This window comes from Aplidium turbinatum, chromosome 6, assembly GCF_918807975.1.
Source record: "Aplidium turbinatum chromosome 6, kaAplTurb1.1, whole genome shotgun sequence".
NCBI classification, from domain to species: Eukaryota; Metazoa; Chordata; class Ascidiacea; order Aplousobranchia; family Polyclinidae; genus Aplidium; species Aplidium turbinatum.
The window spans coordinates 31,287,350-31,359,438 of NC_137477.1; the positions used below are offsets into that span (position 1 = coordinate 31,287,350).

Genomic DNA, 72,089 nt, shown 5'->3' on the forward strand with positions numbered 1-72,089 from the left:
TGTACGAATATTGAAGCATTGGTATAAAGAACAAATAATGAGAATAAAGTGGGGGAATCAAATTTCTGACCCCTTCCATGTCACCAACGGAGTAAGGCAGGGAGGGGTTTTAAGTCCTTACCTGTTTTCTTTGTATATACAGATGACTTATCGACTGAATTGAATTCCCTAGATGTCGGATGTAATACTGGTTCATCTCACTTGAATCACCTAATGTTTGCAGATGACTTGTGTGTATTTAGTCCAAGTGTTAAAGGTACCCAAAAACTCATTGATGTGTGTGAATCCTATGCTTCTAGACATGACATTATTTTCAACAGTAACAAAACTGTTGGATTGGTCCATCAATGTCGCAAATTTAAAGTTTTGACTTCTCCATGCATGCGGTTGTACAATACACAAATTAAATTTGTTGGACAAGTGAAATATTTAGGTATGCCGTATACTGATTGATGATACCATCAGTGATGACGCAGATATTAAAAGGCAAGTGCGATCTCTTTATGTCGCTGCCAATCAGCTTAGGTCCAAGTTTGGAAATTGCTCTACCGAAGTTAAAAATGTAATGTACCAATCATATTGTATGCCAATGTATGGTTCGCAACTATGGTGTAACTATAAAACTTCTACTTTAAATCGCATACGAGTTGCTTACAACGACTCGTACAGAATTATCCACAATTTGTCGAGATGCGACAGTGCTAGAGTGTATCAGGTACAGAACGACGTGTTAACATTTGATGCTCTATTAAGAAAAAATTGCTATGCATTTGTAGAACGTTGCAAAAGATCAATTAATCCACTTTTGCGCAATGTTATGTCTTCTGATTACTATTTTAATTCTACATTTTATATTCACTACAACAGTATTTTGTACGTTGTTTGATGTAGCCTGCTTGATGTTGTGTTAGTCTGATATTTGTGTGATGACTGTTAAAAATTTAAATTCTATGGACTTTGAGTCTGATTGCAAATAAATAATAATAAAAATTACATTTCACCATAAAAACTTGCAAAAATACGGGTATTGAGTGCGCGACTCTTAATAAAGTTAATATTTTCACAGCATCTTGCACAATAGCATTCCGATGAGGATATATTCTTTTTAGCTATTCAGGTCTCGCAATAAATCATAGCCTATAGTGTGTAGGCCTAAATGCAATATGACTGTGTAGGCCTGTCACTCGCAAATCGCACTTTTGCATGAAACCCAGCTGTATGCCCTGTCATTGCAGAAACTCCCTCAGTAGACATGCCAACACAGTCCTTCCAAACGGTCAATTTGCGAAAAAAGACAAGAGCAAAGTCATTATTACTTTTGTAACAAATACACACAAAAAAACAAGTAAAAAAACACTTTTATTAATGATCTTTCAAATTTTGATGCAAAGTGTGCGCTTGCTTATTTGCAACCAGCTTATCCAATTGCGGTTCAATGGAAGACAATGCTACTCGAAGAGGAGCATGGATATCCAACGCGTTTTTGTGTTTTCCCTTTAAACAGCTCATGGTAGAAAAGCCGTCTTCACATAGATATATGTAGAAGGGAATGGAAGCAGTGTTTTAATAGCCATGGTACACAGTCTCGGATATTCTGCTTTTATTTTGACCCAGAAGCTTGCAAGGTAGTTTGATTCAAAACATTTTCGCAAACCTTCATCAGCAGATAGATCCAATAATTAATTTATCTTTTAAATCAACACTTATATTCAACTCTTCTACGTTTACAGTTGGTGCAAATGGGCTTCGAATCCATTCATTTCCTCTTCGTGGATCATTTTGTTCCGGAAAATAATGTTGAATACGTTCCACCAAATTTGACAAATGTTCTGTGGCAGTATCTTGAACACATTTTACGTCCAAATTGTCTCCAGCATCGTCAATAACAATAGCTAATTTAGGAAACATGTCGTAACAATTATTCGAGACTCGAATCTTCCATGCTTTCTGCTTTCGTTGCATGCCGTCAATTTTATCTGCTGTTGCAAAAAGTGAAGCATTTTTTCCTTGCATTGAATTAATGGATAATGGATAACAATTACTAAATAACATTTCTTTGTGACGTAACTGGAAGTCGTCGTAGCAGCGGGCCACCAAACAGTCTATAGCTGGGAAAGCAGATTGAACATTATCGTTGCCTAAAAATTATTATATAGACGTTCTGATCAATATAAAACAAATTACTCCATTTACAATTTCTCCTAACTGACCGCGTAGGCCTACCAGCAGCCAAGTGCTCGCGTACCGGCGCCGGTACGCGTACCGGCGTTTGAGTAAAACTGCACTAGCCCATGCTTGTTTGTATCGCGCGTTTTCCCGAAATTTAGTAAAGTAATTACTTCGATGAAGCAAATTGTGTTAACTATATTTAACCGTTTGTTTTCCCTGCAATAGCTTAAGTGTCTGATTGACAGAAACTTCCTGCCAAAGAATGTAAAAAATTACATAATAATTTGAATGTGTAACTTTAATTTGAGCACAAATTGAAACTAATTTAGGTGCTTTTTTATGTTGAATTGCTGTTATTTCTTTCGCAAAATTAAAGTCACATTTTTGAGTTTTTTGGGTTACAAAAAAATCGCCCTATTTATGAGTCTTAAGCTTTACCTCGCTGTTGCCGTTTCTATCGCAAAGCTGTGAAAGAAGTTTTTTAAAACCTAAGTTGATGAAATCTTACGTGAGATCGACTATGGGAGGAGCAGGCTATCTGCGCTAGCAATACTGTTCACTGAAAGTGATTTAGTCGAGACATTATCTTTTGACGCTATAATTTCTGAATTTGCTTCAATGAAAGCTAGACGTATTGAATTTTGAACTTTCAATAAAATTTAACAAACACTGCTTTAATTCCTCTGTTGTGTGGAATTTTAATCAGCTGTTACGACGGTGTTAGTTAAGGGGGGGGGGGGGGGGGGGGGGGGGGGAGAGGGCAGCATTTTGTGCAAAAATTCAAGGGCGGCATATTGCGTTGTTACGCCACTGATTGTTTGCGGTTGTTTACCGGTGACTAGGTTATCCTACACGCGCAAATAAAAATAAAATTGATCGCTTAAACAGCTCTTTTTGCTGTTTTGTCTCCTGAGCTGCTTTGCATGTTACTCAACAAGTGTCATTTCGCCCAAAACAATTACATGGACGTGGACTTCCCTATGACGTCACTCAGAACAAATAAGTTAAACGTAATTTTTAAAAGTTAATCAATGCAAAACATAGGCTACTACATATATTCGATCATGCGCATGTTTAGTTTTCTTAAATGTGTGACAAGCCATTTACAAGCTTAAGTTAATGATTATAACGGGTAGGATTAGCCTACTTGTAGAAGAAAAATGTTTTTGAATGTAGCTTCATAGACGGACGGACGAGCCGAGGGATAGACATAGGCATAGCTACTCAGTGCCTCAGCGACCCCCAGTGACATACGTTTGAAATATGTCACAATCTCTAAGAGGGTATTTCGTTATTGGCGTCAGTATGAAAATGGCGAAAGAAGTGCAAACAAACTGTTAAACGCCTGTGCTAAACTAGTCAGCCCGGTAGTTGAATCAGGTTAAATAGCCCATCTTATCTATTGAACAGTACACAAACTGTTTTACTCTTAGGCTATGGTCACAGCGGTAAACCATAATCTCTTCGTGGGAAAATTGTAACATAAGATTCCCGCATCCGTTCGTCTGTATGTAATGACCGAAAGAAACACTCTTTTGAAACCGTCTATTCAAAATTGTATTTCTGTAAAATTAGCCACCTGGCTGTCGAAATTGGGATGCAACACCGTACACCACTAAAAACTTGTCACTACAACAAACTACTTAGATAAAGACGGAACTTTCGTCCAGCTGGCAAGCACTAAGCAAACAGTTAAATATGCTACCAACTTTCAAGCAATCATTTTACGAATGACCAGAATAGATTGCAATATCTCAAACTCACGTACGCAGTTACTGTGACGTCATAGTCAAATATTGTGAAGTAATTCTCAACAGGTGTGATACAAGTCTTACGAACGATGGTGCAATCTTGGCTCATTTTTTAGGGAAAATTCCAAGACGTAATACGCTAAGATTCAGTAGACCTGAACGGTTTTATATGACGTTTGATTTGGTGAACCATTGTCCGGAACATAGCGACCCCTAGTTATGACAGTCTGACATGGCATAACTAAAAAAGAATTGACGACAATTGTGAGCCAATGAATAACGACGATACACAAATTGTTTGAATCACTCACGTTTAAGTTAATATGCAAATACAAAGGGCATGCAAAGAATGAACAGCAATAAGAATAAAACACGACGATACATAAAATTGGTACCATAGGTACACACTAAAATGACGCTATATACAATGGTTTCGATAATAACCGACTGTTCTGGGCTCAGACAAGTGTCGGCCACCGCAGACAAAACCAGGCTCAAACCCTAACACTTAAGTGTTCTTTACGGGGGCGAGGCACGAAATATCCCTCAACACATAGTCTACTTTCACTTTCCCTGTACTCTCATCATAGTTGCAGACGGCAACTTTAGCTCTACGAACCACAGGCTTCCCTTTCCTAATTTGTGGAACTACCTCATGCACCCTCCCAAGTTGATACTTTCCACGTTTACCAATGTCTTGGAGAGAACCCACCACTACAAGTTGACCAGGCTCAAAATTCTCGGCCATTTTTAACCATTTTTTCCGGCCCTGAAGACCTGGCAAGTAAAAATCGATCCATTTGCTCCAAAACTGCTGAGAAAGTGACAAATTGAACCGATAGTCCCTTTTTAATTGGTCACGATCATGTGATTGCCCAACAGCACAGTATGGGTCTAAGTATGGGGTCAAAAGTGAGGCAGGGGTGATGACAGTAAAATCCCTAGGGTCGTCACTCAAAGGTACCGAAGGGCGTTCGTTCACGATCTGAACGGCACTGCCTGTGTACGTAAGCAGTTCAATAAAATTGGGCTTGCGTACTGAAGTGTCCAAAATGTGAAAAAAGTACTTGGTCATATCGGCCACGAAACCAAATCTACCAAGCTGAAATCTAGCCAAGACATCTGCCAGAGGGTTTAACAAATCAGGACACGAAAACATTACATCATTAACACAAGTTCCTCGAAATTCAGACTTGCCATCGTAAACAATACGCTTTTTTAATTGTGACATCACAAAGTATGGTAAATACCATTCAAATCCCTTGACATTTTCTGCTTCACCAGCACGCTCAATATAACCATTAGATTTAAGATCTTTCATGGTGTCAGTAAGGAAATCACGAAGTTCAGGTTGTTTTAAAGCCTTCTTCCTTAAAGCAGCAGCTCTATCTGACGCCAACACAAAATTGTTAGGTAAATCAATATTTTCCTTCAACGGTACAGGTATCTCAAATCGACCATCTTTCAATACAATATTCGGTTCAACAAGTTCTCTAGCCAAAATGTCATTGCGAGACAATTCACAGGTCTCATTTTGCAACGTCAAATCCTGAATGACTTTATTTAGGTCTGCTATTTCCATATCACGAGACTCAATTTTACGCTGAAAGCCAGAGATGACATCCGACTCTGAAGACGTCTGCACTCTGCACACATTAGCAACGCTTTCATCTAAGGGTGACTTACCACCACAAGCCAACCAACCGAGAGGAGTGAGTAAAGCATGCGGTTCACTTCGATTTTCACCAACACGCTCTTCTTTAGCCCACATCAAATAAGCGTTGTCGTTACCAATCAGTACATCTACAGTACTACAATCATTCAAATGAAACATATTCACGTCATGAAAATGACGAAAACCACTTAAATCCTGCTTATGCGGTAAAGTGTTAACATCGTCAGCCCAAGCTGGGTTAACCACCGAAGTTATATCACAAAACAGTTCATCCGTCTTTAACGACTGGATGTTGAGTTTAACAAGGTTAGCACAAGTAGGTTTCTGACCAGCCAGAGTATCCATTCTAAACGACGCTTTATCATACGGTTTAAGGCCAAGTTCACACACCAAATCACTCGAAACAAACGTCAACTGCGAACCAGGATCATGCTGACAATACACCAACTTCGATTTGCCAGTCATTGGATTCAAAACACGAGCAGCAGTAACGCCGTTAAAAGCTGCTTTAACATTTCCAATCTTAACATTACGCACAGGAACTCTGGCACCAGCATCCTCTTTACCGACCGAATCCAGAGAATCACGTGACGTCACATAAAAATCATGCAGAAGAAAATAGTGTTTCCTATCGTTGTTAGGCCCACATTGACGACAGTTGTTTGCGTGATTACAGTCCCTAACCATATGTTGGCGCAAACAATTCAAGCATTTGCCAGCTTTCACAATAACATCTCTCCGATCTTTAGGTGTCAAGCGCAAAAATTCTTTATAATTAGACAAAAAATGATGTTTGGCTTGACCCCGTGACGAACAATAAATACATGCCGGTTGGTCCTTACGTCTGGCCTCACCACCGCGCGGTGCGCCAACAGCAGTCGAGTACTGCGAACTCCCTGACATGACATTATCATGGGGTTTTACCGACGTATGCCTAACCGGACATGAAGGCAATTTTCCTTTGCCAAACTTTTTAAATTGCTGCGACTCACCAGAATCGCCCATTAGCATAATGCTAAAATCAGTCGACTTGCGCGTTTCCTCCCGTACTACAAAATCGAACAAACTCTGAAAAGTAGGCTCATTAGTGCTACCATACTGATCACTAGGGCCATTTTTATATGACCTTAAAAAATCAATAACATGACTTGATTTTTTGAAAAATATGACTTTATATGACTTTATGTGAAAATCGTTTATTTTTACATACGAACAACGTTACTCACCGAACTAAAGCGCAACATAACAGTAATACACATCCATTTTTATTTTAAACCACTGTTGTAGTACAGTTTCATGTAGTGTGGAATGTTAGAGTCTTTGAAGTTACGATTTGGACGTAAAAATGACTTTAGTAAGGAAAATGAGCGCTCCACAGACGCTGACGTGGGTTGACACTTCTGCAGTTTTGCATAAAGCGCTGGTGAAATGTCTTGTCTTTGTAGCTCCATAATTTGTTTCACATCGTTTTTGTCCAATCGCTTCTTAATGTAATTTTTGAGCTCAAGCGGATCTTTTCAGAAATCAAGGGCATTTAGATCAGCATGGGCCTCTTTGATGGTGTAGCCTACGTACAACTTTCCATTTTGAGTATTAAGTTTGAAATATTGTTGTAGTGGAGGCATATTTCTGTTAACTGACTAGTCAACTTTGGATCGTTGACTGAATTTTTGACGCTCTTTACAGTGACTCTTACTTTCTTAGTGCTTAATTGCTTCACCGCTTAAATTGGTACTTTTTATTTAAAGTATACAACGGTATGACTTTATAACTCAAAAATATGACTATATAACTTAAAAAGCTGATTTATGACCTAACCAGGAAAATATGACTTTATATGACTTCATAACTTTCTTATTATACCTCGTAGGGATGCGGTTTTTGCGTTAAAATTGATTTCACGACTTACTGATGCATAGAAAAAAATATGACTTTAATGACTTTAAATGGCCCTACTGATCACCTAAAAAGTCAAGATAGCGTTGTTTAGCGTCAAACGGGAGTCGTTTAGCCAAATCCAAAACAAAACGTCCTTCCAATTTATCACGCTGACCATAAGCTTGCGCGTAAAGCAGACACTGCGACAATTCATCTTTAAACTCTTTCAAATCACTACAAGAGATCGAAGTCAATTTGCTTCCATAGCGATACTTTCTAATTTCCGGTTTGGCGAAAAGACCTCCACGAACTCCAAAACGTTGGGACAAGCGAGCTAACGACATTTCTATCCTGTCTTCCTCTGACAAGCCAGGAGTGTCAGAAACCAAATTAGCAATCGTTTGAGCAGCTGTCCTAACACAAGCTGCTTGTAACAAAGTCAAACGAGTTCCTTTAAAGAGCGAAGCTACCATCAAGGCCGTAACACAATTTAAAAAAAAGACAAATGGCATATTATTACCATCGTAACCAATCAAGGCCGCCTTATCGAAAAACGTCCTACTATTTTGGTATTCAAAAAAGCAATCCTGCTGCTGAGAACTCGATTTAGCGGGAGAAGACAAGCTATATCCCTTAAGGGGCTGAGGGGGCTCAGTCACATGCACAGCACGATCAAGATCTTCACAAACGTTAAAATCAGTAGACGCGACACGCCTCTCACAACCACCCAAATTACGTGTAGCTGGGCGATCAAAACCTAGCCGCGCAGAAAGCTGTAAAGGGGACAAAATATTACTGCTGATGGCGGCCCCGTGACCTGTACGCTCTGGAGGAGGAGTTCGGTTATAATTCGCAGGCCTTGGCTCTACAGCATTCAGAAGACCCTTAGCCACGGCCCCGAGGCCTCCTGAAACAGCTGGAAAACATGTGGATTGCCCTGGTCCACCCACGGATTGAACAGGCGTCTGGAAAAGGTTATGTAAATTATACTGCGATTGATGTTCATTTCTGGAATGGCTAGAAAAGCTCTTCTTAAAACTACGCCGGGAGTCCAACTCTGAACGATATTCAGCTAAAACTACCTCTTTACGTTGTTCAGCCCTCAACTGAGCGTCTTTGAGTGCGAACTCAGCAGCTCTCGCTTCGGCTTTCGCGGCGGCCTCAGCAGCTCTCGCTTCGCCCTCAGCTCTCGCGGCGGCCTCTGCTCGTACGGCCTCAGCAGCTCTCGCTTCGGCCTCAGCTCTCGCGGCAGCCTCAGCTCGTATGGCCTCAGCTCTCACGATGGCCTCAGCTCGTATGGCCTCAGCTCTCGCGATGGCCTCAGCTGCTCTTGCTTCGGCCTCAGCTTGGATCTGGAGCTCCTCTCGTCTTAGCTGCAGGTTAATTTGTGCAACTATCCGAGACGAACTCTTAGACATTCTAGTGCTTACATTTGAGGCGCTATCCTCAGGATGTATGTCTGTAACGCTTCTGAGTTGGAGTGTAACGCTGCTGGGTTGAGGTGAATCTTCTGGGTTGGAGAAGGAAGGCTTCTGGGTTGAGGTGTAGACGCTGTTGTGTTGGAGACTTGAAAGCAACATTAGACTTGGGAAATCATCTTGTATTGCGTCAGTTGTTGCAGCAGCGTATCAGAGCGAATTCAGAAAGCGTCACGTCTTGCCATAAGAAACGTGTTGATCGAAAAAGAAAGATTCATACCTAGTCTCTTAATTTATATGCGAAACAATATTCATCCGCGGGTTGCAAGGCGCAAAGCTAATTAAATAATAATTGAAACTTGAAAGGGCTAAACAGTAGAATTATGATAACTGCACTGCAGATATAGCTGATGACGAATACGAGACAGCAGTCGGTACATACGTTGGCCCCAGTCAAAACGACGTTGAAACGTAGATGAAACGTCGTGAATGACGAAAACAAATTAAGTTATGATTGAGGGTTAGAAACTGAAATTAAATACTGGGGCGCAACTGTAAAATCAGCCATGAGAAAAAAATTTTACAAGCGTTTTTTTTTTTTTTTTTTTAGAGAAAAATTAAGCATATATACAAACAGGTAAGCGTCCATGGCTATCCATGTCCTGCCTCCGAAGAGATAGGACCCGACACCCATGGAAGCAAACCAGAATGGTAAAAAAAATATGTAGCCTAACGGTGTGCGCGCGGTTGTGCGAGAAGGATGTTCTAAAGTCATACTATTAGTTCGAGTTTTTTTTTGATGAGGGAGGACGAGACGACAGCAGTTGATTTGGAAGTTCGGTGATGTATATGATGAGCACGACAGCAGGTGATAAGCAGTTCAGTTAGTAGTCCATTGATGGATGACGAGCACGACAGTTGTTGAGTTGTGAGTCCGTTGATATAGGACGAATATGACAGGAAACAGGCCAGCTTGTATAGTTGCGAGCTGTGTGACATGCAGCCATTGCATGTCGAAAGTGGCGCAAAATAGCGGCACTGGTTGGGTTGATGTCGCGGTGTGCTTCTGACGCAGAGAAGGCTTGAATGATGAACGATGCAGCAATTGCACGTCCAGGGTGTGTCGCAGGGAGTAGCGACAAATATGGGGTTGACCATATTGGTTGCGTCGGTGGCTGTGGATAGCCGTATTGAAATCATCTCCGTGGAGGCATCTCATGGTGAGGAATGTGATGAGGGACTGTTCAACTCAGTGCAAGTCGTGGAGAACATGGGGTGCTGTGGTGCCATGTTGAAGTGGTCTCATCAGTGAGCTTGTCGTGTCATCATTGTGGTGCTGTATTGAAGTTCCTTGAAGTCTCGCATCAACCTCTCGCAGCAACCGTGTTGATAGGCAGGTCTGAAACGAAATTGATACAAAGTAGCGACCGCTAGAAAGTTACACATAAGCAGTTCAGACACATTAAAAAAAGCGATACATGCGGGGATACAAGTAGTTGTAATATGGCAGTGCCATGGGCGGCAGACGCCGGCTGATGATGGGACACATAATGAAAAAAGAATAGCGATACATGCAGGCATACAAGTTATTAAATTGGCAAGGCAATGCCGGCTGGATAGGTAGGAAACGAGACAAGAAACTATGAGAGTCGTAGTAAGGTACTGAGTAGGCTCAGCACTCATTAAAAAAAAACAAAAAAAACACGAGCATAAAAAGTTGTTGTAACGTCACATGACTGTAGAATGGAGAAATGGATGCAGTTTTGACGTCTTGCCCAGGACGGTAAATTGCTGTGATAAAAGTAGCGACAAGCGCAAGCTGAAACCGTGTGCGAGGCTGTGATGTAGGCTACATACCGAGATAAAATCGGTAGGCTGACAAGTGAGTTTGCAGCATGTGAAACAATACAGTAGGTGTATGGCGGTTGCTTATGTAAACACAGAAATATTTGCGCTGGCAGTTGACCAGCGCGCAATGAGACATCATGACGTAGTTAGTTGACATTGCAGTGGTTAGGCTACGTCATGAAGGCGATAAACTTGATTATGAAGACACAGAGGTGGATCCGTCACCCTTACATTGATGCAACGTCAGCAAACGTTGAAACAATGTAAGTATGACGAATACGTTGTAAGGGGAGTTAAGCCACGAAAAACTGTAGGGAATCGATGCATAGTGCAGAGATTTTGATAAATATGGCTGGCAATTACCTGTAGGCTACATTAGTAGATAATTGAAATAGTTAATTGCAATTACTTAAAACAAGATAAAAAGCACATGGTAACATTACCAGCAGCCGTTGAAATGGAGTGAGGTCTTGTTCCAAAGTCGTGGGTTGGGTGGATAAACGTGCGGATAAGCTTCGTTGAAGTCGAGTGAGGTCTTGATCCAAGGTCGTGAGTTCTGTTGATAACGAGGCACCATTGTAACGCTTCTGAGTTGATGAGATGACGCTGCTGAGTTTGAAGTAGAGCTTCTGAGTTGGGGAGTAACGCTGCTGGGTTGAATTGAATCTTCTGGGTTGGAGAAGGAAGGCTTCTGGGTTGAGGTGTAGACGCTGTTGTGTTGGAGACTTGAAAGCAACATTAGACTTGGGAAATCATCTTGTATTGCGTCAGTTGTTGCAGCAGCGATCAGAGCGAATTCAGAAAGCGTCACGTCTTGCCATAAGAAACGTGTTGATCGAAAAAGAAAGATTCATACCTAGTCTCTTAATTTATATGCGAAACAATATTCATCCGCGGGTTGCAAGGCGCAAAGCTAATTAAATAATAATTGAAACTTGAAAGGGCTAAACAGTAGAATTATGATAACTGCACTGCAGATATAGCTGATGACGAATACGAGACAGCAGTCGGTACATGTCAGCATTCAACATATCTGAGAGCTCACTTTCTTTTTGTTCGAAGTTGTTTTTTAACGAGTTAAATTCGGGATCTACCCTATCACGAAGTTCTGCCAAAATTGCAGAGTTAAAAATTTTACTTAAAAGTGCATGGAAATGCCGTAATTCCTCTTCCAAAGTAGAGAACTTAGATCTAAAAATAAACAGTTTCTGCTTATCACTCAAAGAACCTAGGGCTACAGAAAGTTCCCCAATTTGAGTCAAAATATCCCTTCTAAGATGCCGGGCCTCTCGAACTGACTTAGCCTCATCGTTACTGGGTCCCTCCCCAGAATGGCCTGCCCGACAGCAAAGAACATCATCAGGCTTAAACTCAGTCGAGTCGACGGCGGTCGAGTCCTTGTCGCCACCGAGTGTAGACATATTAAATTTTGGGGCTAAATTTAACAATTAAAAAATTAAGTTACACAAACACACAAAATTATTAAGTTATAAAAAACTTAACTGCAAAGACCGTAAAAAATACAAAAAGAATTTAAATGCACAATACCGTAGTTGTACGGGTATATCAAGTCCGACCAAAGTTCCACAAAACTTGCTTGGATTCGTCCACTTGAATCTTCAAGCACAGATCGATTGTCTTTAATCTTTTTTCTTGCCAATGTTGTTTTTTCTTCAGAACCAACAAAGAAACGCCTTTAATTTTTAGCTTGAAGTTCTTCAGTACCATCTGAAAAGTAAAAGTCTTTAATTTTCTTGTGCTGTTCTTCTGCACCAACTGAGAAAAAAACGGCTTTAATCTTTTGCTTCTGTAGACTACCAACCAGCAGCAAATCGTCTTTATTTTTTCTCTGCTTCTGCAGCCTACCAACCAACAACTTCGTCTTTATTATTTCTTTAAGTGCTTCTTGGCCTACCAACTAACAATCCACGTCTTTATTATTTATGGTCACAGCGGTAAACCATAATCTCTTCGTGGGAAAATTGTAACATAAGATTCTCGAATCCGTTCGTCTGGATGTAATGACCGAAAAAGAAACACTCTTCTGAAACGTCTATTCAAAATTGTATTTCTGTAAAATTAGCCACCTGGCTGTCGAAATTGGGATGCAACACCGTACACCACTAAAAACTTGTCACTACAACAAACTACTTAGATAAAGACGGAACTTTCGTCCAGCTGGCAAGCACTAAGCAAACAGTTAAATATGCTACCAACTTTCAAGCAATCATTTTACGAATGACCAGAATAGATTGCAATATCTCAAACTCACGTACGCAGTTACTGTGACGTTATAGTCAAATATTGTGAAGTAATTCTCAACAGGTGTGATACAAGTCTTACGAACGATGGTGCAATCTTGGCTCATTTTTTAGGGAAAATTCCATGACGTAATACGCTAAGATTCAGTAGACCTGAACGGTTTTATATGACGTTTGATTTGGTGAACCATTGTCGGGAACAGGCTATTTGGGATCATCAGAAGGTCCTGAAAAATATGAAAAAATAATAAATCGGTAATAGCCTTCTTGAAAAGGTATTTAACATTATAACCTTAAAACTGTATGCAAAAAAGGCTCAGAGTTATTGAAGGACTACAACCAGCGTATTTCGCACAAGCCTCAACTAGGGACACCAAGTATCCTATCAAAAACGTAAACTGATGTTAAATCAGAGCCAAATAACAACGTTTATGACGTCATAGAGAAACAAAATTCGACGCACGCTGATGCAACCTGCAGAAATGAAAATAAATTAATGTTCAACTGGTTCAACGACGTCACGATACATCTGGCAAGCGATTGAAGTTTGTATAGTGAGTCAAAATATCGTTAAACTCTAACTAATGAACACTTGCAAGATTTAATTCTTACAAATTTAACAACACATCGTCCAAACTTTTAGAGATCAGCATCAGTAGGCTACATCACATAAAAATCCTAAAATTAATAATAGTGTTGTGTTGATAAGATCTTGTTCTGTTTTTATTTCTGTTAAGCTACTTGATATATTATTACAATTTTATTGCACACAAAACTTTTTCCATAGTTATCACACTAAAAAAACGAGCAAGCAAACCAGATACAGTAGTGTGATCAAGATAAGAAGCCTGCTGATAATGTTTGAAGTAGTCTGATCTGTAATAAGGTTTCAAAAGTACTGTAGTAATAATACTACAATCAATTTGATGTTCTCGTGCGCTCACATAATGTGGAAGATTATGTAGCATTCTAAAGGAGTCATTGTAAGCCTCTTGTAAACGATTGAAACAAGAAAGACGATTGCAACAGTTGCAAAGCATAAAAAGACTTACAGTAGCCTATGAGTTGAACAGTACTCTTAACAGTCGTTGAATACTCGTAAAATTGCAATTTTAATTTGTTGGCAGTGATTGATTGATTGATGGAATTTTTATCCTCGGACTGGGAAAGCTTCTTGCAGAGCTTAATCCTGGCAGTTTCGCATACTTGTAGAGGCTTTGAATCACTGACGCAGGCCCGGTCACCGAGATTGACAGAGTGAAGTTTCCGATTGTTGAAGTCTTGTTGCCGGGGAACTATTCCATCCATTAGATGCCACTGAATGGAGAGCAGTCCTTAACGTGCGTTGCTCAAGCGCACACCCGGAGAGTCGAACCAGCGCCGCTTGATCTTGAAGCTTCTTCGTTCCAGAAGTGACGCGCTAACCAACTGAGCTATCGGTGCATTTGCCTCAAAATATCCAGTTTATCAGATAAATAGTTATGTATATGAACACCTACGTACTTCACCAACTCAACAAAGAAAATTTTCTCAGGCCCAAGCGAGACTTGTGGGTCTCCAGAAAGTTTAAAATGTTGAGAAGAAAATAAAAAACCAAAAGATTTTTTATAATTTACAACAATGTTGTGTTTGGAGGCATATCGTAACCTGGGTGCAACCTAATTCGTACCCTGAACAATTTGTACCCTCACTTCGTACCCTGAAAAGATCGAGAGAAAAAATAGCACAAAGCCGAAGTCGCTGATCGCAACAAAGCCGAAGTCGCTAATCGGAATTTCCGCGAAAGTTTTAAAGTTAGGGTTAAGCAGAAACTCCGTTTCGTGTGCTATTTTGGCTTTTTTAATTTTTTTTCTTGATTTTTTTCAGGGTACAATATGAGGGTACGAATGGTTCAGGGTACGAATTAGGTTGCATCCCCGTAACTTTTGCACCATTTTAGAAGATCTTGTATTTAGAAGATTTTTGAAGACCAGTGTAAATAGGAGATATGAACTAAGCCCCTTTCCTTGGCAGACTTCGTTTGGGACCCCAAAAAGTTTTGATAATATATTGCTCCATCGGACCTGCATGGTTTGTTCACTGTACCAAGACTTCAATATACAAAGAAAACACATTGGAACATTACGCAAAATTAGTTTCTCAAACAGTAGATGATGATTTATTTTGTCAAAGGCTTTGAAGCATCAAGAAAAGTAAAATAGAAACTTGCATTGTTCACCCTAGGTTTGAATTGATGCCACCACACTACTGATTTTGCTAGTGGCTTCCTAATGTTTGTAGTTTTCCACAAATGCTTCTTTCATTGAACAAGTTTGCCCACCCCTGGTGTAAACTTTTCTGCTGAAGTTTGTTATATTTTAAATGTATATCATAGGCTTTTGAGTATATTTATTGACTGTAAATAAAAATTATTATTTTACCACAAAACAGTTTCAATTTTGCATACCATAATCAAATACTTTCTGTTATTGTATGAACAGTGGTTAAAAAAGTCATAGCACTAATAAAGCATTCTGATTTGATGATGATTACCAATTGTGCAACTAAGGTTAGTTTGAGATTTCTTAACACTATCAAAACTCGATGTTTGAGCACCTCACGACTGAAGGAAAAGCAAGATTATGACATTGTTGTGGCTGGAGGAGGAATGGTTGGAGGGGCAATGGCATGTGCCTTGGGTAGGTCAGAAATCGTCAGTTACTGCCTCAGTTTGTTTTATAGCTGAAAGTTGTCATTTATTGTAGATTGTCATTTCTGTAAACAGGTACTGTACTATAGTCACTTACTAAATCAGGGGTGTGCTGAAAGTTGTCATTTATTGTAGATTGTCATTTCTGTAAACAGGTACTGTACTATAGTCACTTACTAAATGATCAAGTTTATTCTCTTCTGTCATAGGTTTACGGTTTAATTTGTTCAGACCACAGCCTTTCAGTTGTTTTATGTTTTTTTACAGTATATATTTGACTTCTTCTACAGATGGTTTTGAAGCTTATTGATATTTATGTGAACTGAGGGTCTTAAACTTAAGTTGCTCTGAAAGCTAATTGAAAACTTTCAGTTTGTCCATCGATAGCCTGCTAAATTAAAAGGTTGATGAACAATAAATTACATTTGCATAACTATTGCAGAACCAGCTGTTTTCTAACAAAATTGTTACCGTAGTGCTTTTTTAAGTATGATATGGCCAAAAAATAAGAGCTAGACATCATCCCCCGCTTGATGGGTGCTGCCCATGCTAAATCAACACTTGATGAGTTTGAATTATTTCAATTTTTTGTGGTAAGATGAAACATTTAAAATATGTGTGCCTACATTGTGTAATGTCTATATCAGAGGTCGGCAACCTTTAGCATTAAAAGAGCCAATGTTCCCAAGTTTCTTCAAATTAAGACATATTCGGAGCCATAACATGTAGCCTAACTGTCGAGTTGGCCACTAAAACCAAAAGTAATTATAGCCTACACTTCATGTAGAATTTCTTTCAATTTTGCAAGTTTTGCTAGCAATGAAAGCAAATGAATCTGTCCATGAGGGGTTGAACATTCTTTTTTCGTTCGCAACTTTTCTCTTCTTACACTTTTCCATTGCTAATTATTAATCGATGCAAGACTATACTGTTTTGTTGTAATATCGTTTCTAAACTCTTTACTAAATAAAAGATTTTCAGTTAGATGCTGCTCTAGACTACGGAAACTAGGCTTACTAGTAAAGATAACGCTGGTATACTGGCAATAATTTGGCAAATTTGCCAAAGTTACTGATTAATAACTAATGGCGATTTACATATTTAACAAAGAGTATCTGACACTTTTAACTGCTTACAAAATACTACAGGCTACTACAAACTGCACTGTGACACTGCCAGGTATAAGATAATGCTAACATTAATTGTGCGGTAAATCACGTAACAATATGCTCTTTATCGTTTCACAGACGGGGCGGGCAAATCAGAATCTGTCCGCATACAATACATGCATTGTAAGCCGTGAGGAGCCGCCATTATTCCTAACAGTCATAGGCGTCATTTCAGGGGTGCGAAGGGTGCTTGAGCACCCCAAAATGAAAATCTGAGGCAGCAACATAAATGCGAGAGCACCCCTGGGTCCTGGTTTGCATACAAAATACACCGATTCAAATGGAAATTTGCATTGCTAAATAACGTTTTTTTTTCTTTCTTGAAAGTCGTTTCACGAAAGCGCAATATTTTCAGTGTTTTACATTAGTGTGTGGCACGCAGCGCCACACATATCAAGGGCAGACATGATTGTACTATTGCGTAACAATTACGCACAAACACGCGCACTGCGTCAAGAAGAAGTGCCGTTCGAGAGAAAACAATTTGTCTGGCTCGAAGAAAATTGCTGTTTTCTACTCAAACGTCTACAAAAACATTCTGCAAACGGCATCAGATGCAATGGTTAGCCGTTTCCCTTCTTCATCATACCGAATGGCAGACTTGCTAGGAGAGCTGCTAGAGAATCCCACAATGAAAGAAGCCGATGTTACGAAAGTAAGCAAATTTTATGATGGTGACTGGCAACGCAAGGATTTGCTGCGTGAACGCAAACAGTGGTTCGCTTGTTGCAAACGTGACGGTGATGTTGTGACAGTGAATACGCTACGTCAGAAATTCATTGCGCAGCCGTCAATGGTCGATATAATGCCAAATATATATGCAGCTTTGGTAACTTACATTGTTATGCCGACTTCTTCCTGTGAAGCCGAACATTCCTTTTCGTTATTACGACGCTTGAAGATCTACCTTCGCAGCACTCAAACGCAACAACGACTGAACAATTTGGCCGTTATAGGTAGTCATTGCGAATTGGTAGAGAAATTAAACATGGAAGAACTTGTCACGGAGTTTGTTTCCAAGACAGCGACCCGCAGAAACAAATTTGGATGTGATTAATTTATAGCAAGCCGCATTATAAGGCAGACGTGAACAAATTACAGTCGAATATATTTCAATATTCAATGTAAGATCACTTTCGCCTCGCATGTAATACTTGTTTTCATTTCTATCTGATCGTTTGACATACCGCTGCAGTCTATTCGATTACACAATAACACATACGACAAAATTATCTTCTTTTATATTGATTCGACGTTTCATGACGTAGGCTAAACATGGTTGAATTTACTATTAGATTGAGTCATTTGTTTTAACATTTTCCATCGGTCAGGTTTTCAATTGATTAGCCTATATTGACAATTTTCATAAGATAACTTAGAGCACCCCTAGTTTCGGCAAATTTTTAAAAAAAATTACGCCAATGCTAACAGTCCTAAATGGTTTTTTCCTTAGCAAGATAAAAGCATTAAATCTTGGTGAAAAAAAAACATACTAAACGGATTTGTAAGTCATAATTTTCAACAAAACTAGTTTAAACTATAGCCTAGAGCAGTTATTAATTTACAACAAATTTTTTTTGTATTGCCCAAGCTCGCAGTGTTTAAAGTCACGGGAGCCAGAGCAGAGGGCTGAAAGAGCCGCAGGTTGCCGACCTCTGGTCTATATAGTGCAGGCGTGGGAGCTTTTTTGTGGGAAAAATTGTTTATCAAGCTGATACGTTGTTCAGACCTTCCCCATATTATGCAAATGGCTCAGAAAAAAATCCCCATCAATCGGATGATGGGAAACCACTTTTTGGGCCCTTTTTCCAAATGACGTCACAATCCCTTTTGAGTCCAACATATGAAATTTTCAAGTTTTTCAAAATAGGACATATTATACATCATTTTTTAGCTTTTTTCAAGGGGAACAACTTTTTCTATTAACCAGAACCCTGAAAATGTACAGAAAAAGAGTTATTACCGATTAAGCAACAGGATAAATCTATAAAGTTCAGGCAAATTTGAAATTATTCGTCACTGTTGGACTTATTCTTCTATATTCTTTAATAAGAATTAAACAAAGTAAGCGAAACATCAATTGAAGCTATCATCATCATCAAAAACGTCAAAGATGTTGCTTTCCTCCTCGTCTTGTCCCGTTTCATCTTCATTGTACGAGTATTCCTCTTCTTCAGTACCAACATCGACGTTTTGCAGAAGTGAAAAAAAGTCTTCATTCTTAAGTTTTTCGTCTAGTCTCTGGAGTATGACGTTCATACTAATTATTAGCCTACTTAGATACGAAAAAGATGTAAAACTATCTTTGTATTTCAAGCATACTTACTAAAGTATTACAATCAACACCATGACTCCAGATATTGCTGATAACTGCAGAATTCTTTTTTCATCTATGGTTGTACGATCAATTCCAAACCGAGCAGCACACAGTAAAGAGGACAGCAAAAAGCTTCACTGGAATTTGGACAGATCTTGCGATCGAGCAAACTCTTATGCGCTCAAATAAGTCACGTGGAGGATTGACGGAAGGAAAAAGTGTTCGACATCTTTGGGTTTTGAGTGTGAGTCACTCAGCAAGTATTCATGAAGTAATGACGCAACTATGCAAGGCTCAGTTTCTATGAAGCAACCAGCATGAAGAGTTGGGTGCTTCAAGAAAAAAGAGGGATTACGAAGATTTCTGGCCTGGTTAACAACGAAACACCCATTCTTGGACCAGATGTAAACCTATCTTCTCTTTCAAATGGTCTAGTGTCCATCGCTGGAAAAGATGACGTCAATTGTAAACAACCGAGCAAATTGGTCAAAATATCCAGAAAGGTTTAGATGGGGTAGCAGTTACTAAAGCATCATTCAAACGCAAAGATTGATCAAGCCATTAGAATCCTTAATGGAAGTAAACAAAACAAAAAGTGGTGCAAGTGGTATTGGTCCGAAAGTCATGTTCAATAGGATGATTGCTGCTGCTGAAAGAGAGGAAAGCCTTGAGCAATTTTTCGAATTCAAATTGACTTCAGAGCCAATGTCGATGTTCAAAGAAGGCGTGATGAGAAAGCCTAACAAACCCTCCCTTCGAAAAGTTCTGCCTGGTTCTTCGTCGCATGCCTTGGATGAAATCAACAAGCAAGTGACTTTTATTATCGACGGTGGTGCATTAGTACATAAAGTTCGCTGGAAAAAAGGAATGAAGTTTTCGGAAGTTTGAAATTCGTATGTGAAATATATCCAAAACCATTATACCCATGCTGTTGTTGTGTTTGATGGCTATGATGACGAAAGTACTAAAAGTTACGAGCACTTGCGTCGAAATGCCGTTCCACAGAGCACGTTTGTGAAAATAGATCCGAGCAATTCACTTCCTTTTGCTCAAGATAGCTACCTCATCTGCATCGAAAACAAGGCTGAATTCTATGGGGCGCTGTTTGGAAAAACACAATTTAGCAATTTTGCAACACCAATTTAGCAATTTTGCAACACATTTAGCTATATTGCAAAATACGATTTAGCTAAATTGCAACAATTTAGCTAAATTGCAAAATACGATTTAGCTAAATTGCAACAATTTAGCTAAATTGCAAAATATGATTTAGCTAAATTGCAACAATTTAGCTAAATTGCAAAATACGATTTAGCTCTATTGCAACAATTTAGCTATATTGCAGCAATTTAGCTAAATCGTATTTTTGCAATTTAGGGTGCAAGTATAGAATCCGACACCCTGGTCAACATGGCGTCACAAAACGGACGCAACTACTACATAGGGGGTGAAAAAAAGGATCCTGAAAAGCGGCGGAATGAAGGTGATAAAGCGGAATGGACATGGATTTTTTGACAATTTTACTGTGTTTTTACAATAAAAACTTTAAACCAACGTCGAGTGTTGAATATAACTACCTAGAATGACATAAAATTTACCACATAGCATAAATTCAACTAAAAATTTACCCAATTAAACTTTAAAAATAAAAATATGAAACGTTTGCAACTAAATGTGTTGTAGCTATCTAATTTCTGCTCGCATTTTAATTTTTACAATAAAGGTACCAATCTAACGCAACTGCAAAGAGTATGTCTTGCTTCAATTAAACAGTAGCACAAAATAAGTACCATCTTTATCTTGTGATAACTTAAACTTCACCGATTTGCATCGATTCTCAGCAATTCAATTTTTACAAGAAAATGATTAATCCTTTACAAATTGAAAGAGTATGTCTTGCTTTATTCACCTGAAAAGTTTCAGGTTTATATCTCATCTACCAAACGAGCAATCGTCGTTCAAACCTAACCGCCCAGCGAAGCTTTTTTCAATGCATTGTAAAGGCGAATCGATCCTTATTCAGTAGGCTATACGCCACCCCCTGTTTGCTGTGATCGGTAAATGGGCTAAATCATTTGTTACACTACGGGACAAATGACAATTTTTTTTTTATTTGACTTCATCATTATGATTCTTTATTATTAAATTCTAATGTAAAATCATTTTTGAAATCTGCTGGTGATGAACTTTGCTTTAATAAACGTTTTTCCACAAAAAGATCAATTTTAGTAATTGTTTTAACTAAAATTGTGACGTTACACTACGGGACACCTGAAACAACCATCAATTTACCCATTTTTCTGCGATCAACATTTCTTCCTCAATTAGCCTTTAACATTAAATTTTTTTGCGGCAAATGTGTGTATGGCTTTATTTGTGTCATGGGCGATAATCTCAGAAGTTTGAAATAATTTAAACTGAATCTCTACAATGTTTAGTATGTTACACTACGGGACGTTACACTACGGGACACATTTTCCTTGCATTATTTAATTCAAAACAAACGAACGAAATCAAGAACAAAACGAAAAATTCACAGCAACTTATGTATCAAATAACATTCTGTGTTAGTCAGTGTGTATGCATTTATGCACTTGTAAAGGCATGTACCAAGTTCTGATATTTGCTTCCAGCCAGGTAAACTGTAAATAATCCTACCAGCACCTGCCATCAGCTCAGGCTCTACTGTTTTAGCTAAAACACCCTTTAGGTTTATCACTCCAATATCATCATCCTCTGGATATTGATAGCGATTAGGTCCACACGATGTTGGATACTTAACTCGTATCCTTCCTTCAGATTTAAGGTTTGTCAAAACCTTCCCTACACAGAAATTTTTGTCATAAATTACCGCAACCCATGAGTTTTCAATTTCGTCATCTTCGTCTCTTTCATTTTGAAAATCAGTAGTTTGATGATTTGTTGACGAGAGATAATTTAGAATTGGTTCTTGCTGTTCCAATGTGATTTGATGGGCTTTTCTAATTCCATCCAAGGCAGGTTCTGCATCAAATTTTCCCTTCCACTCCTCTTTCTTTATTGTTTCTGTAATTTCATCTTTAGTAGTTTTTATGATTTTGATTTTAGAATCTTTATTGACCTGGTCACCTGGGCAGCAATCACAAAAGAATCTAGGTCATGTATGATAATTCGTCTGGATATGACAAGATCATAAACCGCCAGCTTCACACTACCACCAAGTTCTCGTAATTTTATTTTTCTCGGTGATTGCGGAAGTGGTTTTCTCGTTCTTGAAATAGCCTTATTCCTTGCAGAATCTGTCGTATATTGCGATGTTGGTGTTATTGGTATTGCCGTGTTTTCTGCATTATGCTCATTTGAATTTTTTGCTTTCCTCTGTTTTGCTTTCCTTATCCATTCATACTCTCTCCTCTGTTCTCTCAGTTTATGCTGTTCATCCGTATCAAGTGTTGATTCCTTTATTTTTCTCTTGTTCCTGTATTTCTGGACTTCCAATTTCTAGTCTTTTTTAAACTTTTCTAGGTCTGCAGCTTTCTTCTTTTCACAACATTTTTTATCCTATCTGCCCCTGAAGTAGGCATTGTTGTCTAAAACATGGTTAATATGGTTAATTTACTAATTCTGATTCAATTAAAATCATTCTAAGTTGTTAACTGAAATTCATATCTAGAGTGTGAATGTAAATATTGCATTGAAGGTCATGTTACACTACGAGACATAACAAATAGTTACACTACGGGACACAATTATTTCTCATTATTCAAGGGAGTAGTTTTTTTTCAACTCTGTTAATATTGTTACACAAAGGTATAACTAGTATGCTTGTTAGACTGCAAAAATTTTTTTTTCTCTAACCGAGTTATATTTTGAAATATAAAGAAATTTGTGAAAAAAATCAACATTTTGTTACACTACGGGACATCAGAGTTAGGTTGATTTTGGGAACCATAATGTGATGCTATGTTATAGCACCAGTGCAAGTTAAAAGAAGAAGCTGCAAATACATTAGTTTGTGTCACTGTAGCCCAAAAAATATTTAAATTTACTCAAAAATTGACCGCTATATCACCAAGGCGAAAACAAGGCATTTTCTGCAACATACTCAACAACATTTCCTCATTGGTAAATAAGGCTAAAAATTTGTGTTCAGAATGTAAAAATTTGAAAAATAAAGTACACAGTGTGAAACTGTAAAGCAACATGATTCCAAAAATGTATAAGAGGTACCCATTTGACAACTTTCAAAAATTTACCAACTTTCCTCTCCCATATGATTTTGCCCAAATAGTGCTTCGACTAAACTTGCTATATTTTTGGCTGTCTTCCCTCGCCAATTTTTGTAGGCTATCCTGCATTGAATTCGTGTGTCAGTTGTTGATGGTGCTATTGAGAGGTGTCGCTTGTGAGCTACAGCTTTAATGCAAATTTCCAAATTCATTTAGCCTATTTATTTCTCTTAAATGTAGCCTATGATTATTCCTAACGAGGACACTATGTTGTGTCGAAAACGTTGGATTTAGTAGTTTTTTCTTGTTTTTTTTGTGTGTGTTTAATCGAAAATATTAAATCCGATAACGTTACTGGTATAGCCTATGTATCTGGTACAACAAGTCAAGCTCTCTATACCAAGGATCAAACATAACATCTTGTTAAAACATAATCAAATTAATCATCTGACCAAGAACTTTTTATTATTAACTTTTGCATTCACCACATGCCTAGCAGAGGAGAACGAAGTCACTTTTTTTTACTCCTGCTCCGAAAGGATTTACTCCAGCTCCAACTCCGAAATTCATTTTGAAGTGAAATAAGCGTGAAGCTACTTTTTTCAAGCAATTTTTAAAAGACACAAAAAGCCCAAACACACCTGGGCTTTTTTAAAAAAGCCCGGGTTTTTCTGAACCTTGCTTTTACTACCCTATGCCCCCCCACCTGAACAGGAGAATAATCAACTTTTAGGCTTTTATTCAATTTAGGGTGCTATCAACAGAACATTTTTGCATGTAAAGCATTGGACTGTTTCGGTACCCCTAATAAGGACTTTTTTGTAGCCCTAAAAAGAGCCCTTCTCCTTTACAATGCATTGAAAAAAAGCTTCGCTGGGCGGTTAAGTTTGAGCGACGATTGCTCGTTTGGTAGATGAGATATAAACCTGAAACTTTTCAGGTAAATAAAGCAAGATTAATGATTTTCTTGTAAAAATTGAATTGCTGAGAATCGATGCAAATTGGTGAAGTTTAAGTTATCACAAGATAAAGATGGTACTTATTTTGTGCTACTGTTTAATTGAAGCAAGACATACTCTTTGCAGTTGCGTTAGATTGGTACTTTTATTGTAAAAATTAAAATGCGAGCAGAAATTAGATAGCTACAACACATTTAGTTGCAAACGTTTCATATGTTTATTTTTAAAGTTTAATTGGGTAAATTTTTAGTTGAATTTATGCTATGTGGTAAATTTTATGTCATTCTAGGTAGTTATATTCAACATTCGACGTTGGTTTAAAGTTTTTATTGTAAAAACACAGTAAAATTGTCAAAAAATCCATGTCCATTCCGCTTTATCACCTTCATTCCGCCGCTTTTCAGGATCCTTTTTTTCACCCCCTATGTAGTAGTTGCGTCCGTTTTGTGACGTCATGTTGACCAGGGTGTTGGATTCTATACTTGCACCCTAAATTGCAAAAATACGATTTAGCTAAATTGCTGCAATATATATAGCTAAATTGTTGCAATATAGCTAAATTGTTGCAATTTAGTTAAATCGTATTTTGCAATTTAGCTAAATTGTTGCAATTTAGCTAAATCGTATTTTGCAATTTAGCTAAATTGTTGCAATTTAGCTAAATCGTATTTTGCAATTTAGCTAAATTGTTGCAATTTAGCTAAATCGTATTTTGCAATTTAGCTAAATTGTTGCAATTTAGCTAAATCGTATTTTGCAATTTAGCTAAATTGCTGCAATATAACTAAATCGTATTTTTGCAATTTAGTTAAATTGTTGCAATATAGCTAAATGTGTTGCAAAATTGCTAAATTGGTGTTGCAAAATTGCTAAATTGTGTTTTTCCAAACGGCGCCCCATAGAATTCATCAAGTTTGTTTCTACCCTGCTGAGACAATCCGAAGTTGAAGTTCACAACTGCTCTGATGATGCTGACAGTTCCATTGTAGCGAAATCCCTTGATTATGCTTCTCTTCAAAAAGGTCCAGTAAATGTCATTGCTGATGATACTGATGTAGTTATTATGTTACTGCATCATTGGAAGACTGGCACTCATGACGTCATCCCTTTGCATGCCATATGCATGTATTTGGCATGTCTAAAAGTAAACAAAGATAAATATTACATACAGGGTATCTAGAATTGAACAATATCTTAAAAGTGTAAACATTATTATATAATCCCTACATAAAAATACATACCTGAGTGTAGTAAGCGTTGAATCTTCATTGTCACCATACCAGATCTTGAATGCAGCTATAGATGCCTTTCTGACCTTATTTTGGGAACTCCAGACATTGCTGATAATTGCAGAATTCTCTTTCAGCGTTTCTGATTTTCGCAAACTCGTAACCAAACTTCCTTTTCCAAATATCGATGACGTTGTGTCGCATCCTGACCATGCATGGAGGAAAAGAAGATCTTCTTTGATATCTTTAATACTTGGGTTGGCTTCTTTGATGCTCCAGGCTTTGTTGAAGCGCTCCTGGACGAAGTAAATAATTGCACAGGAAAAGCTAACACCAAGCCAAAGAGCAGCCTACTTCCATGGGCTACGTCTTTACTTGGTGAAGAATTTAAATTCAATGTTTGTGAATGGGGATGGAGAAACGATAGCAACAACAAACTTGTCCCAATAATGACGGATATATGCATATAGCACCAGAAGCATTGACCAAAGTAATTAGATGCAGATGTAAGAAATCAAGGAAAAATCCATGTGGAACGAAAACTTGCACCTGTCGTAACTATGGAATGGCATGTGTTTCTTCGTGTGGTGAATGTCATAGTACTGAATGTGATAGTACAGTAACAGTAAGTATGCTTGAAATACAAAGATAGTTTCACATCTTTTTCGTATCAAAGTAATAATTAGTATGAACGACATACTCCAGAGACTAGACGAAAAACTTAAGAATGAAGACTTTTTTTCACTTCTGCAAAACGTCGATGTTGGTACTGAAGAAGAGGAATGCTCGTACAATGAAGATCAGGGTTGGCCAAGGAGGTTTCCCCCACTTTAGTTTTACCCGGGTAAAACCCTGGGGAAAACTGGGAAAAACCTTTTGGGGGAAACTGGGAAAAACTGGGGGAAACTGGGTAAAACTTGAGTTGTTGAAATTTGCAAATGTGAATGACTAATAATGATTACTCCTCATAGTTAATATTTATTACCATCATATTTTGAATGAACCTATAAGATTTCCTGTGCTCATCCTACAAAAAAAGAAAAATACTGTGATTTACTAATATCTAATAATAGATAGGTCCAATCATTAGTTTACATAGATGAACATACGTATGATACCAGTATGTTATCAAGTTAGATGCTCACCTGTGCCTAACATGCAGTCAGCGAACAAAATTGTAAACATTGAACAACAAAAGCCAAAGAAAGAAAGATTAAGAGCCGGTATAATCTCAGTCATTGATAACATGTCGACACTCTTCATTGTCGACATTGAACAGCTCTCCATCTGGGGTTTCAGATTCTTTCCATCCAAAGTGTCTATAAACATGCACTAATTTGGCAACCCTCTCATTGCCAAGTCTATTTCTTTGCTTTGTGTGGATTAAAGCCATGCTACTGAACAAGCGTTCTATTCCAGCACTGGATGGTGGGCATGATGATATTGCAATCATCAATGAACAAAACTTCTTTACTGGCTCATTGTTTGCAACTTTTCTTATGTATTGCCAATATTTAAGCACTTGGTGACAATTTTTACATTGATTTGATAAGAGATGTTTGGAAAAATGGATGTATCCTTAGTCCTTAGTTTCATATCCTGCCAGTAGGAGAATAAATTGTCATCTTTTTCAAAAACAAAGTTGCGTGCAGCTTCTTGCTCATCTGCAGACAAAGTCATATATTTTTGAAACTGATCAACATTGTCTCCTTCATTTTTCTCCATTTTTCTTCTCACTTTTCTCCTTCCCTGAGAGTAGCACACTAGACATCGTTTTTGAGGCCTTTCTTTTTTTTTCTGTGCGAGGAAGCGTTTTAGGAAAGTGCTTACCACTGAGGGACTCGGACTGGGAAGGCTATGTGGACGACCTCTACTGCTTTCTGGCAAAGTGCTGGAAGATATCAGTTGGTTCGCAAGCTGCAATTTAAACTGAATCAATTAGTCACAACAGCACAACACTGACTGGCATGGTCTTTGAGCTGGGTCCACGTCTTTTAGGCGCTGACAGTTAGACGCTGATCTAATAGGCGCGCACACTGTGGCGTCTGGATATTTAGGTGCGGAGCACTGTGGCGTCCGGTCATTTAAGTGCTATTCCTAGTGAAGTCTGTAGATTGTATCAGCTTGGCAGGGAGGGGCGTAGGACAATGCTTTTCACACAAAATATTATATTGAACAGGAAAATATATTGTTTTGTTAATGCGTGTGCGTTGTTGGTCATGGCTTCAGTGAGTGAAGTTGCTGAAACCGGCAATGCTTTTTCACACAAAATGTTATTTTTTTGAATGCTTTTTCCGAAACCGGCAATGCTTTTTCACACAAAATGTTATATTGAACAGAAATATACGTTGTTTTGTTAATGCGTGTGCGTTGTTGGTCATGGCTTCAGTGAGTGAAGCTGCTTAAACCGGCAATGCTTTTTCACACAAAACGTTATATTATAATTTTAAGCAAAAAGTTTACGTAATTTAGCCTACAGTCTTTTTGATCGAGAAATTCCAAAGTAAGGGGTTGCCTAGTCAGTTTTGACTGCCAATTCCAATGAGTGAAAGAAAAAAAATCCACTGCGTCCCCATCTTTAAGAAGTCCTCATCTGATAACTGCGCCGCCAAAATATTTTTTTTTAATTAGCCAAAAAAGGACAGGCAATGACTATGGATCTGCCATCATTTACATTTTTTTTGCTTGAAATAGGCTACTTTTTAACCTTGGACGTAGGGCTACTTCCTTGGTCATCATGGCAAAAATCCCAAGGCGTGTGTATACGTCCGTGGTCGCGAAAGAGTTAACTAAAAATGAACTCAATAATGTTCGGAAGCTTGAATAATTTATTGATAAAGCTATCACCAACGCAAACTTGGACTAACAACAAATAAAACAATAATAAATCAATAAAACAACAACATATTTTTCTGTTCAATATAACATTTTGTGTGAAAAGCATTGCCAGTTTAAGCAGCTTCACTCACGAAAGCCATGATATAATTTTCTGGCAAGCTGCCAAGCTGATACAATCTACAGACTTTACTAGGAATAGCACTTAAATGACCGGGCGCCACAGTGCTCCGCACCTAAATATCCAGACGCCACAGTGTGCGCGCCTATTAGACCAGCGCCTAACTGTCAGCGCCTAAAAGACTTGCTCCCTTTGGGCTGGGGGTAGACCATCTGAATTCAATAAGAAATTACTATTGGTAGTTTGGTACTGCCAGCAGACAGTGGGTCAGTACGCATTGAGAAAGTGTCAAAAGAAAAACCTGAAATATCACTCTGTGATGATCCGAAGCTTTATCTATTTTATCTAAGTATTGATGCAATTCAATTGGAAAATGTCATGAGATAACAGCTAAACAGCTGGCTAGTCATTATACTGCATAAGAAACTCCGCAAACAACACATTTAGAAGTTTTAAGGGTTTCCCCCAGTTTCCCCCAGTTTTACCCGGTTTCCCCCAGTTTTACCCGGGGGAAACTGGGAAAAACCTCCCAGAGGTTTTACCCAACCAACCCTGATGAAGATGAACGAGACAAGACGAGGAGGAAAGCAACATCTTTGACGTTTTTGATGATGATGATAGCTTCAATTGATGTTTCGCTTACTTTGTTTAATTCTTATTAAAGAATATAGAAGAATAAGTCCAACAGTGACGAATAATTTTAAATTTTCCTGAAATTCATGGATTTATCTTTATCCTTAATCGGTAATAACTCTTTTTCTGTACATTTTTAGGGTTCTGGTTAATAGAAAAAGTTGTAGGGTTTCCCCCAGTTTTACCCGGTTTCCCCCAGTTTTACCCGGGGGAAACTGGGAAAAACCTCCCAGAGGTTTTACCCAACCAACCCTGATGAAGATGAACGAGACAAGACGAGGAGGAAAGCAACATCTTTGACGTTTTTGATGATGATGATAGCTTCAATTGATGTTTCGCTTACTTTGTTTAATTCTTATTAAAGAATATAGAAGAATAAGTCCAACAGTGACGAATAATTTTAAATTTTCCTGAAATTCATGGATTTATCTTTATCCTTAATCGGTAATAACTCTTTTTCTGTACATTTTTAGGGTTCTGGTTAATAGAAAAAGTTGTTCCCCTTGAAAAAAGCTAAAAAATGATGTATAATATGTCCTATTTTGAAAAACTTGAAATTTTCATATGTTGGACTCAAAAGGGATTGTGACGTCATTTGGAAAAAGGGCCCAAAAAGTGGTTTTCCATCATCCGATTGATGGGGATTTTTTCTGAGCCATTTGCATAATATGGGGAAGGTCTGAACAACGTATCAGCTTGATAAAAATTTTTTCCCACAAACACCACTTTTTAAGGTCCCACGACTGCACTTTTTTTTTACTATCGCTTATTCGCTTATGTTTTAAAATCAAGCAATATTCCTTTTTATACCCAGCAAAGAGCCCATATATGTCTGATAAGGAGATTCTTTTGCTGGAAGCATCTTCCTCAAAGTCCACAGACATATTGAACAACCCACCAGCATACCATAGCAATCGTGTAGTAGCCATATCACCAGGAAATGTGGCATTTCTACAGTCACAAGGAGTGTGGGAGAAGATACCACGGTCAAAAGCTGTGTTAAAGATGCAGGTCAAGTTCGTGTAATAGATTTTTTATTAAAAAACTTTTGTCACTTTATGTTATTTGTTTTTGGTAAGCAATAGTATGTGCTGTATTTGTTAAAGTTTGTGTCATTTCTTTTCACTTAAACTATATGAAAATGAAAGTGTTAATTGCATAACCAACAACTCAGCTTGTTTATATGTCTTCACAACTAAAGTAAACTTTTTGAAGAAGGTTAGCTTCAAAGTACTACACAATCCTTTTACACTTTTAGTAAATCATACAAATACTTTTGACTCCAAGGCCAAAAAAAAAAAAACGATTGAAAAACTTGTTGATGCTTAAAATAATTGTTTTAGAATTCTTCATATTAAACGCAGGTGTGGGATGCCTGTTCTGATGCAGTGGTAAACTTTGACAACAACAATATGAGTGAGGAGTTGTGCACCATCACTGAGAACAACATGATAGTAGCAGGGTTGTACGAGGTGTTGGAAGGACTACGAGATGTGGTAGACATCCGCTATGGTGCAAAGATGGCATCATGTCATGCTCCAATGACAGCTGATGATGCAGTGCACAAACCTGTAAAAGTTGTACTTGAAGATGGATTGACCATCAACACCAAATTACTGGTTTGTTTTGGCTTTTAATTTAAGAATTGATGGCAGCTCATGACACCAAGAGCCGTTGAATCATTTTGCACGACAAAAATGTTTATTGACAAAACAAAACTTATTTCTAGTGTAGACTTTGTTGATACTGTGTGTTGTTTACGGTGATGTTTTTATGTTGCATTGTTTCATTTCATGATCATTTTTGTTTTTTTGCAACAATGTTTTTTTTTTTGATATTATAACCGTGATGGCTATAAATTTATAGCTTACTACTCAAACAATTGCTTAATGCTTATACACAGTTTACCCACATTAAGCTTCATTTGGTTGTACTACCACTAATCCGATCGCTGGCATAGACTCTTTTTGCGTCTATGACAACGTATCCCACGTTACATGAGGCTTTGATGCAAAGATTATTGATAATTTCAGATTGGAGCAGATGGAGCGAACTCCATGGTCTCAAAGTGTTGTAACATTGAAAAGTTTGGATGGAACTATAAGCAGTGTGGCGTGGTTGCAACGATGCGACTAAGCGAGCCAACTGATAACGTTGTTGCTTGGCAACGCTTTCTCCCCACTGGTCAGTAGTATTTTGCATAACTTATTAATATGCTCTTTACCGCAGGCTATACAATTCCGTATTTTAACGAGTATTTCATTACAATCCGCCCCGATAGCTCAGTTGGTTAGCGTGTGACTTGGTGAACAAAAAAACTCTAAAATCAAGCAGCGCTGGTTCGACTTTCGGGGTGTGCGGTTGAGCAATGCATGTTAAGGACTGCTCTTCATTCAGTGGCATCTTATGAATGGTATAATTTCCCAGCAGCAACACTTCAACAATCGGAAACTTCACTCTGTCATCCTCGGTGATCGGGCCTGTGGCAGTGATTCAAAGCCTCTTTAAGTATGTGAAACTGCCAGGATTAAGCGCTCAAAAAATTTTCCCCAGTCCGAGGATAAAGATTCATTCAAGCATCATGTAGCAATAAATTCAAGCTTAAAAACTATGAAGCAATTATTGCATGCATACATTTATTACATACCATGCTATTGAAGATAATATGGCAATTTGTCAGTTGGTTTGCTATTTAGGGTTGCTGAGGTTTGGCTGACCATCACAATAAGTCGGAATTTATGTCATGACATATATTATATATATGTTGATTGTTGTCACTGGTTAGAATTCTGATGTGTTGTTTTGTGTTGTTTTTAGCATAGTCCCAGTCTGACTTTGAGCAATTATTTATGTTATGTAGGATTGTAGGTTTTGATGTAATCTTCAGTTTCACATTGTCAATGATATACTACTACCCACACATTATTATTTGATGGTGTGTTTTGACTCCTGAGTGTTTCACCATCTGCTGTCTCTAATTAATTTGATGGAGTAGCTTGGATGCTGTTTACCTTTAGGTATTTCTATTTGCAAGAGCATGTAACAACGCTGTCCTGCCCAGTACTGATGCTCCGTAGGGGTAGTTACTGTAGGTCTTAACATGATGATATTAAGAAACTTTGAAAGCTGCAGAGTTCTGTCTGTGATGTTTCATCGCATGCAGGTCCGATTGCAATGCTTCCACTGAGCGATGATTGCAGCTCCTTGGTCTGGTCCACAACGCCCGAGCACGCCAAAGAGCTGGTTGCCATGGAAACCGATGATTTCATCGCAGCCATTAACAAAGCTTACGTAAGCAGCAGTGTTTGTGGTTTTCACATATTATTCACCGTTAATTTTAGATAATCCCACTTGCTAGTCACAACCTTTTAGTATTCACCAATAGTTTTCCTTTTTATATGGCTTCAACATCGCCGGATGTGGATTCTGTCCATAATGAACTAACAATATTAGTTTGTGTTTGTAAAAGTAGGTAAGTTTTATTGCTTCAACATGATATGTTTTATTTCATTCGACCTGGGTTTCATCACATGAAACAATAATATTTTGAAGCAGTTTTGTTTCCTCGATCGTAAGTGATGATCATTAATAATATTGAAGTCTCGCACTAATCCGCTGTTTTCTTTTTTACAGTGGCAAGAGTACCCTTGTAATGAAATGACAGTAAATGACAAAAAAATTCTGCATTCTATTTTCCCAAGTAGGTGGGAGTTCAAAAGTTAATGAGTTTGTATTGTCGTAAAATGTATAGTTTGTATATTTTGTTTAAGCTTCACGTATTGTTGTTTCACCAATGGTTATGTTACTTTCACTCAATTGTTGCTAGTACATGGAGGTCAATTCATCTTCTGAAAGTAGTAAAAAGTAGAGTAAAACTTCACAACTCAGCTCTAACAGCAGTATCACTGTACCAAAGTTAAGTGGAATAATGTTTGTTTGCAGGTAGTGGCATGATGCAGTATCCCCCAACAGTATCAGAAATCCTTGTCAAGCAACAACTGTTTCCATTAAGTTTTAGCCATGCAAAGGAATACGTGAAAACAGGAGTGGCTCTGATAGGTGACGCAGCGCATAGGTGAGCCACAACCTATGAAATCTAACGTTGAATAGCGAAAAACTAATTTAAACGTTCAAATTCTTTCAGAAACGTTTATGTTCAGCTTTTCAAATGCAATATATTCAACTTTTGGTATAGATTATCCCATTTTTAACCACAAATGAAGCCATCGTATGTCACAACTACTTCAGTTGGTCTTTTGTCGGCAACACGTCGTAGTTTCCCACAGATTGTTTCGTAGTGCTGATGCAGTTCTTGCTTGTGAATTGGATGAAACTGCTTTACAATACTTTATAGCTTTGTAACCATTGAGCGCTGTCAACCCCACAAAGTAAAGATTCTTGAACATTGTGACCTAAATATCATGTTCTACAATGTGGATTCCTTATCAAACCTAACTAGGATTTAAATGTACTCATAGCAGGAATCACCGAGACATTCCAAAAGTTGTGGGGAAATTAAACGTTTTGATACAGAAAGCCTTGAAGGTCTCTTGTTGAAAACTTTTAGTAATCATTTTGTGAAAGGTACTGACAGGTCAAACAAAGCCAAAAAACTACAAGTTTTGCCAAACACCACGATGTGCAACAATTAATTCCTTTTAGAAACAAATTTTATGTTTAATTTAGCTAAGAAGGCCGGCACGTTCAGCCGGCGCAAATTTTCGGTTTGATAATACTCTGCAATTGCATCGAAGACGGCATCACCACCTCATCCCGTACAGTAAAAGCGATTATTTTGTTGCGGTCTAGCTTAACTTTAAAATAGCTTTTGTGGGCGTTTCTTGACAAAGACCCCAACTCTTTAGAATTCACCCTCAAGCCGGCCAAGGTGTCAACATGGGATTCCGTGACGTCATCTGCTTGACTGATGTCCTAAATCAAGCTGTTTATAAAGGGGAGTATATCGGTGAGAGCTTCGCTTATTATAAAATAGTTTTTTAAAATCTTCATGTAAAAGAATTGCTTTGAATTGGTAGCGAAGCTTTCTTGATTACTGGTTACACATGTTCGCCGCTTGCCGTGTTGCATAAACTTGATTGTTTTTTTGTTTTTTTACTAGGATTTTACAATTATAACGACATATAAATAACTTATGATTTGAGATCACCGTACTTCGGTTTAAGCGACCAAGTGGTGTATGGTGTTGTTATACAATCAACCGGCTCCATCTGTATATTATTGGGTAAACTTAATGTATAGAAATCTTGTAAGCTGATTTAACTCATTAATAACTATTATATTATAAGTAGAATTTATTATATTTAACTATTATGTCGTCATAGAGAGCCTCCAATTGTTGCTCATTCCAACGATACAAGATTTTATATTGGTTGCAATCGTGACCTATGAAAACAGAGGTTGCAATCGTTCTTGCAACGTGGTTACTATTTTCGAAAAATTGTTACTGTTTCGTACATTACAATTCATAGTGGAAAGCCATTGGTGGTGCAGCGGTTAAACTGAGCTGCAGTGACACTGCTTTGATACATTAACTATTATTTACGTCACTGCATGCTCAATGAGCAGAATGAATGCAGTGTACGTCACCATCGGTGAGACAATGATCACAAGCAGTGGCATTCTTTTGTGTCTCTAGGTTCGTTGTCTCATTTACGTGACTATGAATCGAAATGTCAATTAGCCAACCTGCCTATTGCCCTATCGGTGGATGCCCTCAAGTGGCTGTTTACCAATGACAATGCACCACTGGCTGCTTTGCGAAGTGTGGGGATGACTGCTGTTGAAGCCATGCCGTCTGTAAAGGTAAAAGGTTTACTGTTTCATCAACATAAATAGTGAATTTGTTAGTTTGTAGAAGAGTCTTAGCTTTTGTATCAATTATGTTATCGTTTACAATACAAGCGGTCATAAGAAATTCCTTGGTGAATATTTATGATGATAGTGATTAACTGATTATACTTTTTTAGCCTTGGTTAGTAAAGTCCCTTAGTCAATACTCATTTTTTGATTGTTGTGTTTCAGAAATTCTTTACGCAATTGGTCAGTAAGTAGGAGGGGCTTAAGCTACCTTCAGGCTATGAAGTAAAAACGAAGTGATGCGCGCACGGTATTGGGAAGTGATCTACAGCGTTCGTGATCAGCATCAGGCAGCAATGTTATGATTTCGTTTCTGTTGGACGTGATGTTAAATGAACCTTCACCCCTAACGAATCACGTGCGTCACCACTGACACTGAACAATGCACGCCAGGTTGTTGTTCCTGGTTCTATTTTTGAGTTTATTTGCCAGAAAAAGTTGTTCACTGAAATTCTAAGGATTATAGTGTGACCATAACTTTCAAGTTCATATAAAACAAGAACTTACCTTAGTTTTGAAACTGTCTGGTTGTATTAGATACAGTTGTAGCGTCTCAACAATCTACATTGCTATGAACAGTTTTAATTTTGCTCTGTTTGGTATTAGCAGCGACTTCTATTCGATATTCTTTACATAGTCCTTCACTGTGCATTATGTTTCTTGATTGTTTCGCAATAAAATTGTACCTGTAAAGACCGATAATTCCATAAACGCAGACTACTTTGATGGATGAATGCACAAGTGGAAGTTGTAGTTCAGTGCGTTGCAACCTTTCTATCCACAGCACATTAGAAAACTTTAAACTTGATGACACGTCTGAATCAGGGATGGAGGAACCACGTGGGCCTGGGCCCACCTACTTTATTTTCTGGGTGGGCCTGGCCCACCCACTTTTGAAAGCCAAATTTCTTTGAAAAGGTAGCGAAAACGGCAAGTTAGAGAAGGAGTTCCAAAAAAAAGCTCTTCACTCATTTGATACGCACTAGTTTGATCACACAGGCCAACAAACAATTTTGGGACAAAAGGTGAGAGTCATTTTAGAGTATTTCAGGGCCCCTGATTCCAAAATTGCACTTAGTTCTTTCGAGTTTTCGAAACTACCAGGAATTGAATTTGGAACCAAGATTACGTTCTTCCGCAGCAAGAATAAAATTTTAAGCAGCTACTTGATTGAAGAACACAACTTTGTATTCTGTAATTATATAAATGGCCTTCGTACCTTGATGGGTGTTGCTCAGTATAGCCTAGTTAGCTTACCATAATAAAGAGTTACGTTTGTTCATCGATGGCTTTGTTTTGCTTATTCGTCTAGTTTGTTAAGCAAAACAATGTATTTTGTTTGTACTTAGTTTAGCTTAGTTAGTAAGTCTGATATTGTTGAAGTCAACAAATATATTAAGGCAAAGCACAACTTGTTTATTCTACATCTTGTATCCTTAGGCTATTGGCTTACTTCACGTCGTATTTTGATTATTGCTAGGCCAGTAGGGGAACGTTCAAATATTACGTAACGCCTTCGAGGGGGAGGGGGGGTTTATGCAAAGCGTTACGTTAGCGTCACATCGGGGGGGAGGGGGTTCAAGCAAAACGTTACGTAACGCTTTCGAGTACGGAATGGTAGTTTTTTGTGCTGAATTCGTAGTGAAAAAACGTTAGGCCTACATGGGGGAGGGGGGGATTGAAAAAAGCGTTACGTTGGCGTTACATGGGGGAGGGGGGTCAAAAATTCGGGAAAAAAAGCGTTACGTAATATTTGAACGTTCCCTAGCCTAAACGTTAAATAGTCGTTTGTTTGGGTTGTAATCAACGTGATTGGTTCCAAATAGCGTTTATACAACTCAGAAATGTGCCTGGAATTACTTTCAGTTTTGTCTATGTAATAAACGACACGACGTTAAATCTATAGGGGCTCAAAATTGCAAAAAAAATGTTTTTGCGGTAGGCTATCTCAAAAAATAGAGCCAATTCGAAAAAACAAGTGCATTTTCGGAATCAGGAGCCTCGAAATACCCTAAAATGACTCTTACATACCCTGCCTTTTAAAAAAAATTTTTTGTTTGCCTGTGTTTTCTTTGATAGCTCAATGATGAAATCTAATCTTCAAACTTTTTTGTTGAGCCCACTGTTGATGGGCAGCACGTGTGGGTGTGGTTGCGTGTGATTGGTGGAGTAATCTATAAATCTATCTAATTGCTCTCTAATGTTAAAACAATGATATCATTACATATTATGCAGTGTATGCACGATTGCATGTATAGGCCAACGCCGCTTGCTGCAGATTACTTCTCCCAGGTTGGTATTATATAACTGTGTGTGTATTTTTGCCTTTTTATTTGTGTGTAAATCGCCATATTTTGTACAGCGCTATAGAGCAATTTAACAATTTTGTAATTTGTTTGGCCAAATCGGGCCAAAAAAATGAATTTTTTGCTGGTTGGCACAAAAGGCAATCATGAAAACACAATGTAGGCTATAAACGATTTGAAGTAGCCTATCAGGTATGCAGCAATGTTATGGGGGGTCTGGGGGGCGAAGCCCCCCAGAAGTTTAATTAACTTTGACTGCTACGCCTTTGGGCCCACCTACTTTTAAAATGGTTTCTCCACCCCTGGTCTGAATCAAAAATGCAAGACACGATACAAAATTTATGTTGCTCTGAAATGGTTGTGATTATGGACAGTCGTTGTATAGTTTTGTAAGTTTTTTTTGCCTACCTTAGTCTTTATGATGTGAATGCATCAAAATGTGTTTCCCTCATTCAATAATAAAAAGATCATTTTATTTTCGATTTCCGTAATTTATTTTTTTCACTCTCGAAATATTTTCTAAAGGTGTTGCAAACATGCCATATTTTTTCACCTTCTTATTTTACTTCAGTCTTTAGCACGTGTTTGCAATCATCGTTCACTCTTCTATCTTTTTCTCGACCCGCTGCCCTGTTTTAACATGTATTGTTTGTGATGTCATCATCAAAAATGAACTAAGGTAGGCTACTGATATTGCTCAATAGCAGCTTTTTTGAAAGAGCAGATTTCAGTTCCCTGTTGACTTTTTGGGATCAACACGACGGGGGCCTTGAAGAGAGATCGTGCTCGATTTTATTCACGGTCACCGATATAGGTCTGTTTCAAAACAGAAGAAAAATGTAAACACCAATGTTATAAAATGACGTAGTCATAGAACGATGCGATTGTTTCTTTATCGTCGAAGCTTCTTTGAGCGCTTAATCCTGGGAATTTCACATCTTACAGGCTTTGAACCACTGACGCAGACCCAGTCACCGTGTTTCACAGTAAAAAGTTTCCAGTTGTTGGAATGATATCTGTGAATTACTCCAGATGCCGCTGAATATCCTTTAATACGTTGCTCAAGCGCACACGTCGAATCGGCGCCACTTGGTCATGCAGTTTTTTTGCAAAGTCGGGCACCTAACCAACTGAGCTATCGGAGCGGATGATGACTTGGATCCGCTATCTTTTCGTGCTATTAGCTTGGTCCGTCAGTGGTTCCCAAACTGAGCGCGACCAAAACGTGAGTTTGGTAAACAACTCGCGGCCCAAGGTACAGACACTCTGTAGCCTGCAGAAAATTTCAGTACGGTACTTTACTATTTCAATCTGTGGCTGCTATAGGCCTACTGTGCAGTAGACAAAGCACCGACAACCTAACTGATTTTATTTACTTCAAAGGCTAGGCTATTATGTTTATAGGTATGGGCATTTATGACATATGGTACCCTTACCTTGGGATGGAAGACAGATCTTCCACAATAAATGCACGGTGTTCAGTGGCGTACTCTCCATGCATGCCTTACAATTCTGATAAAATCTTTCAGAAGCAACGAATTTATGCGTAGAAATTGAAAATGTTAATAGCAGAACCACCTCGCTCTCTTAATTTCAATATTCGAAACAACTGTTCGTTTGCAAAATTTGCTGACTTGGCAACTCAGCATGCGTTGATACTACAATTCGCCGCTCTTTTACAACAGGGTGGCGCAAATGGAACCAAGCCGTTGAACCAAAGCATGCAGATTTCAAATTGAATGCAAAACAAAAATCACGTTCTCGAGACAGAGTTGCCAGATTGGTCTTTTTAAGGCCAAATTTCAGAAATTCGTGGTTTTTAAAAAGTGTTTGGCCGGACTATTTTTGTTTGGACGCTTGGTCTTTTTTAGTTTTCCGATTGGCATTTGTTTGGCCTTTTGTTTTGGTCCTCATAGTTTAAGTCCTTGCGGTTTTCTACTGTAGATACTAAATAGTAAGATATATACTTGAAGAATTAACGTTTGTACGTTTTAAAAATAAAGCTTACTTCTCTAGCAACATTATATTACATGTACGCTCCAAAAGTCATTTCAACAAAAATAGTGGACTATGACCGTGGCGGAAAAGAGTTTTAACACCCCCCTTATGAAGACGCCTCTTACCCAGTTAAGAGCTATTGATGTAGGTAACGCTAATTAATCTTACTTTGGCAATTAAAATGTTTATGGACACTAAGTATTATTATTTTATGTGCTTGTTTTTGCAATGAAAGTGAAAAAACATGTTTTGTTTTTCAATGTTTGCTTGTGTATATTAGGTCCTTCAGGGGCAGAACCGATTATTATACACTCTTCAAAAAAGTTTGTAGGCCTGTAAGTTGGGAAATCACATGATCGTGACCAATTAAGAAGGGATTATCGGTTCAATTTGTCGCTTTCTCAGCAGTTTTGGAGTAAATGGATCGATTTTTACTTGCCAGGGCTTCAGGGCCGGAAAAAATGGTTAAAAATGGCCGAGAATTTGGAGCCTGGTCAACTTGTAGTGGTGGGTTCTCTCCAAGACATTGGTAAATGTGGAAAGTATCAACTTTGAAGGGTGCATGAGGTGGTCCCACAAATTAGGAAAGGGAAGCCTGTGGTTCGTAGAGCTAAAGTTGCCGTCTGCAACTATGATGAGAGTACGGGGAAAGGGAAAGTAGACTACGTGTTGAGGGATATTTCGTGCCTCGCCCCGTAAAGAACGTAAAGTGTTAGGGTTTGAGCCTGGTTCTGTAAAAGCTTTAACCTCACAAAAATAATTTCGATTACGAAGATATTTACACAGTCAATAAACATAGACCTTGGCCGTATTCTCTAAAATTTTTATTTTATTTTGATATAAGCTGAAGAAATGAGAGCAAAAAAGAAAAAAATGTTTAATAGGTCCTGCATCTCCCCTACTACGAAAAAATAGTAAAATTGAGTTATTTGCTTATAAACATTTTTCAAGTAGACCTAGAATAAAAAGTGTTCTTAGAGCAGATATAAACATGCCACTTCTGCAGCTTTTGATGTAACGTTTATCTTTTAATCTCCAGTGGTTTTCGAAATATGACAATTTTTATGAAAATGGGCACTGGTAACCATAGAAACGCCCAGCGCGACCGTGTGACGTCATTATTTTTTTCATGTTTGTGTTTGTAAAAGTCCACTACAACTTTTCAGAAAGTTAAGGGAAAATCCATGAACCTCGCCATTTTTTGGCACAGCCAAATCGACACTGCCATAAACAGCGCTCTGCGCACAGTGACCGGATGCCTGCGTCCCACACCATTGGACAATTTCCTCATTCTCGCTGGCATCCAACCCACTGAGCTTTGTCGCGAAGAAGTCACTCTGTCCCTCGGTCGACGGGCACTGGAGCCTCACCACCTTCTCCACCACAAAATCTCTGCTCTCCCAAACGAGCACCCCCGTCGACTGAAATCAAGACACCCATTCGTGCCAGCCGCTCAACTTCTTATCAACGAAGCTGATGTACAAGACATCTCTGCGGCTGCTTGGGCGGACCATAAATGGAGTTCTGAATGGAAGTCAACTGATACCAGACTTTATTCGTTCATCCCCGACGCCGACACACGCCCCATCGGTCTACTAACACTACCAAGACAGGCATAGGTGCGACTCAATCGTCTCCGTACGGGCGTCGGGCTTTTCCGCTCAACCATGCACCAATGGGGAATGGCCTCTTCCTCCTCCTTTGAATGTGGTGCCGAGGAACAGACCGCAGACCACATCATCAATGACTGCTCCATCTTCAAGCCACCTAACGGAGTGGAAGGTCTGCGTGTCATGGATGATGAAACCAAAGACTGGCTGCTCTCTAGTACCGTAGTCTTCCAGTGTAGTCCGGGAACATCGTGAATCTGGGGTGGTAAAAGGATAAACCCTCGGCCCCAGAGGCTTACACGACGACGGCCAAGATCTGAACTACCTTAACTTTATGATGCTGCTTTCATATACTGCTGCTTTTTTAAAGACGACTTCCACTACATGACTGCAAGAAAAGAAGGCTATATTGTTTGCAACACGCAGATGACAGTTCAATACAATTGGTACCAACAACACAGAAACACGGCATCTTTTGCAAAAGCAATGCGAAAAAGAACACAGTCTAATTTGTTATAATTGTTTCACTCAAACGTAATTTTTTAGATTGAAACACGCAAATACGGGTCAGAAAGTGCTGCTCTTCCTGCTTGCACAGTTGCTTTAAAACGAAAACGTAGTCCGTATAAATTATGTTATCACTTGAAGCACGTTCTCAGTGCGCTTTATAAAATGTCTTCATGAAAATGGGCCAGTGCAAAATTGTTAAAACAACCTAGTTCAAGCTATGTGACTATTGCTTGATTAGCTTGCGCAAAGTAAAAGCCTCTACAATTCAACGAGACTTTACATGCAATTTGCAAAAACTGTGCAGATATAAAAATTAGAAATACAGCTCGAAGAGCTTTTGTATCACAGTTCACAAGGTAAAAAAAACTTTTATCTTTTGCCTCTAGCATACCGTACATCAAACATGATAGACTACAAGATAATACAATCTGCAGCTTTCCACTAAAACAAGAACATTTCGAACTAATACAATTACACTGTTAAAAAATTTTACTGTCCTTTGGACAGGCAGCAAAATAACTTTCTAAGTAGTAATTTTATTTACTGTAATGGAAGTATTTTTACTTCCGTTGACAGTCATATTTTTAATGTTTCTGATCAGTAAAAATACTGCTCTGGATAGTCATTTTTTAAATGTTTCTGATCAGTAAAATTACTGCTCTGGATAGTCATTTTTTAAATGTTTCTGATCAGTAAAATTACTGGTCTGGATAGTCATTTTTTAAATGTTTGTGATCAGTAGAATTACTGCTCCGGATAGTCATTTTTTAAATGTTTCTGATCAGTAAAATTACTGCTCTGGACAGGCAGCAAAATAACTTCCCGAATAGTTTTTGTGACAAACGGCATTATGAGAGTAAAATGACTTTCTCTACAAGTAAATATTACACACGTGCATTTGCAGATATAAATTTATTGTGTACAGCAGACCTCACTGGCGACAATGTTTCACAATATATTTCTCAAGATGTTACAAGTATAGCTATTTGTTTGATGTTTCACGAACACGTGAATTCGCTTTTTTAACTGCAGAGTTCAGCCGAGGCTATATTTCGGCGAAGCATGAAGCAGCAGCGACTGAACAGTGAATTTCTTGACTTGCTTCAATCTTCATAACAAACATCCCTGCCGAAGCATGACCTCGTTGCACTGTCGGAGTACTTTAGGGTGCACATCCTACTTTTTCTTGTCATGACGGATGACCCCAATGCGAGCAAAGTATCTGAGGAAACAACACAAGTTATATCAGTGGATCTTTTCAAATTTGACCGTGATATTTAGCAATGTTTGTAACTACACCACAATACCATCGTGTAGTGAAAGTGTGAAACCTTCAAATTGATCAGAATGCGTTGTCACTTCCACAAACCTTAGAATAATCGTCATTCTCTGGAGTTGTGGCTTGGAACTTGCGTACATAACTAGTATTAACAGTTTAACACCTCTAATAATCAGTCTGGATGGCCGAGTGGTCTAACACGCAATCCCTCCGGTAATGGGTGCAGTTCTTACTAGCTGCAGTAGAGAGACACTGTCAAGAACTTCGTGGATTTGAATCCCACTCCAGCCAGACCAGCTTGTCACTGGTATGAACGACTTTGTGAAGGAGGGAGTTCCATTATTGTTATTCCTTAGCTCATACATAAACAATTAAACACATTACAGGTTTACATACCTCTGTATAAACTCCAGACTTGCAGCTGCACTATCTGGATATGACATTGCAAAGACGTAATATGAGCAGAAGTAAGCCAGCGCTACAAAAAAACGACTTGGTTTAAATTGCAAGGTTGCCTTCGATGAATACGAGAAACTTCACTGCACTGGCAAGAGTGGGCCCTGCAGATGCAATGAGGCACAAATGAAACTACGAAGATTGAAATTAGTGCATATTTACATTTACCAACTTCATATTTAGGTGAGCAATTCAAAAGTTCACTTGTACATCAGTCAAAATTGTACAAACGCTCATTCACAACTTACCAAAACACACAATTATTGGATGCTGGTACACGAGTTTCTTCAAACTGGGAGATAGCTGAATCCTACAAATTGAATTTAACATTTTTAAGATATTGAAAATAATACAAACATTGTCAAACACTCATATAGCCGCACTCTTATCGCTAAGAAGGCAATGAAATAGAATTTATTAGCAGTAGTAGCATGGTGTTCATATCACACAAGTTATATATAAGCTATACATAAATTTGCAAAGTATGTGTCAGATGTTCTTCCGGGAATGGGAAGGTTGGGTATTAAAAAATCTGTGTTTGCAAGTAAATAATAATAAGATGTACGTTATACCTCAAAGCATTGATAAATCGCTGAGCAATCTTCTTTAAAATATGTTGTAATCAGTTCCACTAATCCCACTGAGATGGCAAGTTGTCTCCCAGCCGCCAGTTGTCTCCCGGCACATCATAAATGCACAAGGATAATATCCAAGTATCAAGTTATTCAATGAAATGAAATACAACACATGCTCAGGAAAGCATGAAAAAACCTAAATTGGTTTAAAACATGTATTATGAGACGTTGTCACGAATAATACCGGTAATAAGTACTGGTCCTCTTCCTGTAGCCTAATGGGGATTTTTCCTTCTTGATCTTTGGCCAGGGCTGAGGGTCTATCGTTTACCACCCTGGACCTGCTGCTCAAATTATTCATGCTGGTCACACACGAAAGATCAGCCTACCACAAGTTTTATCACCACAGCTGGATAAACCACTCAATTATTTAGTTCTCACTTTTTAACAGTCCTGGGCATTGACTAGGCCTATAAACTGCAACTGACGGCAGATGTTTCACTCTGAGGTAAAGTGGAGTTGCATCTCAAATGTCGTTACTCCCTGGCTACTCATGGGCAAGGCGTAGCACCAGATATGGCAGATATACTCTCTAGCTAGGGTCACAGCTTGTTTTTTTAAAACTGTGTAGGCTACCTAATATTTTCTCATTTTGAAGACAGTTGCAGCAGCCATGCCTAGTAATCTTTTGGCAGTGGCTATTTGACCGGCGCCGGTCTTTGAATCTGAAACACTATTTGACCGGTCATGACATCACTATACAGGCACCTTTTTCTTTTACAAAGCAAAAGACGAAAAGCACGTATATAAGTTCTAAATTCGACAATTTTATTCAACTTGATCCGTGGCGCGTGCGATACTTTGCCGACTCCTATTCTAGAGGGAATGAGTTCGATACTACCCGGAAGCATTCTTTTTCTTTTTTAACTAAATTTTGACCCAAAGTGCATTTTGTAGTCAATTTTTAATTTGAGTTGCATTACATTTACATACCATTACCATTTTTTTAAAAGAAGCATTGTATATAACTAACTTGTTGAGAGCAAAAGTGTAATGCTTCGTTCGGCACACACGGTCACATCAATCAATCATTTTATTTTTGTCATTAACGCGTCCGGGACGAAAAAGATACTAACTACAAAAATCGATATAGACCTACCAGCACGTTAATGAACAGGAAAAGGTGGCAAAACCTTGAAAGGTTTAAAACGTGCCTGAATGAAAAATTATGTAGTAGGCTATATATCAGTAGTTAGCACGGCCACAAACGGAAAATTACCCAGAGAAATTCTCAAATTCCAGCAAATTAAAAAAACTCTATTACTCACATTTGAAAAGACATAAGAAATTGGGCTGTAGGCAACTGAAATTAAAAATTGAGTACAAAAATGCACTTCGCGTCAAAATTTAGTTAAAGAAAAAAGAACGCTTCCGGGTAGTATCAAACTCATTCCCTCTAGAATAGAAGCCGGCGAAGTATCGCACGCACCACGTATCGAGTTGAATAAACTTGTCGAATTTAGAACTTATATACGCGCTTCTCGTCTTTTGCTTTGAAAGAGAAAAAGGTGCCTGTATAGTGATGTCATGACCGGTCAAATAGTGTTTCAGATTCAAAGACCGGCGCCGGTCAAATAGCCACTGCCTAATCTTTTTATAGCCTAGTACGATTCCAACACTGGATCTTCCAATCCAGAGTCCGAATGCTAGAAGCTACTACAACAGAGCTCGACTACTTCAACATTGTGTGTTCAGTAGGCTACAATACTGGTATACCGGGAAGATGTGTTAGGTAGTTCTTCACATTGACTCAGGGGTGCAGTGGTTAGAAAATTGTAGGGAGGGGGCAGAGCCTCACTGCATTGACTGACAGACCGACCTGCCTGATCTAAGTCATTGTTGTTCAGTGCATATTGCTAAACTATGTAATTTCGTAGCAGTTTAATGCAGTTAACTTACTAAAAGCATCGAAATAAATTAATTTCAATGGTACGCTATTGTTCTCATTTGTCCATGGTAAACATAAAAAAAATCAGCAAAGATACCATTTGTAGGATTAAACTTGTTACCTGTTCAGTGATACAGGTTTAACGATGCTACTTTTGCTATTGACACGCTTCCTCTGTCTATCTGAAACTTATGACTGCAACAAAACCAGCTGTAACTAAGTTACTGCACTATTCCTGCAACCATGCTTGATGCTTGCATCCTTGCACATGCTCAGTTGTCAGACTCAGTGTTGCCAGATGCTTAGCACCAAAAAGTAAATAAAATTTCACCAGATTGCATACAACTTCACCAGATAATTAAAAACACCCTAAATAAAACAATTTCGCCTAAAAATACAAATACTTTTTAAGACATAAGACACTGCCGTCACGCATGCGCAAACCTCTTGCAAAACGTTTTCTATACGAGCGGGGATTTTTCGCTTAAAAGTTTAAAAAAACTTTCTTGAAAAAAATAGATTGGGGGAAAATTTCACTAGATTTCACCAAAAAGTTTTCTGGTCCCAAAGTCAAAAAATTTGGCATCAAAGGCCTCTAAAATTGAATTTCACCAGAATTTTTTTAAATTTGTTATCCTATTTCCCCATCTGGCAACGCTAATCAGACTCTGCAAATTCTGAGCGGGAAGGCGGGAAATTGAGCGCGGACCAGGATAACATTCGCCAGCCCATTGGCTGACGACTGATAAGTGATAATAATTCTCGGGTTTTAGTCAGAGAGTCGAGCCGTTTGACTATAAAACTCGGGTTCGGGTTCGGTTCGACTCTCTAGTACTTTCAGTGCATTTTTAAGGAACCAATATTACAAACAATTAAAACATTTTTGTTGGAAGCCCGTGAGTTCGGATCTCTAGCAAACTTTCCTTCCAGTCATGATTGTTTCAATTAACCCACGAACTCTATATTGCTGGCCAAGGTAGCCTATATCAGATATCAAAACAGAAAGGCATGACATAACGTAGCATCCCACTGTTTCGAGAATGTGCTGGTGTGACCGTAAATATGTTGACCGGAAAAAAGGTTGACGTTTCGTAGAAGTGCTAAATATATTGCTGCACAGGAGTATAGTAGCCTAATCGGACTAAAATAACGGTGTTAATAAAATGTTACTGCCCATGTAGCCTACCGTACCTATAGTACAATTACTGCCAATGCAAGTTAAAAAAAAGAACTATAAAAAGTCAGTAAAATTTTACTATTTTTGTCAGTAAAATTGCAAAACACTTTCACAGACCAGTAAATTCACTTCCAAAAAAGAAGTGAAATCATCTACTACGAAAAGAAGTAAAATTTAAAACTGCTCAATCAGTGATTCTACTATATTTGGAGTAAAAAAACGTCTTTGTCTAGTAAATATACCACAAAATGGCCAGTAATTTCAAGTACTGTAACAAGATAGTAATATTCTACTGCTCTTTTGACAGTAAAATTACGAAAATTTTTAACAGTGTAGAGAGCTATTGTAGAAGCTCTATAAATCCTTGCAATACGCCTGTAATTCGAAGCTGTTGCATCTATTTGTGAAACATGACTAAAATGGCGAAAAAAAACATTAGAAAAATATTATGCAAGCAACAATTAAATTTCTTACCGTTGAAAGTTTAGTTTAAATGGACAGAAAGGCAAGGAAGCCAATTTTTGTGTCCACATGACAAGCAATTCAACTATTTTTAACAAAAAATAACCATTTTCCAGCATACCAAAATGCAGTAGGCCTACCACATTTATAACAAAGGTAGTCGTAAACAAGTTTCTCCATATTAGCAAGGTTGATGCAGAGTGGGAGTTGGCAACCATATAGAAGCCGGTAGACATGCATACAACTATCGGTAATCGGGCAACACAGAAACAACAAATGACCCGTTTTAGGCGTTTGACAGAATTGTGTTGTATCTGCGTGTAATGAAGTTCAATGCCTTATCCACCACACTTTAATGAATATTTAAGAAATATTGCCTACTTCGTTCGATCCGGCCTAAAATAAACTTAATAACCCTGGGACCTGGATCGCTGTTTTTTTTTCGGTCATATATCGGTCATTGACCGATTTTCGATTTTTTAGCAAAATGACCGAAAAAAATATAGTCAATTCGGTCAAAATGTCCAAAAAAATATATAGTCAATTCGGTCAAAATGTCCGAAAAAAACAATGTTTCTCAGCGAAACTTAATGCTGTAGGCCTGTAGCTAGTCAGGAAGTGCAAATTTTGGTTTGTATCAGCTACTTGTGAAAAGGAAATATTTTCATCAGAAAAAATTACCGAAATAAATAAAAAATGACCGAATTTTTTCAAGTCATTTTGGAAAAATGAAAGAAAATTCTCAGCGAAAAAAAAAACCCAGGCCTGGATGCAATACAATTAAAAGCAGCAAAATAGGCTGAGTTAAAGCAGCAACAAGATGAAAAATAACCAACTTGTTTACCTATCAAATTAAAAAAGAAAGGGGGTTTGCGACACATTTCATCACGTCGTGAGTTCTATGAATTGACTGGTTCAAATCCAAATAATGTTAACGTGTGCTAGTTTGCACTAAAGGTCCTTCTTTAACAGAGACCATAAATAATGTCTCCTTCTCTTCAAATTAACACGTACTTTAAAGGGTAGACGTTAATATCTTAAAATTGATTCAAATATTTTTTTCACTTGTTTCCCTATGCTTATAAAAGATTGTCTCAGGATATTAATTTCATTTGATTGTGGTTGAAATATCGCAAAAAGCAATGAAACTATCCTTGTAAATAACAGAAAACGTATTAAATGAGACTATTATAGTTAAGCGACTGTGGAACAAGTAAGACACACAGTAATAGTTGACAAACTTTAAATCGAAATAATTATTTTGAACAGAACATGTTTTATCACACAATGGGAATAAATCAAAACAAGCTACTGCAGAAATAAACGTATTTGTTTTCAAAATGCTGTCTACAAAGCCTAACATCTTTGCTACATTCGTCAAAAGATCCTTCAGCAAGGACATAATTATTAGCCAGTTCCAGACAAACGTCAGCAATCGTTGCTGTAAGGCAACATGGAAGAGGTAGATTGACCTGGATGGAGATATTCTTAATATTTCGGCACAATAAGGTGGGAAAACGGTTAGGGAAATTACTAAAGATTATTCCAGAGGCTCTCCAACTGTGCGTCGTTTCAATTTTCCAAGGGCGTTGCACAATGATTCGTCCTTAATTAATTGCGATACGGTAATAAAACGCTTACAGATATTATTATCCCCTGACATGAGTATGCGAGCTCATTATTATGAAACTGTAGCAACTGATTATGTTTTAACAATCACATAGTATGGAAAGGCAGGGAAAACCGACATTTGCTTTTTTACAAAAACTACAGATAAAACTAACATTTTTTCTCTATCTTCTAAACTTGTTGAATAAACAAATAACATTGAAAGGCGTGTGATGTATCCGGTTGGATACCGTGTATCAGTAAAGCAAAAAATTAAACTTGCCATAAAGCAATGCAGTGTTTTTTAACCTTTTTACCTGAGCCGGGAACACTTGCAGAGTGCAGACCTCTGAAAAAGTGATGGCGCATCAGGCAAGCGCGAATTTTGTTTTTTGGTATGCTGGTATTTCTCTTGAATTGCTTGCAAGTTTTTATTACATCTAGGCCTCATAGTTGCATTATCTTTAAAGAACTGCAGGCTCACTGAAATAAGCCAAAAAAGAAAGCAAAAAAAATTATAATAAAATAAAACCTTTGTTGCAATAATTTCAACTATATTATAAAAGCACACAGCACAACCTTTGGTTGAAAAAAAATTGGTTCTAGCCCACGAAGTATCACACCGTTTCATAACTTGAACTTTTATGTCATTGTTTCAGATTCAAAGAACACATACTTTCTATCCCCAATTCTAAAAATAATGAGTTACAGTTTTTTAGTAATTTTTTCAATTTCTCTGCTGCGCACCCGGCAACCTTCCGCCGTGCACCAGTGCTCCATGGCGCACCGGTTAAGAAGCGCTGGTCAAAAGCGACAAAATGCGAATTTCGACAAAATTACGACAACGACTAGCGAAATAATTCGAGTCATTTGAAACTTTAATTTCGATGTAATAGCACTGCAAGCGCGATACCTCTGACCAGCACAACCCCAACAATCAAGTCTCGCGTCATACGAGCCTATCTTGCGACATTAGGACTTGCTTCGGTTCCAGAACCACTGGAGCAATCAGTTGAAAACGACACGTTGCAACATGACAACAAATGTGTCTATATCGCATGACAAACCCATGCGGACATGGAATGGTTATCAATATTAAAGAAAACATGACGAGGTAGAAGATACAGCAACTAGGGGGGCAATTTCTTTTAGGTTATCAATGCTGACGTGGTGGGATCGTTTAGGCCCTAGCTAGGGTATATAACGATCCAAATACTCTTCAAGCCCTCGATTTGGTGAAAGAAAAACCTCGCTATTCAAGCAACGTTTTTATATTTTCACAATACTGTATCATTTAACATACAACCCTGTGGAATGTTTATGGCTAAAAGATGAGAGAACTTATTCCATAAGCCGTTCAAAAGAACACAATTTACAAAAAACATGGACAATCGCTCTTAAATAGACCACAAATTGTTGAAATTGTTGCCAGAGCACTTTAAACGTAACTCCACTCTATTGGAATAGCACCTTAGCGAAAGCGATATTACAAGTCTGGCATCAATGCGTACGATATTACATAACATCAAAAACTAAATTATGACCAACACAGTGAACAAAACAAGAAAATAAAAATTAAAGAAAAGCAACAAATTATATTCTCAATCTAAGTCATAGACTCTGGGATTACAAACTGAACACACTGATGACAAGCCATTGTAACAAAGCAAATGGAAACATATCGGTTGATGTGGCAATCCTTTTTGAGAAAACTATTAGTGATAGAGGGATAAATTTAGTTTAATTTTTCGTCTGTTTCTATTGTTGCAAATATCTTTTGTTGAAACGGACAAAGGAGTCATCAAAAAATGTTAAAAACTCTTAACTGGCCAAGCGACAGTGCATAGCAAAAGACAGACAACTCAGCTACCAAACAACAGTTTAATCACCGAGTTACAAACGTTTTCACATTGCAATGAGCATGATATAAAATATAGAAAGCAATTGTTCCTTGTCAGATACGTAGCCATTACGCTACTTTCCCGTTAGTGATGGCTTGATTAACAGCATCAACAGCATCATATTCTTTAAGAAATTGTTACACACATTTCAAGATGAAAGTTCCTGCACACCCAATCATGCACAAATGTCAACTAGTGTGCAAAGTCAAGTAAGCAAGCAATGTCACTACAATCATGCAGGAAGATGGTCAAAATGATATGTTAATTTAAGAAATATAGCAATAATGCAGCCATTCAATGCACTGATACTCCTGTTGTCTCATTATGATTGCCGACACATTTCTGTCGGTCATGCTCATATGTAATTGAAATCTTCAGAAATGTCCGCAAATACAAAATATTGTTAGAAACTTTTTAAAAAAACTTTTGAAAACTTACATAAAACAAAACAAAAAACAAAAGAAATAAATTATTTTCTGAAGTAAATTTTTCAGCTTATTGCAACAATATTCAAGCACTTTTTTGACAACTTAAATGGTAATACAAATTGAATGAAATGTACCAACAAATATTTAAATCTGGCTACTGTAAAATACATGTTGGTGTGTTATCATGTTTATGGGCACTGACTTTGGCAAAGCAGATGGCTTGCATCCACATTTCTTCTTCACTCTCATCAGGTGCTTGAATGAGATAATCTCGATTACTGTTCAGTGGTTTCAATCGAAATATATATTTCTTGTCAGCAACATTTGCTTCTTCAATCATGGTTGCATGTAAAGGTATCTTCTTGAATGGACCCTACACAAACACTTGATACTTCATTTTATTCTTAATAAACAAGCAAAACAAACCTTAGCGGGTTTAACATAATGTATTACACACTATGTTAAACGTGTGTACTGTGTAATACGTTATGTTAAACCCGCCAAGGTTATTTTGTGTTGCTTATCTATGGTTCAAAAAAGCAAACTCTCTACCAAAGCTTTATTATTCTTAATAAATAGCACAGATAACGATCAAAATTTAAGGTTTCATATAAAACAAATTTATTCCAAAGTCATAAAAAATGAATTAGAGTATGACACTTAAGTAGTTAAGTACTATGCTGAAAATTGTATGAGGCTGTTCAGTGTTCACTGGGCATTTAGTTAAATAACATGATGCATTGTACTGGTGCAAATTAAGCTAAACTATCACAAGATGTATATATAAAGTGACAATCTGCTTTTATTCTGTCTGATTGACAAAATGTCGGAATAAAATCAGTTGTCACTTCATACATCTTGTGATAGTTTAGCTTAATTTGCACCAGTAGAACGCATCATGTTATTTAACTTAAGTACTATGTTAACATAAATACCAATATCTTGTAAAACAAGCATGTTAAATATCTTACATACCAATTCAGTGTCTCCATATAACAGCTGTGAAGACTCAAGAATAAACCATGTTTTCTTCCATGTTTTTGTATATCTTGATTGCTTCATCAACCAACCAGATTTCTTGATGTTGAAGTCAAAGCTATTTCTGTCCCCGGACATTTTTCATTATAATTTCAGTTATATCATTAACTCATATTCCAACATGAGCGTAAAAATACTCCAAAGGTGCTCAATAAAATGTTACCAACATTTTTGTCAATGAATGAATTATTACAAAATCTGTTAAATAACTCAAGCTTAGTACAGTAACACATTAATATTATATCTGTACACAAGACAGTTCATACAGGACAAACATATGTAATACAAATATCAGAACTGAAAGATAAGCTTGCGATAATCAGAGAATTGCTACAATGTAACTGTGGTATGATAATAGGCCTTTCAAGCAAAAAAAAAATTATTGTAGAATCAAATATCATTGTGTCATTATCCATATTCGGTTTGGTCCCTACTAGTGGGGGTGGCCAATTCTTTCTTTGCAGCAATTGCTTTCACTCCTATTCTCCATCTCGTTCTGTCCATCACATCTTCTTCCTTCAGTCCAACTTTGTCTGCCTCATTCTTCTTCACCTGTTCTTTTTGGACGTCCCTATTTCTTCTTCCCATCTACCTTCAAAGTCAATGCCTTTCAAAGAAAAACTTCTTCTTCCTTCCTCAGTACATGCCCATACCTCCTTAGTATCGTACATACCCATACCACCTTACGCCATTTGCCCTCGCAAGTCATTCAATAGTCTCCCTCACCTCCAGCATATCCATCAGCTCTTCAGTCTTTTTATCTCTCCTTATTTTTACTCTACACATTGCTCTCACCATTGCCGTTTCTGTTCTTCTCAGAATAGAAAGTTGACATTCTCTTAGCACCCATGCCTCACTGCTGTACAATGCAATGAGAGAAACTCTCTTCGCAATCTTCAACTAATCTTTTCCTTACCATATCCCACAAATGAAACACTTTTCCAATCTTGCTGTAACTCTTTGAGTATTAATACATCTTGCATGGGGTCTGCTACTATTCGGTGAGTTCCTAATGACTAACCCCAAACCCTTAACCCTAAAACGGCAATGATAATTAAGCTACGGTACCCAATAAGTTAAAAAAAAATTGAAAAAATCCCCCGTTAAGGGATCGGACTCACTGAATCGGACTCACCGAATTGGACTCACCGAAGCGGGCTATTCCGCTTGCATGTGCCCACTCACTACCTGGGTTTTTTTTTCGGTCATTGACCGATTTTTTAGCAAAATGTTCGAAAAAAATATAGTCAATTCGGTCAAAATGTCCGAAAAAATATATAGTCAATTGACAAAAGTGAAAGTGATTTAGTCAATTGACTATATATGACCAAAAATGACCGAAATAAATAAAAAATGACCGAATTTTTTCAAGTCATTTCGAACAAATGACCGAAAAGTCTCAGCAAAAAAAAACCCAGCTCACTACACTCCTTGCATTGCATCGAATTACTCATCACTCTCCTTCCACATACTACAATACATAACACATGGATTGCCTAAGTTGCGGTTTACAACTATACCTTCCGCTCAACTCAACATGACATTCCTTTTTTCTAGGTTTACCTTCATATTCTTTGTCTCAAATGCTTTTTTTCATTTCCAAAACTTTTCTTCCAATCCCTTCATACTATCAGTGGTCAAGACCAGGTCACCGCAATCCGCATATAAAATTTCGATTAAAGTGTGTTGCATTTTATGACTGTTTTGGCTTAGGTATCCCAGTTTGCCCTACCTTCCCTTCAAATTAGAATTCAGAAGAAGTTACAATGTTTCTTTAAAAAGTGAACTTAAATTTTAAGTATCGGTATCTGTTTATGGCCACAGAAAGATTTCCATACGATACCTTTTAATTTTGAAGAAGTTTTGTATAATCATGTACAGAAAGCTAGAAGGTCTAGAAAAAAAATGGGGGTAACAGTTTCATAAATTTTACTACAAATTGGCATCTTTTCAACAGTCAACTTCTATGTGAAGTAGCAGATCTGTAAGCTTAATGCAATGTACTTGTTCAAGCAAGCTCGTAAAAGTCATTGAAAAGGTATAATTTTCTCCCAAAAGAAGAAAATGGTAGATTTTAGCTAACTTTCAATCAGCTATATCAATATGTTGGATTGCTTGACTATTGTGATCACTAGCTGCAATAGCTTTGTCACAAAATGATTTGTTATAAACACAGGCTTTTCTTCAGATAGCCGCATAGAACTTGTATTTGGCAAGTTTGATTTTTTGATGTGAAATGCCACAAGTGCCATTAAATACAAAGAATGCAAAGAAAAATGTTTGAAATTGTCTTTGGAAAATCAGCCACTTTTGACTCTTTGCAGGCTAAGAAGTGGGTTTCATTTAAAAGATTTGGCCTATAGATTAATTTTTCACTCCAGTGAATTGTAGGCTAACAAATCAAACAAACAACGTAGCAGTTGCAGCACAGCACACCATCCAGGCTATATAACTTCTTCTATAAAAATATGATCAACTATTCAAACCATTGATAACACTGCATGGCTCTAACAACCCAGTTAAACTGCGTCTTAGAAAGCACTATTTGCAGCAGGTTTACGATTTTAAGTTTTTTAAGACATCTCAAATAGGTATTTGCTGTCAAACCTGCAAGTAGGCTACCGCAGAAGAAAATTCTACTTCTAAAAAATCACAGCATAAATGTGACGGAAACTGCATAAAAGCAATGCTAGATAGTGGCCGAATGTAATGACCGAAAGAGAAACACTCTTCTGAAACGTCTATTCAAAATTGTATTTCTGTAAAATTAGCCCGCGGCTATCGAAAATGGGACGCAACACGGTACGCCACTAAAAACTGTCACTACAGAACAAACTACTTAGATAAAAGACGGAAAATTTGTCCAGCTAGCAAGCAATAAGCAAAACAGTTAAATTTGCGACTCACTTTCAAGCAACAATTTTACGAATGACGAAAATAATTTTCAATATCTCAAACTCACGTACGCAGTACTGTGACGCAATAATGAAAAACATTGTCACGCAATTCAAACCGGTGTTCAAAGGTAGTGATGCAACATTTTATCAGGTCTTACGACCGATGGTGCAATATTTGGACATTTTCTAGCAATTTCCATGACGTAAGATGCCAGCTTGGTTAAGTAGACCATAACGGTTTTATATGACGTTTGATTTGGTGAATAATTGTCGGGAACACCATTGTCATGTACAGCGCCCAGGAGCATAGTTTGACTGTGGATGTGGCGCTATATAAATATTGTTATTATTATGATTGATTTGTAATTGTAATCACGTTGAGTTTGCGTTGTTTCTCTTCTCCGTGACGTGGCCTGCCTGCAGAGTGCAGACCCACATGTTTCAATCTTAATTATCGCTTCTGCCACGTGCCTGGAGCCGTTGTGCACGCAGAGACCATTTACCTTGTGTAAGTTCAGTAGGTAAAACCAATTGGTAAAACAAGCGAGAGATGATGCCAGGATGCCTTTACGAGATGCGTAGAGTCCGTAGACTACTTTGGATTAGAGTCCGTAGACTAGGCTACTTTGTGATAATTCACCTGCTGTAAATTGTAAGGCCTACGCTTGCCTGGTTTGTTTGTTTGTATTCCATTAGTGTAGTCATGTTGTATTTTGTTTGCTGCTTAAAAAATTTCTAAAATGACTAGGCTTGTTCACGAAATTATGGCCACGCTCTCTGTCTCCGTATTGTGACATAGATTGTAGCGCAATCGTGACGTCATCATTGCGATGCACTGTCACGCTTGAGCGACAATCTCTCGTCATTCTTTCTCTATTTTTACTGACTTGTGTTTTCCAAACGTGTTTCGTCTTTCTTTTACGATGTGTGAATTTAACGGACGGACGTAATTAAGAGTGTGAAGTGGCTATTCCACATCACAATTGAACCCGTCTCTTTTTAACAATATACAATCAATCTTCACTCAACACATGTGAAACTTGAGTCGAAAGTTAGGAAGAAGACAGGTTGGATAGCAGTTCATACATAGCTGTTATCAGAAAGAAAGAACAAGGCTATTGGTTTTAGTTCTGATGACATCGTAAAGTGTAAACGGATTGGTTTCGTACTGGGTTGGTCTGTGAACAAGTTGATGATACAACAGCAAATTTCACTGATTGCTGAATACTCCTCATTAACTTCTGATCCAATTTGCCGTACGCAAAATGCAAAAAAACAACAGTAGGCGGTTTTTGAACTCGTTGCATTCATTCATTTTTTGGATTCATCGTTTTTTTTTTCTATCAGCGTAAATGTAATTACTTCTAAGTTCTATACATCAATTAAGTTTAAATGTGAGTGTACATTTTGCATTAGGCGCAAAGTGGGACGTGTTGTCACAGGGGCGTGTTGTCACAGCACGATTTCCATGTGATAACCCAAGCGTATAACTACGAGTTTTCAATGGAAGGCGTAGTTTTCAGTTCTCTTTCGTACAAGCAGTGAAGGTTAATAAATTTGTCACCACAGCAGAAATTATGATGAGTGCCATTGAATTTTGGGCAAAATAAGGTTTTATAACTAAAGTAAAAAATGGTCTGGCAAACTAAGGTATGATCATAATTGATCAGGAAAGATACCATTTGTTTGCTTTAAGCCAACTCTTTTCATCATACCAAACAGATAAGACATGCAAGTAGAGATGTAGGCTACACATGGTTGTTGAAACCACGTGATTTTATACCACGGGGCGTGTTGTCACAGCTGTGACTACACGCCTCATGGTGTGCATTTTTGATGTTAAGAAACATAAAAAAATTTTTTGCTTATACAACGAGGTAATATGCGTATTTGTTAAAATACAACGCTTTTTTAGAAAAAAAATTAATATTAGATAAATGATACACACATACAGTGTTTTTTAAGGTGTTTTAGGGGACCGAAACGGTCCCTCAAATTTCTCCAGCGGTTTCCCAAAATTTGGACTTGCAACTACAGTAGAAAAGTAATGGTTGTTTCTCGCTATGTCTTGTCGATAATACGAATATAGCCTACGATCAATAGTTCACGTCCGGAAAAAAGTATAAGTGGAGGTACAGCTAACAGCTGAATCAAAGAGTTATTCACAAAAGAAGTGCACCTTCGATACTTGTCAATGTTTATTTCTGATTTATGGCGCATAATGATCAGTTTTTACGTGTGGAAACATAACAAGCAGAAGCCAACAAGCACACTTTGTTTGATTGTGCAGCAAACTTGTTGGGCGGCCGTGTTGGGCAGGCTGTTTGGTCGCTGTCACAATCATTTAAGCTGTGCCTTGCCGAATAATTCATTTTATGTTGCGTTGATTGTATGCAGTTATGGCTATTTTTTGGTATTTAAATGAAACACTTGCGGTCTCTTAAAACTACTTAGCGGTCACCCAAACCAAATCTTAAAAAAAAACCTGCACACATATATTCGATAGTGACACATAATTCTCAAGATGACATTTTTATTGCTTTTGACAATGGGCATAAACTTTTTACCAATATGTTGTAAATTAATTTCTTTGCATTTCGCATATTTTTTTATTCGTTCAGCCTGTATTAAAATTATTTTTTATTGGTTTTTGTCATATTTTAATCATAAAGCATGTGCAGAATTTTTGTGACAACACGCCCCGTGCTCTGTGACAACACGCCCCGGGGTGGGGCATGTTGTCACAGCCCATTTACTTGCATTAAACATGCATTTACGTAAAAACAAAATAATCTAGAAAAACTTTAGCTGTTGCTAAAAGAAGTCGAATGATACCTCTTTCAATTGCATTATCTAGCATCTCGATACCATTGGCACAGAACGAGATATATGCTGATTTGTAAAAATTGTGACAACACGCCCCACTTTGCCCTATTGTAAAATCGAATTTTGCAAGTTATATCTTTTAGTCGATATTTTATTTTGTTAATCTTTTGTAGTCGTAGTAATGTGATGAGCGTACTGATGTAGCCTATAGCAGTGGTTCTCAAACTTTTCAGTCTGCGGACCGGTAAAATTTCAAAACAAATTTTGCGGACCGGTGGTCTAACAAAATCAACCCAAAATGTAATTTAGACAAAAATATGCAATTCAAAAGAAGTATGAAAAATTCAATTTAATGAGAAGTAAGTTGCTGTCTGTTTGGTATCATACGTGTTAAACGCGGTTCTAATGAAGTTTCTGCAATGAAGTTTAAAATTGGATGTTTTATTTCTTTAATCAGTGGACAAGCCTTCAACATCTTGCATTTTGCAATTGAGATATAAAATTGTAATATATTTGGCGGACCGGCAGGAAAGTTGACGCAGACCGGCACCGGTCCACGGACTGGCGACTGAGAACCACTGGCCTATAGCACTGGATAGAGTTTTCAATCCTGTAGTTATAATAGATATCCCTGACTCAGTCGCAGCCAAAACATGTCGCATGTGTGAAAAGTTAAGTGTCGACACTGCCCACTATTGGGATGGGGGCAGCGGCCTAGAAAGATAGTCAGAGCGTCTGACGTTAAGGTTGTGTTTGTCTATCATTCCAGACTCGTAACCAGACATTTTCAAGAAGGGTCCCAATCCCAGCGATCCGCATTCGCCTTACCGCCCACCCCAGTCGTCGTCGAGGAAGCGTCCCCTGAAGAGTAGGCTGCTGTAATCCACTTGGTATAATCCGAATCCAATGTAAGTTCACCTTAATCCACAGTAAACCAGCAAAAAGAAAATCACGTCGGGGTCATCATTTTATCTAGCGGACGCTGCTAGTCAGCATGCGCGCTCATATACAGCCGTCAGCAAGACGGCGACATTCCTCGGCCTAATTGGCGAGGAATGACCGGGACACGAAGTCGTCTTCACAGCTGCCTTGTTTGTTGATTTAATCTTCAACTGAGCAGTGCTTGATTGCAAGTAGAGTTCTTCACAGCTGCATTGTTTATTGACTTAATCTTTTAACTTGATTACAAATAGAATCCAATAACACCAAAATGAAAGCACTTAAGCACCCAAACGATTAACAATTCCACCACCACTTAACTTAACTTCAGAAATTAAGCACTACCTTTTTGAGAGTCTGTGTGGAATCATGGTTTACGTTTCTTGAAGAGTTCTGGTTTGATTGGGAAGGTGCAGCCACAAGCATTGCAAGCTCCACACACGCCCATATAACGCAGCACATTTAGGCCTACGTGCCAATGACGTACAGTAGGAATGCGGTTTAGGCATCTTACAAAAATTGATTGCTAGATTAAATTCCGATAGCAGCAGCTCGCGGTATTTGTTAAATGCAAAAATATTCCAGAATCCAACTCGACGCCAGTGAAGCGCGTGACGTCAGAGAAAGAACTCTCAGGTGCTACACTTCCTAAACAGTTGCTGCTTTTGTCCCTCTAACATTTTTATCTCCAGCTACTTCACTGCTGTCAATCATTGGTTACCCATGCTGCTTACTGAGCACATTTCAATTATATCACCAAGTTATTACCGTATTTACAGTCAGTGTTGGGCGCGATAACTCATTTTTCAGTTAAGCGATAACGATAATCGATAAACGAAAAATGCCTAAAGCGATAACGATAAACGATAAATCAAAAAAAAGTTAAGCGATAACGATAAGCGATAAATTATCGCCGATAAAGTCCGATAACGATAATTTTTTTTCTTGATTAGCGCTGTCCCATCCCATGCAGCACGAACTGTTTTCATCAACATGACGAAAAATCGAACATAATATGCTGTGAAGGGACAAAACTTTTTGTAAGTTATGCATGAAACATGAATAGAATCGCAACAGCGGCAGTAGGTATCGAATCTTCAACCTCTTGATCCAAAATCAAATCACTGAGGTAACCGCCGTGCTTATGATTATACCTTCAGATACCAGTTGGATGCTCTTATCAATTGAATTACACTGCCGTTTACGTGCAGTAGGAAAAATGATTAAATCAAATGAAAATACCATAAAAAATTCCAAACTTTGTATTTTGCTTTCTGCTTAAAGGGCTGTTTACAGCAAAGTCAGCAATAATTAAAAAAATTCCAAAAAACGCAAAATGCTTGAAAATTTATCAGTAATCTTAAGCGTTATTGGTAGTAAAAAATGTGCATACTGTGAAATCCATCAAGCTTGTCAAATTATAAATCAAGCTTGTCTTGTTTGTTTGAGAACAATAACATAATTATCGTAATTTACTGATAATTTCAGATAATTTTTTTTGTGAACACCATCATTAAAGCAATGACAGAACGCTGAGTTGTTGAGATAAGAATTACAATATAGGCACTGTATTAGTGGGAATAAAAATATTTGATTGAGGTAGGCTAGGTCGCATAGGTAAATGAGAAAGGTTATACTGTATTTAGCATAATTTTACCACGCAACTCGATGCGCCTATTGTCATGCGAAAACTACTACAAGATGCAAAAAATGTGATGTCGGTCTGCATGTCAAATGCTTCAAGCGATATCATATTCTGCAATGACTTGTTTCAGTGATGTTGTGTTACTTTGCTAATTTTCATCTTCATATTTTTTGAACTTTCATTTTAATAAAATGCTCAATGACAATAATGACATGACAAGACATGAACAAGACATTTCCCATTTATCACTTTGAGCGATAAGTAAAATGTAATAACGCTTAAGCATTACGCACAAGAAACTTGTGAATTTGATAACGGATTTGCCTAGCGTCTTATAGGACGTTTTTTTTTCTCAAAAAGTACAAACACAATTAGGAAAAAAATAATTGTGATAGGCTATGTTTTTTAGGTCATAATTATGCAATTTGTATTTAAATTTTCCGAAAATTTTTTTTAAGTACTTTCACTTTCGGCACAAATGGGTTAACTTTTTAAGTTAAATGGCACTTACGAATTTGGGTATTATTTTTGGATTAAAGTTATATCGCCAAGCTAGAAAAAAATCGATCTTACAGTCTATAGCCGATCTTGTGTTGTTATTGTGTGTGAATTTTGTCTTTTAAACTGAGTTTGTGACGTAACCGCACGTCTCAAGGCAAGTTCTTGCAATTTTAGTTAATCTACTCATCTAAAGATTTAATGCGCTTAAAACAGTAAGTTTCACGTTTTGACGAGAGGGATTTTATTTTTTTACGACAATTACTAAAAACTAACACTTCCAACGAAAAAAGAAAACACAAGAATAAAATGGTTGATCGTGAGGTGGCGCGAAAGACCATGTTTCCGATGTAAAAGCGGCCTCGTATTGCGACACTTTCACAAACCACTTGCCAATTTCTTTCGCTTCGCTTCAAAGGAATCTGTACTGTCTGTACGCTTACATTTTAATTGTAAAATTCACTCGCGATTGCCGATTGCAGCAAAACAACAAGAGACTTGTTGCATGCATTTCATTGCATTGCAATTTGCAACTCTAAAAATTATTGTGTTGTCAGGGCCGTCGCTGCAGGGGGGCGTACCACCTCTCTTGACAACGACCTGTGCACACACACTTCAGGCACTGAAGAAGAACTGGTTTCAATTTTAGTTTCATTAAATAGGTGGCTAGTAAAAATATTACTTTTCATGGTCTTTCCACTTGTGTGTTGATCGGAAATAAAATTTATCGGCGATTAATTATCGGCGATAATCAAATATTGCCTTTGGCGATAACGATAAACGATAACTGAAAAAATAATTGAGCGATAACGATAAGCGATAAAAATTTATCGCCGATAATGCCCATCACTGTTTACAGTACCGGTAGCCTAGTTGTTCTATACATTTTTTTATATTAGGCTGTCACGGTTGTTTGATTTTGACAGGATAGGGGAATATATATGTGTTTTCTATACAGGTTCAGGTGTTTCCTTGACCTGATATCGAACTCAGGTTGGTTGCTGCGAAAAAAAACCGCTGTAGGTTACATTTGTTTGGCCACAAAACAGGAAACACTAACAAAGTTTCAGTGTTCCTAACAGGGATATCTATAACTACGGGATTGGAAACTCTATCCAGTGCTATACATCAGTAGGGTCATCACATTACTACGACTACAGAAAGATTAACAAAATACAATACCGACTAAAAGATATACAAAATTCGATTTTACAATAATAATACGAAATGTACACTCACATTAAAATTTAATTGATTTATAAAAGTGCAGTTACGCTGCTAGAAAAAAAACAATGAATCCAAAAAATGAATAAATGCAATGAGTCCAAAAACCGCTTACTGTTGTTCTTTAGCATTTTGCGTACTGCAAATCGGATCAGAAGTAAATGAGGAGTGTTCAGCAATCAGTGAAATGTGCTGTTGTATCATCAACTTGTTCACAGACCAATCCAGTACGAAACCAATACGTTTACGATGTTATCAGAACAAAAACCAATAGCTAGTCATTCTGGAAAGTTTTTAAGCATCAAACAAAATACAACATGACTGCACTAATGGAATACAAACAAATAAACAAACCAGGCAAGCGTATAGTTCTTACAATTTACAGCAGGTGAATTGATTGTTACACTTTTGGTTGTTCGTTTAGCCTACCACTTGCTGCCCTTTGAGGTCAATTTATGTGATTATTTATCACAGCAGCGCACAAAGAAAAGTGACCCTACTGGTGTATAAAATGGTTTTCAGTTCCACAGAGTTTCCAATCCCGTAGTTATAGATATCCCTGGTTCCTAATAATGTTTTGGACAAATTGAATAAGATTGTTATGATAAAGAAAATTATAACAAAAGGTTGTTGAAAGGATATTGCAATAAGTGGTGTTGCACATACATCATCTAACTACCTTGGCCGAGAAAGGTAAAAGGACATCATGCGTTATACAAAGTCGTGTCCTTAATTGGTTGGTTTTGAATCTTCATCTTCGGACTGAACGTATTTGCAACTCGTTCAATTTATTTACAACATTATTACCGTACAATGCTTGTTTGGTTTTCAATTATTTTATTTGTATGTGTGTGCTGGCGTGTTTCTATGGACCTCTATGAAATAATCCTATCTAAGTATTACATGCACCAAACTTACTAATATATATGTAAGATTGTAAGTACTCCTACTGGCCTTCTGGTTCTTGTGTTTTTTTTTTTGTCCACAGAAGTTCGACAGAGTCTGCAGAAGTTTTTCAATCCTCTTCGACCAATCGCCATCTTTCGGTGAAGCGGTGGCCATGTGCTCCAACCAGTTGTTATTATATCAATATCTTGGACTGGATCGTCATGCTATTGTTTGATTGTTTATCTATTTTTCTAACATGCCGAATTGGATTTTTTTTTTCACTTTTGTTATGGTTTAACGTGTAAAACATACGGTAACCCAAATTTATCATATTACTGTGTCATGCCACTACTACATCCCAGCTGGCGATGCCTGTCGTTTTTGCATTGATTCAACGTTTGCTAACGTTAGATCAGTGTAGAGGTGACTAGTTTAGCTGACTGAGGTCTAAAATTATTGCTTTATCAACGCAAGTTTTATCAAAGCACGCTTGATATCTTCAAGACATAACTTCCTTGGGTATAATTAAATTTCCGCAAGATGATGATGTTGTTTTTGCTAGTTTGTTTTACTTGTTTTTGTCATTGTTTTTATGTCGTCAAGTTATAGCCTATCTATTTTGTGAGTCGTGCAAGGCCTATGGTGCGTTGCGCTTGAAATGGCTTTGCCCGTGGTAGGATTTCTTTGTGGGGTTTTCTTTGCCTGCCTTGCTCTTCTTTGCTATGAGCTAAACGCATCAAGACGTGTTCCCCTTATGACCATCAGCACTCTTGATAACGCACCATGGCCGATCTTCATAGCAACTGTCCATACAAATCTTAAATATATCAGCTAAAGCTATGTGGGCTATAGCCTAAATATATGTTGTTTTCGTAACATTTTCTTTTTTTATTTTCCCTTTATATCTTAAATTTTTCTGAAGGTGTTGCGACCGTGCCAAATTTCTTTCAACTCAATAACTTACTTCGGTCTCAAGCACGTTTTAACGTTCGCGTTTTGTCGCTTCTACCTTTTTCTCGACCTTTGCTATGCTGACGTGTATTGTTTTGATATGATGGTCAGAAATAAAAACAACTGAACTGAACTCTATCTTCTGGTCTGAACCAAATAAATAAATAAAATAAATAAAGCCTTGATTGGTTATTCCATTCCTTGTAGTTTGGCATTTTTGTAGAGGCTCTTGACGCAAGGCCAGTTAACGAGATGGACAGAGTGAAGTTTTTCCGATTGTTGAAGTGTTATTGCCGGGGAATTATTCCATCCATTAGGTGCCGCTGAATGGAGAGCAGTCCTTAACGTGCGTTGCTCAAGCGCACACCTCGAGAATCGAAGTGCCGCTTGATCTTGAAGTTTCTTCGTTCATAAAGTCACGCGCTAACCACGTGAGCAATCGGGGCGGACGCTAACCAACTGAGTTAATTGGTTGCTTCCACAGAAGCTTTGAAACATGATTTCGCAAAGCTATAAAAATATCACAAGAATAACGCGACGGAAGCAGATCAAATCCATTCGCAAAGTGAAAAAAATCAGGAAGTGCTCACCAAAGGAATAATCTGGTGTTACCGTCAAACTATGAAAAGATATTTCCCATAAACATTTATTCATACGTTGCCCAATAAACAATAGGGTGTCCCACTTTTAGGCGACTTTTCAGGAAAATTAGGTTCGGGTCAAATTCTGAATGGATTTTCGTCATTGATTTCAAAAATGACGTTATTTTTTTTATTATGACGTCATCTTGATGTGCCAGCTAGCGGATTTTTGCTATTTTGGCCTTATCACGAATATGGCAAGAGCTAGAGACTTGGAACTTGTGCCAAAATGACCGGAAGGGACAATTTCCTATTTGTTGTCAATACAATATGAAACGCTAACTCCAACAGAAATGGAGTTATTTTGAAAAAACATGTTTTTGCTCATTTTTGGACAAAAAATGAGAAACACGGCAATTTTGCTACAGTGATGCTTTTATTTTGATTGTTAAGTTGCTCCACCTTGTTTAGCAATTACAGTAAGTACAGTGGTAGTAGTAGTGGTAGCCTACACACTCTTGAATGTCTCTTCCATGTAAATGAGATTTATTTTACACACGCAAAAAGCTATTTGGAAGGCAAAGTGGAAGGCCCTAATGCATACGAAGATGGTGGTTTGATAAACATAATTAGGCTAAGAAAATATCAAAACTTAAGCCCCAACATCTGAAAATCTGACAATATTTTAAAATTTCATCACAGCTATAGCCGCGAATCATTTAAAAGTCAAGATCTTATGGTATTCTGAGCACAAGAAAGAAGCTAAGATTCATCTTTTTGGAGCGACCATATGTGTCTTCTTGCTATGGCAGTTCATTTAGTGATGAATGTTCCAGGAAATTTGAAACCCTTACTTTTTTATCGTCAAGAAAGGTTGTCCCATGCGCGTTGAATAACAACAGCGAGTGGTTACTTAAGATTGCTGATTTTTGGGTATTGTGTTGGGCCTCAGGATATCCCTAAACTTCAACGTATGGTTTCTTTTATTGTTTGTGTTTATTTGCCAGCATTTTTAGTCATCCATCTTAAACCTTCAGCTGCTGAAGGTCCCTCAATTGGTACTGCTTACAAGAGATTTATTACTTGCATATAAATCTGTGGATGAACCAGTATTCAACGCTGTTCTGAAACATTTCGTTAAGCATGCATCCCAATGGTTGAGCCCTAAAAACGTTGCTTTAAGTTCTCCACGCTAAAGCTCCGCCTTTTGCTGCTGATGAGGCAAGACAGAAAAGTTTTCCAAGAAACGTTGATATTGAGCAGACGCTTTTGAAGCGTAACAACTTAAGTGATTTTTTTCTCCGAAGAAAGTAAGATGGTTCCACGCAATGCATGTTTTTCATCTCCATCAGTGTTTTTGCGTATGATCAACAACAACAATCGAGGAACAGAGCGCTTTATTGGCAGACTGAAACGCGTTGTGAACGGCCAAAACAGACTTGCGCATTTGTGCTGCTTTGCACAGTATGGTGTGACAAATAATCCCATTGAACTGTGTTGTGTTGTTGAATGGTGGTTTTGTTTGATAAACCTTTGATCGAAATTTTCAAGGGTTTAAAGTTAGCTAGTATTAGTAATTACAACATGCATGTAAAAATCAATGCTGAGGTATATAATCAATTGTAAATACAATATGCTAGACTAACTACCACTGTACTTAATTGTTAAACAATGTGGCGCAGCACAGCAACCGAAATAAAAGCGTCACAGCAGCAAAATTGCCGTGTTTCTCATATTTTAGTCCAAAATGAGCAAAAACATGTTTTTTCAAAATAACTTCATTTCTGTTGCAGTTAGCGTTTCATATTGTAGTGACAACAAATAGGAAATCGTCCCTTCCGGTCATTTTGGCACAAGTTCCAAGTCTCTAGCTCTTGCCATATTCGTGATAAGGCCAAAATAGCGAAAATCCGCTAGCTGGCACATCAAGATGACATCATAATGAAAAAATAACGTCATTTTTGAAATCAGTGACGAAAATCCATTCAGAATTTGACCCGAACCTAATTTTCCTGAAAAGTCGCCTAAAAGTGGGACACCCTAATAAACAACTTTAGAACGAACATTGAACGATGCGGGTTGTTAAGATTGGAGACTACAAAAAACAACAAAAAGTCTAAAACAGTTAGTCAGAAATTCATACCAAGCAAGGAAATTACAATAGACATCGAAAGGCGAAACTGCAAAAGCCTGCCTGCACCCGACCTCTCTACTCCAGCTAAACATATTGTAGCGTTCTGACGAGCTCAAGGTCTTGCGATGACTCACGAATTAAGGCAACCAGATTGTCATCAAAAATTACAACTGAACACTTACTTTTTGATTGTTCGTAATTCTTATCTCATGAAAACCTGTGTCACACAATTTCACAAACAAATGTGGAGTGCAGGACTGTTTGAAACAACCGCATTAAGTTTTACATTCTATAATTTTAATTTAGCAGCATTTTTTCTAGTGACAAAAGTATCCGTTTATTGAAACGTTCATTGACAAAAGGTTAGAAACTTCAAGAGTTCTTCGCTATTCGTCTTTCAGTGTCAAAACAACAACAAATGACATGGCTTATTGCATGTCATACTTCCTGGTCTTGGGTACGTGTGAGTATAACAAACCAGCCTTCCCAATCATTGTTTCAAAGCGATGGATAAATCGCAAGTGCCGCCCCCACAAGATTAGACCTCGGCCCCACTCTTCGAATAATTCGTGAATCGAATTAATTCATTGTTGTCATTGCAAATACATATTTTGTAAGTCGTTAGATTAAAGTATTTTTTAATTGAAACAGAAAGATTATTTACAAATGATTTTTTCATTCGCCCAGTGTTGAATTTCATGTAGGATATTTCAAAACGTTGTTTCCCGAGGCTGTGATCTCGGTTAGAAAATAGTTTACAAATTATCAAGATCTGAAGTATCAACCACCATTCTAAGAAAAATCGTTTCATCCTTCACATACGAGCTGCCGTTGACGACATTATGGGCCACAAAGAGAGGGCACCCGGAGGCAATGTTCATGTCCGATGTTGGTTTCTTGAATGAGGACGAAGTCGGATCCGGCCGAAAGGTATCTGATAAATGTCGCCTGTCTGGTCCTTGGTCCAACAACATCAATGTCACCTGGAAAACAAATCATTAAGGGTCTTTGTTGAATGCACCCTCAACTTTACTGATTTGTTTGATGGCTCAATGACTCATTTAAAATTCCATGTGACGTCTTACGTTACCCATTGTCTACACGTGAAGTTGCACCATTGTAACATGAGCTGCAGTAAAGATGGAATCAACACAACAAATTGTAATCCTTTCATTTGCAGTAAACTTGGCAATATTACACTTGGTATCTCAAACCATCGTGTGTCACGTCATTCCCTTTTCAAAGTTAATCTTCCAATGTTTCCCATTTGCTTTTCAAGAAACTGTACAAAGCCGTTAAATTAAAATTTGCCATGATTGACACTGCTCTCGACTCTCGTACGAGAACACTCCTGAAAATATGATCGACTGATCGTAGAACTGACGTAGATCAGTTTGTCTAAAAATTAAGAATAACGTCTTCCAATCATGCAATCTTGGTTCGATACAATGAAAAACCGCCGCTCACTGCCACCCAAGATATGATAAAATAAATAAAATGAGGCTATTGGCCTCATATTCAAATTGTCGATACCCAGCAACTTGGTTCGCACAGTTGCACCAACTGTGAACGATCATGTCACTCACCTTTTGACGAAATGGCCAGGGAAGCAACGCATCATACTCTCCTTTCATCACTACAAAGAAGAGGGACATGTGGGTACCTTTGCCTGTAAAAAAGAAGCACAGAATGTTACTCAAGCAAGCTTACTTGAAGTCATTTCCATTCAAAACCGTTTGCTGAGAACATGTTTTTATGCAGCTTTGAACGTAGCCTACCGCTCTGCAAGCTATGTGAACCTGAAGTATTCAAAACACAACACATATCTATGTTTGGAAAAAACTGCATTGCTTTAAAAAAAATCGAAGATGACACATTCTTCTGGAGACGAAAGCAGAGACCTCAGACGGCAAGTCGCATTTTGGAAAACTAGACTTGCTATGACTGTGGCTACCAAGATTTGCAAACACACCATGGCGTTGGGCAACAGTCCATCCATTACAAAGGCAGAGCAATTAAGGCTGGTTTCGGCGATTCTCGTTCGTTTCGGATAGACAACGAAAGAAATTTCATTTTATTGGGAAACGAAATCATATTCCTCGTAAAAAAATTAATCGAAAGTAAACAGAACCAAGACCAGGGCCCTATTGCAGGTAATGCAATAAATATCTCAGGTTGGACCATCTCTTGATCGCTAAAATTCGGGGTTGCAGGAACAGGACAAATTGTCGCTGGATTTCGTGTAACAATTTCGATGCACAATCCAAAAGAGTCTTACTTTCCCACGTGAATCAGATATAAGTTCAAACATTGGCAGCAAATTGACAAAGAAATTTTTCCAGACCGAAAACTTTGCCTTTTGCCCGACCTCGAGTTTTCTTTTGGAATCTTACCAAAAAAATTATGTGATTTCCTCCGACATTGATGTGTACAACAAAATATAGCAAGTTTGAATTAGAAATGGTCGATATTTAGGGTGTGGGAAGATGATTGGACTTGTTAGGTTCCTCTAAAAAGCAAAGGTCATAAAAGTAGCACAAACCCATTCCATCTCCATTCAAGTAGATACGACCGCACATTTTGTAGCCATATCTGCTCGTGTAGAAGGGCTGGCTGTATAAGGATAACGTCTTCCCAGCGATTGCTTCGCTTTTGCGTCGTGAATAATTATCGATCTTCCAAACCAGCGTGCCTGTGTAACTCGTGGTTTCCACAACCTGAGTTTTGTCATAGAATAGAGTTAGAAAAAAGTGTCAATGACGCCCAAAGAAATCAGTTTTGGCGATAAATAAAATGTCTTACCAAATTGCAAGCAACAAGACTGCAAAATACAAATCCAAAAATAAATTTTACATATCGCGTCATACGAAATTTAGTGAACAAAGTTTAGTCGTAAGAATTTAGACCACCTCCAATCTATCCAAAGTAACTTTAAAAATAATTATCTCCATCTGACTATTACTTTGTGGTCACCAAAATGTTCCGAGATGCTAATTTCATCACTGATATAATTTAATGCATTTTTCAGCGACACAAAAATCTAAAATATTCTTCAAACCTGAAATCTTGCGTCAAGTTCAGCGATGCGGAGATCGTACATTCCCAACTGCCGCTCGAAAGGTTCAAGCATCTGCATAACGTTATCTGAAACAATTCAACGTCCACTATATAAACGACAAAGTGTCATTTCAAGCTTGGTGACTGGACATTAGAATGTTTTATTTTTTTTCGATTTTTGAAATAAAAAATGCTTGGGATCTCATCAGATCGAATTTCGGTTACATATGGCCGATCCAAAATATTTTTTTGATCGGACGAGTTTTAGCGGGTTCGCAGCCCCCCCCCCAAAAAAAAAAATGAAGCATGGGAAAATTTGACGGACGTATGCGACATCTCGGTAACGGAAGAAGATAAGTAGGCGAGTAAGGTGTCAACTTGTGCTTTGTGTTAATTTTAATGTTTTGTTCTTAGTTCTGCAGAAGCAAAACGCTTCCAGTAACTAATAGGTTGTCATAGTAACTTCCGTTGCAAATAGGGTAGTGAAATGTATTAAGCGCAGATAGGAAGTTGGCCATTCCACACATGTTGATACACGTCTACGATTACACGTCTACCTTTCTCCTTCCTTTACCGAGATATCGCATACTTCCGGAAAATTTTCCCACGCTTTGATTTTTCAAGCTTTTGGGTGGGCTGCGTTCCCTCTTAAACTCGTCCAATCGTAAAAATATTTTGGATCAACTGGCTGTATGTAACCGAAATCCGATCTGATTAAGCTCCGAGCGTTTTTGATTTGAAAAAGTCGTAAAAGAATGAAACACCCTACTGGACATGTGTCGAATTTGTAATTTAAGCACAAGGTCATGTAAAATATTTTCACGAAAACTGCTCTCTTCTCCTGACTTTCTTGTGTAACTACTAACTACAAGACAAAGTATTGGCAAACTTTCAACGTGACTCTCGCACAAACCTGGTAGGTTGCCAAAGGCCGGTCCACTCCCCGATCGCTCAGAGTTGCTGTTCACTTTTAATGTCAGTTCATTCAAATTCGCTTTTACAGTAGAAAATTCTTTCAAATTTTCATTGAGTTTTTGCCGCACTTCGGCTATGAGGGCTTTTAATGTGTTCTCTGAGTCATTCATGTCTTTTTTTAAGGACAGGCTTCGGTCTGTTTGATTTGCTACCATTTTCTGAAAAATAGAGATCATAAAATCTTGCGAAAAAAAATCAAAACAACAAAAATAAAACAATGTAGTGGATTATGCGAGAATGAGAATATATAGAGAAGTATTGCCTAGTTTAGTCACCTCTACACGAGATTGAAAGGCAGCACACCCTATCGACAATTTAATTCGGCTTGACAGATTTCTGTTTGATGACTTTCGTTTGCAAAAAAAAACTCTTTTGTAATTTATCAAAGCGTATCTAAACAAAACAGTTTTTAAGTTTCAAAGAAATATCGATTCAAATGATTACTGACAGGATTTTTCCGCAGACCTAACGCCGACTATCTGGAACTCACTTGCAAGGGCCCGAGTTTCCCTTCAAGTTTGGAAACAACCCGGCTTAATTTCGTTAGTTCCTTATTCATTGTTTCATAGCGCTGGCGACCTAGATCATTTGCATTCTTCAGTTCCTGAGTATGTCGATGCAATACTTTCCGGCTGTATTCCAGTTGTGTCTGTGGAAAGTCAGTACAACAGCAGCTAGTTAGTGCAATAGTAATAATAACACCGTAAATTATTTTATACCAATTTGGGTGACGCAAAACCTGTAATAATGACATGTTCTTCACTACTAATGTCGAGCAACAATCTACAGCGTTTCAACTTCTTTTACAAAACAATTTTGCTTAGCAAAAAACACCACGAAACAAGAAATATAAAACTAAAAACATCTATGCTGCACAAAGCTAGTATGAATTTAATGCACTGCAGAAAAAAAGTCTGCAAAACTATGGTTAACAAGACATAGTTGGATGGCATTGAATATCAAACTATGTTACCATTTTATACCCTGAAAGGTTCAATTATGTGATTTCAATAGTTGGTTACGTTTCACTAATTTCTAACCGCAGTAAAGTGTTCACCTTCATATCTTGCACTTCATCTTGTGACAACGAAGGAGTGTCTATTGTGTCCAGTGTTTGAGTGCTTCCAACCTTTCAAATAGA

The 72,089-nt window shown here is 37.9% G+C and overlaps 3 protein-coding genes and 1 long non-coding RNA gene across 4 annotated transcripts in view; 1 reads left to right on the forward strand and 3 right to left on the reverse strand.

Moving 5' to 3' along the window:
- The first annotated feature begins 15,485 nt into the window (after positions 1–15,485).
- LOC145772009 (ubiquinone biosynthesis monooxygenase COQ6, mitochondrial-like) lies at positions 15,486–35,730 on the forward strand. The gene is made up of 10 exons (XM_082583812.1): positions 15,486–15,678; positions 29,975–30,171; positions 30,525–30,779; positions 31,194–31,344; positions 32,324–32,451; positions 32,794–32,860; positions 33,103–33,235; positions 34,026–34,126; positions 34,817–34,983; positions 35,203–35,730. The coding sequence occupies exons 1-10, from the start codon at positions 15,522–15,524 to the stop codon at positions 35,230–35,232; spliced, it is 1,386 nt and encodes a 461-aa protein (XP_082439938.1). The 5' UTR covers positions 15,486–15,521; the 3' UTR covers positions 35,233–35,730.
- A 5,629-nt stretch (positions 35,731–41,359) lies between these two features.
- On the reverse strand, positions 41,360–44,579 carry LOC145772289 (uncharacterized). Its single transcript, XR_014289285.1, has 4 exons — positions 43,769–44,579; positions 43,445–43,506; positions 43,137–43,300; positions 41,360–42,683 (listed from the first exon to the last, which is right to left on the reverse strand). It is a non-coding gene; the product is annotated as an uncharacterized LOC145772289 (long non-coding RNA).
- A 5,047-nt stretch (positions 44,580–49,626) lies between these two features.
- LOC145772191 (uncharacterized) lies at positions 49,627–52,527 on the reverse strand. Its single transcript, XM_082584039.1, has 2 exons — positions 52,271–52,527; positions 49,627–51,668 (listed from the first exon to the last, which is right to left on the reverse strand). The coding sequence occupies exons 1-2, from the start codon at positions 52,409–52,411 to the stop codon at positions 51,450–51,452; spliced, it is 360 nt and encodes a 119-aa protein (XP_082440165.1). The 5' UTR covers positions 52,412–52,527; the 3' UTR covers positions 49,627–51,449.
- Positions 52,528–64,841: 12,314 nt separating this feature from the next.
- Positions 64,842–72,089, reverse strand: part of LOC145772073 (TNF receptor-associated factor 3-like) — an 11,155-nt gene continuing 3,907 nt past the window's right edge. The window contains exons 3-9 of the mRNA XM_082583888.1: positions 72,006–72,077; positions 71,439–71,597; positions 70,887–71,106; positions 69,975–70,060; positions 69,459–69,633; positions 68,503–68,585; positions 64,842–67,899 (exon numbers count right to left, since the gene is read on the reverse strand). Of these exons, the coding sequence (XP_082440014.1) occupies positions 67,672–67,899; positions 68,503–68,585; positions 69,459–69,633; positions 69,975–70,060; positions 70,887–71,106; positions 71,439–71,597; positions 72,006–72,077 (1,023 nt within the window). The 3' untranslated portion in view covers positions 64,842–67,671. The remainder of the gene's footprint in view (positions 67,900–68,502; positions 68,586–69,458; positions 69,634–69,974; positions 70,061–70,886; positions 71,107–71,438; positions 71,598–72,005; positions 72,078–72,089) is intronic.

Bases quoted from the DNA above. Each gene is read 5' to 3' on its own strand.
- LOC145772009 (XM_082583812.1), top strand. From the start codon at position 15,522: ATGATGATTACCAATTGTGCAACTAAGGTTAGTTTGAGATTTCTTAAC. The intron at 30,172-30,524 runs GTCAAGTTCGTG...TATTAAACGCAG, and splicing joins AAGCTGTGTTAAAGATGCAG to GTGTGGGATGCCTGTTCTGA. The intron at 32,861-33,102 runs GTAGGTGGGAGT...GTTTGTTTGCAG, and splicing joins TCTGCATTCTATTTTCCCAA to GTAGTGGCATGATGCAGTAT.
- LOC145772191 (XM_082584039.1), bottom strand. From the start codon at position 52,411: ATGTCCGGGGACAGAAATAGCTTTGACTTCAACATCAAGAAATCTGGT. The intron at 51,669-52,270 runs GTATGTAAGATA...GTGTTTGTGTAG, and splicing joins TATATGGAGACACTGAATTG to GGTCCATTCAAGAAGATACC.